Here is a 72,089-nt window from a genome sequence, read left to right as displayed (position 1 = left end):
GAACTTTCCACTGAAGACGGAAAGTTGTGTGTAGTGAAGTGGTACGACAACAAACCAGTATTGATGATGTCTGTTGTTCATGGCACAGAGCCTGAAGACACCTGCCAGCGCTGGGACAAGAAATTGAAAGAATATGTGACTGTCTCGCGACCAAGCATTGTCCGTGAGTACAACCTCAAGATGGGTGGAGTTGATTTGATCGATAGAATGATTAGCTACTATCGCATGAGCGCCCGTACTAAGAAGTGGACGATGCGGATGCTAATGCACTTCACGGATCTGGCTTTAGCCAACAGCTGGCTACTCTACCGCAAAGACCTCGCAATATGTGCTGCACCAAAGAAGAGCATCATGCAGTTCCTTGAGTTCCGTACGGAAATGGCTATGACCCTCTTGGCCCAGCATCACGGTCAAGGAAGCGATGCAGACCTCTCTGAACAGTCAGAGGAAGAAGACAACTCAAATCAAGGGAAGAAACGTTTTGTGACGGCGGTGCCCCATGTCTCGGTCCGCAGGAGGGCGAATGCCCATCTCCCAGAGATGATCAGCCTGAAGAACGCGGCGCGCTGCAGGGTAGCAGGCTGCACTGGAAGAACCCGAGTGCGTTGTGTGACCTGCAAAGTGTTCTTGTGCTTGCAAGGCGATCGCAACTGTTACACAGCCTTTCACACATAGGTGTGTACATGTTCCTAAAGAAAAGGGCATTCCTATTTATTTTTTTACATGACCAATGCAACATTTTCACATAAGCCATACTGTAACTGTTTTTGTTTTTGTGACTGTTTTGTTTTTTCACAATGATGTTCAAAACACATACAACAGTCGCCTATGTGGTATTATTAGATGCAACAGTGACAATGCAAAATGCTTTGAATGTTTTATATTTTGTTACAGGCATATGATGTCTTCCTGCAACTGTTTGTAGCGTTTTAAATGAGCCGTACTGTAGTTGTGACAGTCCAAAAGGAGCAAAAATGCAGTGTTTTCATGTTGTTTTTACTCTCAGATGTTCAAAACATGCAAAATGATGTGTGTATAAGTTATTAATACATGCAAAAGCAGCCAGGAAAAACTGCTGTGTTCAAGGTGGAAATAAAATAGTTTTTCACTCTATTACAAAAAGGTGACTTTTATGACTTTTTTGGAAATTCAGAACGAGTGTCCACATATGTGGACATCATTTTTCTCTAAAAGTACATCATGTCAAAAGATGATACTTAGTTGTTATACTTATCAGGTTCCAATAAGCCCAAATAGCAAAGAGAAATAAAAAATGCATATAAAAAAACAGCTTGGGTCTTAGGAGGTTAATGGTGGAGGGACACACATATTGATAGATGTCTTGTAATGCACTGTTGAGGAACCTGTGACCCAAGTGTTTCATTCATTGCATAACTACATAGAAAATCTTGAAAGGGATGTGCAAAATAGCCATAATATACAGTCTTTAATGAACTATTAGTAGAGAATAACGAGTAATGAATATACTTTATTACTCGTTTCCATTCATGTCAATTGCAGATACATGTTTAGTCTTCTCAAGCACCAACTATCAAATATCTCTCCTGATTGTTGGCACTTGACAATCACCTTACCTGAATTTTACTCAGGTGTAACTAAAGTCTGATTTAAGGGTTGTTTATATTTCACATCATTAATCAGAATCTGCAAAGTAACTCAAATAAATGCAGTGGAGTAAAAATACCAGGTTAACCTCTGAATTGTAGTAGAATTACAAAGTGGACACAAGCGATTTTCACCCATTTATTAATTATATGTTTTACATTTGATAACACCAATGTGTTTAATACTGGCAACTTCTAATTGTGGGAAAAACGAAAACGTTCAGTAGAGACGTCCCATAGAACATTTAGCGAAACACAATAGCCAGCATGTGTAGTTCTGGGGGGGCGTTCGATTCCAGTTGTGGATAGTCTGGCGTGGTTTCGTTCCATTTCACACAGCTGTTTGACGCTCTGCGTAACCTTACGGGGACTGTAGTCCTAAACGATAGCTGGGGATTATGGGTAGTGTAGTGTCTTCGGCCATCCTAAACTCAGAAATGTTGACAATCGCAATGATGCTCGAAATGTCCCTTATAGGCCTACGTCTGTTTCCGGTTATTTTTATTTTGAAATTCAGTTCCTGACGGACGCCAAAAAAGCCTGAGATTATGGAATTAAACCAATAAATAAAAGCAAGGATAATTGTGTGTTATTGGTGAGTAAATAACAGTGTGTTATTTTGAAAAGAATAACGAATTAGAAGGAAAAAAAGATTTAAAAAATACAGATTTCAGTATCCTGAGGCTCTGAGCCCCATTTCTTTTCCTCACAGACGGCAACAAAAGTCCGAAATTATACGATTTCAAATAAAAGCAATAACTGTGGCTTGATATTGAGTAAGAACATGTTTTTATGAACCACACAGCTTCCGGTCTTCCTCGACCCGACCGGAGAAAAAGACGTGCTGCAGGCAGTAGAAATACATTGCTTTTAAAATCGTGCTGTGCAACACGAAAAAAAGGGGCAAATCGTGTTGGTGAACACGAATCAATAGATTAAAAATCGTGTTGGTGAACACGAAATGCCGTGAGACTGGGTTGATAGACCAGACCATAACTCGTTGTTTTTACAGCAAGGCTCTGCGCCCAACCACAATAATAATAATAATAATAGATTTATTTTGTAAGCGCTTCTCAAAGTCAAGTGAGCAAAGAGCAAGTGGTGTGTCACGTGAAAGCAGAATTATAACCCACTCTGCAGTTCCCTTTAGCTCCTTTGAGCTTTTCAGCATCTTTCACTTCACTGTTTGCTTCACTAAATGCTGCAGAGAGAGACTACCTTGTGAACTTAAGTGGATTTAGCAGCAAAAGAGACAGATATTAAAGATATTCATTCATCATGTGGCTACTCCAAAATAATGCTTATGTTCCTCTGTGTGTGCTGGATGTTAATATGCAACACTTTGATAACATGTTACAACAACTTGTGGTTTCCCACCACAGCCTGTCCATCTTCAACCAGGTGTGTCCGTGACTTTAGGAGTGCTCTTGAGTTTGTTGTTAAAGTCTAGATTTTTTACCCGATTCATTTGTATTTTTACTTGGTGAGGGGTAGTTCAGCAATCCATGTGGTGATGAGGTATTTCAGTTGGTAAACTGATTTTTCCCCTCATCCCATGTTCTGACTGAAGACTGAATGACTGATGACTGAAGTTGAAGGCTGTCTCCTGTGTGTGTTTGAAGTAAGAAGACAGAGTAAGTGAGAGAGGTAACCTGGATTTTACAGTGCATGCAGCTTGTGCAGCAGCAGGATTAAAAACATACATTATATTGTTCAAGTAAAGAATATCTGGTTTAACCCTGGTCAAGCGGCTACATCTTATTTATAGTAACATTTACACAACAATCCGTCAAATTAAACGACATGATGTTATTTGTAATTTTGGATCCTGACTTTCTTCTTAGCTCCCAAACTCATTTTTAACATGGCTGCCAGAGGGCGCTCAGAACATACAGTAAGATGAGAGAATAAATAACTTGAGAGAAATCCATGTGAAGTAGTCGCTGTACAGAGTAGGATATAAAGAGGGCAAATACAACAAAACAATAGGGTTCAAAACAGAAATATATAAAATGCCATAATAAGGTATTGATGATGTGATTTCACCAGGTTCTTAGTCAGGACCAGTCTGTGCATATTGATATGTATAACTTTAAATCTGCAGTACAATTAACTTTATGTGTATGGTTAATTCAGGTTGTTCATGAATTGAAATATCAGACATGCATCCCACTATTGAACAGTATGTCCCATTATGTCCTTTAAAACGGACAGTTGAAATGATTGTAATCCACAGAGGGAAGAAAGAGGTGGGAAGTAATTGAGTACACTTACTCAAGTACTTAAGTACAATTTTGAAGTACTTGTTCTTTACTTGAGTATTATAATTGTATGCTACGTTGTACTTCTACTCCACAACAATTCAGAGGTAAATCGTGTACTTCTACTCCACTACATTTATTTAACACCTTTAGTTACTTCACAGATCTGGATGAATGATGTGAAATATAATCAAGTGTTAAATCAGACTTTAGTTCCACCTGGAGTAAATCCACCAGCTACCCTGCAGTATACAAAGTCATTCAAACTAGCTGCACCTTTACCAGCTTTGAGAACACTTTCATGATCAATCATTATAAAACATATCATATATATTATTCTGAAATGGACCAATCTGCACAACGACTACTTTTACTGTCTTTCACTATTTTTTGATGAGAATACTTTTATACTTTTACTTGAGGAACATTTTGAATGCAGGACTTGCACTTGTAACAGAGTATTTCTACACTGTGGTACTTTTACTTAAGTACAAGATCTGAGTACTTCTACTTTTACTCTAGCACAATATCTGAGTACTTCTCCCTCCTCTGTCAAACGCTGCTTGTATTTGGCAAAAGAGGAAGGGAATATTTCAATCTTGTTATATTTATAGGTTATTGCGGTTTTTTTTATCAACTAAGTTTTGTTAGAAAATGTTCTCAACTTGAATTGACTGAAATTGGGATTATTAACACATGAATACTACTGTGTTATATATGTTTACATATATATTTAAGAAGTACAATATAAGACAAGCACTAGTTTCAGGTGTGGGCCAGATTCCAATATACTTATAGAATTGGCTGAGGACCAATTAAAAATAGACCACAGGCCGCAGTTGGCCCCGGGGCCGTAGTTTGGACACCCCTGCTCTATATCATGTATAGACCACACGTTGTTGTTTTCTAATCTGATGATTTTGGTCACATAAAGCTGACTTACTGTTTCTTCATCGATCTGTCAAAGTCTTCAGGCTGTGTCCCTCCTGACTCATTTACACTTCTGGAGCTAAAATAAGATGTTTATTGAGGGTTTCCTTTTGTCCCAACAACAAAAGATAATCAAGAAAAACGGTATCAGGCTTCAATTCCTCCTACCCTCCTCCAAAATGTTGATATTGAAGAAAAATGGAAATAAAAATGATAAATACATAATCAACACGCAAATAGTAAGAGAGACACGTTAACAGGATAACACATTTGATTATATTATATTATTACCAAGACTTTCATTACTTCATAGATCCATTCAGAAGCTAGGCCAAGGCCAACCCATGCCCAGGACCACCCGAACCGACCCCCCCCACTCCCCAAAGACTGAGCATGGTAACGATATGGAAATGCTCTAAAGGGGGGAGTTCACATGCTGCAATCCAATCATCTCTACTATAAGTATGCTAGAGAGAACATTAAACAGACCTTATCAAACCTATATGGTTATGTTAGTTTAATATCGTGTGTGTGTGTGTGTGTGTGTGTGTGTGTGTGTGTGTGTGTGTGTGTGTGTGTGTGTGTGTGTGTGTGTGTGTGTGTGTGTGTGTGTGTGTGTGTGTGTGTGTGTGTGTGTGTGTGTGTGTGTGTGTGTGTGTGTGTGTGTGTGTGTGTGTTCCTTTTCCCCCCAGCATTCCTCCTCCTCCCAACCTGGAATCTGGGTTGTTTGAACAGAGTTTGTCCTCTTTTCAGAATACGACCTCTGACCTTTTGGTCCAGAGTGAGAGAGGTATGCTGGCATGAATTTTCAACATTTCAGATGATTTATCTGAACATATGAAGGCTATTTACCGGATCATTTGACTGAATATAGGTTGGACTGGTCTCTGCACAATATTGTTTTATTCAGTTGCTCACATTATTTATGAATACTTTATTTAACTTTACTTATTCAGACAACACATTTAAATTATCCTGCATTCCCATTACAGTTATTAGGGAGCCATTGTTACTCATTATTATATTCAAATGTGATTAGATAACACACTTAAGTAGACTATCTGAGTATTTCCACTGGCTCTATGCTATGATGCCGATGTGGCAAATAACAACACATGACTTCATTGTATTCATTATTATTCTACTTTGTACGATTTAATACTTTCTTATTAGCCTGAGAGCTGTAGTTAGTGACTCAAAGATAAAGATTTTGTACGTAAAACACTTCATAAGAATATAAAGACTCATCTCCTGCACAAAAACGAATTAACTGGTAAGATATTGTTCAATAAATGATCATGATATCTGGAATACCCGTGATATGTCTTGTCAAATTCGAGATAAAATACATATTTTAAGTCTGATACCTCAGATAACCAGTTTGGCTTCAAGGCTAAGCATGGTACTGAGCTATGCATCTATGCTTTGAAGGAAATGGTAGAAACATATAGAAGACAGAATTCCACTGTTCTGATTGGTTTCATTGATGCCTCTAAGGCTTTTGACCGAGTTAACCACCATAAACTGTTTTTAAAATGGAGACAAAGGGGTGTGCCTAACAGTATAATTAGGATCCTGGCTTATTGGTATGCCAACCAGAGCATGCGGATCAAATGGGGGAATGCAGTCTCTGCGCCATTTGGTGTTGGTAATGGAGTCCGCCAGGGGGGGCTCCTCTCACCATGCCTTTTTAATATCTATATGAATGATCTATCAGATGATTTAAGTGTCTGTAAAACAGGGTGTGTGATTGGTAATGTGATTGTAAACCATCTTATGTATGCCGATGATCTGGCTATTGTTTCTCCTAGCAGTGCTGGTTTTCAACAGTTGCTAAATGTTTGTTCTGATTACGGAGTCAAATTTGACGTTAAATACAATGCTAAGAAGAGCGCTGTAATGATCTGCAGAGCAAAAGGGGATAAGAACCTTTGTTTTCCAACATTCTACCTGTCAGGACAGGTGCTGTCTGTTTGCTGTAACACTAAGTATCTGCTGTCTGTTTGCTGTAACACTAAGTATCTGGGACACATCATCACAGATCAAATGGCTGATGATGATGACATGTATAGACAGCGGCGTGTCTTATATATGCAAGCCAACATGTTGGCTAGAACATTCTCTTGGTGTTCAGATAAGGTTAAGGTGAACCTCTTTAGAGCTTATTGCACTCCTCTCTATACTGCCCCCTTGTGGCTCGAGAAGGCGAGCCTCCGGAAGCTCCAGGTTGCTTATAATGACTGTCTATACTGCTTAGAAAACCAAGGTGGTGCAGTGCAAGTGAAATGTTCTGTAAAGCACGAGTCAACACGTTCCATGCTCTCTTGAGAAATCTGACTGATGTACAAATTCATCTGTCGATTGAATTTGTCTCATAACTCTGTCATTATGCTGCTTTCAAATCCGTGTCCTATACGATACCAGTCACCTCTGTGGAAACATTGGTTAACTGCCTTTTTTCATTTATATTTGAGTGTTGTATGTCTTTTAATAATGGAACAAGAGTCTTCTTAAATAAAGCTGATGATGATCCGTTGTTTTGTTTTTTTAAACCACTTGAATGATATGACATTTTGTATCTCATCCTTAAGCTATTTTCTTGTGCTTCTGGCAATGCACATATAAGAAATATCCTTCAGAGTGTGTGTATGAGTATGTAGAACAGTTGATTGAAAGCAAGGAACTAGTTATGTTTGAACTGTTCACAAAAAAAGAAATGAATAAGGTATCAGAATGTCTGTGATTAAATCAACTATAGCAACAAAGTGAAGGCCTTGTTTAAAGAGTCTAAATAACTTTTTTGTTAAACATTGAGAGATTAATTTGACATAATAACAATAATAATAATAATAATAATAATAAGAGTCAAATAGGAGGGAAACATCTCCAAATATCAATGGCTGCTAAATAAAACCATAATATAATAATAAAATCATTTCCAGTGCCTTTATTTTTTGATGATGTATACATGAACTTGTATAAACCACACTGTGGCCTATTGACAATGACAGGCCTTATCATCATGTATTTCTCTGTTTGGCATGTAGGCCTATACAAAGTATTTTTTTATTTCAAAAAATTAGATTTTACTTTTTTACAGTAAATTATGTGTGTAATTTATTCTAGTAAATTATTTTAGATAGTTTGAACCAGCCTGGCCTTTTATAATTCGTTAAAAACAATTTAATTGGACATTTTGACATTAAAATCCCCTGCTGCGGAAGCTATATAGAAATATTTTGTTGACCTTTCATTGTTTTATCCACTGCGTTAATGCTGGCAGGTCCAGTGTGTGGGCCTGACAGGGGGGGGGGGGGGGGGGGGGGGGGGCTGCTGCTGCTGATGTAAAGCGGTCTGGACAGAGCCAACATGTGTGGTCCGCAGCTTTCACTTAACCCTTTCTCCGCCATCACACACACACACACACACACACACACACACACACACACACACACACACACACACACACACACACACACACACACACACACACACACACACACACACGACTAGCACGTTAACATCAGGTAGTTAACGCACACGGTGGTGAGCCGCCGGACACACCGCGCGCCGCCGCTTTTTTTGTTTATCTCTAGCCGCCGAGGGACAGCGCGAGGACATCTTGGCATGTTGCAACAGTTACGTCTTTATTTTTATTTGTTCTTTATTATGGGTGAATGGTGCAATGTTGCAAAATGTGATGAACGGTGTTAACGTATAAATGAACCGCTGCAGTAAGAAGACTGTGGCAGCATACTGTGACTGTGATCAGCTGATCGCTGTTTCTATAGGTTGGATCATTCAGTGCAGCTTAAGCTACATGTTAGGTCATGTTTTAGAGTACAGTTTTCGAGCTGACCTTAACCAAAAACACTGAATCATGATCCTATGTCCTACATAATTAGAGCCTATACTACAAAAAGGCCTTTAATAGTTAGGACTATTATTACACTTTCATTGTCTACTAAATGCATAGAGCAACAGTGTAGTCTACTGACAGAAATCCTATTTCCTTGTAGTAGGCCTGTCTATTATTATTATTATTATTATTATTATTATTATTATTATTATTGTTATCATCATTATTATTATTATTGTTATTATTATTGCTATCATTATTATTACCACTATTATTATTATTATTATTATTATTATTATTATTATTATTATTATTATTATTAACAACCCAGAAAGACTTGTCTTCTTCTGGTGTACTCCAGATGGAGTCTGATCTAAAAGCTTTAATGTCCTGAATGTCTTACCTATCCGATATTCCATGAATGCAGCACGAGGCCACGAGGCTCCGCCCTCCGGAGTGTCTATAGGACATTATTCTGTACAAACTGTAAAGCCCTCTGAGATCAATGTAATATATGATATTGGGCTGAATAAATAAATGAACTAAACGTTGACATAACTTAAACAGCTGTTGTTTAATGTCCACATATTTATATATTATTACAATAAATAGTATTTGATTCTACTGCAAAGTAATTGAGTGGCTTTTGTTTTGATCCCATTCCTGTATTTATCTTGACAGTATGTGTGTGTGTGTTTTGCATGTTGTAGGAGTCAGCTGAAGATGTTGTCGTGACAATAAAGACTTTGAATCTTGAATCTCGCTGCTTCAACAATGAAGCTACCGAGGCAATAATTAATCAGTATCCAGTGTGGTTATAATGCTGCTCTACTGCAGTTGTCATTTTTAATTGGAAGAAGGTTGGATGATATCTCGGAGGATCATTTTGCACAAAAGAACAGTGGTGGCCGGCCCATAGGGGCGCTAGGGGCGCCGCCCCCCCTCTTCCCATATGTTTGATTGTCATTACAAATACAATTAAAAATTAAAATATGTATTTTTAATTTTTAATGAACAAGGTAAATATTATATAGTTGGTATCAGTAAAATGTATAATCTAAATTAAAATCTCGTTTAAAATAGTGTTACGATGTCTAAAGTTACTGATAAGTCACAGGTTTCCTGCCTGGCCACAGCGTGTATCATTACCCTCTCTCGTCTGGGCGCTAAGAAAGGAGCCCTCACTCAGCCCCATCAGCATCCAACACATTGCTGACTGTTGCTATCTGTAAACTACGCCCCCGAAACATAATTTCAGCCAATCAGCGTCGTCAGATCTGATGCTCAAAGGGCGGCAATTTCAGCGCCCGATAGCAGTCTGTGAGTTGGTTATGGCTAGAAAGGATCCGTCTTGTGTAAAACTCTCGCGAGAGTTTGCGAGTCACGTGGCTGAATGTTTACGTTTGGCAGGCAGCCTTTCAGTTACGATCGTTAACATCAGTGGGCCACAGCAAATGATGATGAGAAGCTAAACTATCTATTAATTATGGCAATTACAGGGAGTGTGATTGTAACTGTGTGTGTGACCAGTGGTGGTTCTAGACCAATTTGACTGGGGGGGCCAGGCTGGGGCCAGTTATTTTCTGAGGGGGGCACAATAAATGCAGGACGAAAAAGACAAAGACAGTATGAAGTAATTGCGCATAAGAAAACAATGCAATACAGTTATTGGTATTTGTTTCATTCCACATATGCTGACCTTTAACCTTTGTGTGCTGTTTGGGTCTGTGGGACCCGTTTTCAGTGTTTACTAAAATAAAATGTATGCAATTAAATGATTGTAACCTGCTTTATTTGGGGGTGGACCTCACATCCTCTAGGGGGGTCCGGGGCATGCAGATGTGTTTTGAAATGTTGAAGTTAAATGCATCAATCTGGTGCACTTTGAGCACAACATGAATTTATGGATACAGCTCTCAACACTCCGATGAAAGGGAGCTGTATACTTTTCAATAATCCAAACATCTTTAGAATATGATCACAACCAATAACAAATCATTTAAACTTGTTTATTCTTATCTTATGTTACCTATAGTATTCTTTCTTTTTATTTATGCATATTTTACTAATCACTCCCCTTTCAAACTGTTTTTTTTTTACTGTCCTATAGTACACATTGGAATGATTTCTTGATTTTTTTACAACACATTAAATAGATAAATGTGTGCTCTCTCTAGCTCTCTCTCTCTCTGTCTCGCTCGCTCACAGGGTTTAAAAAATAAATTAAAACATATTTGTAAAGTGGGGGCTATTGAGGGCTTGCGAGATACCGGTAGCTCGTGATCGACGTGTTGGAGACCCCTGCTCTAATGGGTCAGACTAGAATGACAAATATCGTTACTTCCGCCTATTCCGTCAGCCAAGAAATCGTTTAACCTGTTAAACCCCGAGCCTGTTTTTCAGGTTTCAGGCTCGAAAATGACATTCCCAGAACAAATGACTATAACTTCACTTCTAAAAAGTTTATATGAATAATTGTTCTTATAAAAGCAAGGTTACATCTGTGAGTTGGATGTAGAAGTGTCAGAATCAATATAGATATTTCTGTGTCAGAGTAAATTCAGATGGAACATAGCAAAAAAAATGTAAATTCCTGTCTCCGCCTAAAGAAAATCCATTACTTATAGTGAAGACCAACCTTGAATGATGGGTTGGTAGCCTAAAAGCTTTAGGAATCCAAAGTATAACATATAATAAGTACCCTGTATCAAGATTGAGGCAAAACAAGTGACATTTGACCTTTTTAGAGAGGTTTATGAAAATAAAGTCCAGGCAGAATAAGCTTTGGGCACATTTGGGCACATAGGTTCCATCAGTGCCATTTGACTTTTTTCAGGTACCAGACTATAAAAATCATTGTATTACATTGAATCATCACTATAGGTATTCATTCCACCCAAAACAAAACAAAATAATAATGTTTTTTTTTAAATATTTGTGTGTGTGTGAGTGTGTGTAGGTGTGTGTGGGTATGTGTAGGTGTGTATGTGTAAGTGTAGCTGTGTGGGTATGTGTAGGTGTGTAAGTGTAGCTGTGTGGGTATGTGTAGGTGTGTATGTGTAAGTGTAGCTGTGTGTGTGTGTATGTAACTGTACCAACGCACTATACAATAAAACTAATAATAATAATAATAATGTTAATATATGTTAATGTTAATACTAATAATAAAATGTTGTCAGTGTGTGTAGGTGTACTTGCACAATAAAAAAACACGGAAACATAGGTACAATTTGACTCCAACTGGGGCAGATTTATTTCAAACATTTTACCAACACACTATAGGCATGTAAAAACAAACATTTTACCAACGTACTATACAATAAAACCACACTGTAGGTTTGTAAAAACAACAAATATTTTACCAACACACTATACAATAAAATCACACTAGGTATATAAAAACAACAAGTATTTTTTTTTTAAAATTTTTAAATTTTTAAATCGCAAAACGTTATACCTACCTGAACTTTATACCTACCTGAATGTTCCAGTATTTAGGTCGTGCCACTCCCTGAAACAGTTCTTTTTGACAGTGAAGCACAGAGGGACCTGGCACTTCCTGCAGTACACAGGTGTCTTCACCCTTTTGAGTCCAGCACCTAGGCACCTCCTGCAGTTCTTCCTGACCTTGGTGGCATCTTCCCCATAATACTCGGGCATGCATGGGAGTGGTGGAGGAGGGGGTGGTGGAGGTGCAGGGCCTTCAGCAAACTCCAACATTTCTGCAGCAAGCTGCTCCCTGAAAGTCTTCTGGGTGTGTGGCTTTGTCCTGCTGGGGTCACTCCTCATCTAACAAATGTGGAAAAACAAAGAGATTAGATTAATTCACTGGCTTATACTTATAGGATAATATTGGACTATAAATGAATAATATTACACCAAATAAATAAGTAAACACATATATATTCATTCACTGGCCATTCATTTAGAAAATGTAACTCCAAAAAGACAAGTAACACTATTTAGCATTTTGCCTAATCATTCCTGTAGCTTCTTGGCTAAGCTAGCACTGTGACGCAGTTCCACCAAACACATAAGTAATATATAAAAACAGAGATTACATTCCTTTCCCGTGGTGGAAGTTCAACATCCGAGTCACTACTGTCCGGATCCAGGTCTGGCTGGAGGAGATCTTCATCATCCGACGAAGAGTCATCTGGTATGATCATAGCCCCGCTTTCGTCAGCTAGCATCTCTAGCACCTGCTCGGTGGTGAAGCTCTCCCTTCTGGCTGCCATTATTTGCTAAAATGGAAAGAGGATACACAAGAAAAAGATCTAAAGCAAATAAATCAACGTCCTTGAAATGTGCTCTGTTACCTGTTACCTGCTATCGTCGCTGCGTGCTGTGGTGCTGTCCTGCTGCGGTCTTGCTGCGTAATGGAGCCGGAGCGGCCGTAGTTTATACTCAGTCCTGGGACTACTTACTGTAACGCCGTTACTTTTGGCAGTAACTAGTACGCTACCGCATTACTTTTTAAATGTAGTAACGCAGTTACCGTTACTACATGGTGCGTTACTCCGTTACTGCGTTAGTTTTTTATATAGTCAACAGCCAGGGGAACAGAGATGAGAACTGTACTTAAGTACTTGAGTAAATGTACTTAGATACTTCCTGTGTCACATGCGGAGACGGGCAGTGGGCGTGTTTGTGTTGTTTACTAACAAGACTATCATGGCGGCGGCGGAGCTCAAGTCTAGTTTCTCCACCTGGAGATATTCTCACTATTTCACTTTTGTCGTGCACAAAGAAAAGAACGTTTTAGTTAAATGTAAGTTGTGTCTTGGCGGGTCAAAGATCCTATCTACTGCCCAAACCAGTAATTCAAATCTCTTAAAACATCTGCAAAAACAACATGCTGGGACGAAGCTAGTAGCTAAGACCACAGAGACTCAGCCGACGCCACTCCACCTCCACCTAAGCAACAGCGGCTGGATTGTAACCAAGGGACTGCTAGCCAGGGAAAAGTCGATAAAGCCATTGCACGGTATGTTGTAGAACACATGCAGGCTATTGCTACAGTGGAGTCACCCGCTTTCAGGGAGCTAGTTAGCATGATAGCATGTCCGGGCGGCACACTGCACACGGCATGGAAAACTTTTTCCAACTACCTGGAGAAAGAATATACAAAAATGGAAAGCCAGCTAATATCGATGCAATCCAGATTGCATATAAGGCATGTCAAGTTGATCAACAGATTGTATTATTCTCCAATGCAATAACAGTACTGAAATGAAGGCTATAAGGGCATTAATGGGAGACATTTTTTCAAGTAACGAAAACGTTACTTTTGACATGAAGTAACTAGTAATGGTAACTAGTTACTGGTTTTCAGTAACTAGCACAACACTGTTTATACTACGCAGGATCATATCTTTGGAACCCATTGGTCGATTTGGGTGATTGACACCTTTTCTGAACCGTTAGAGCCAATAGAATCGAGTGACAGTTAGTAAGTCCCGCTAAACACTTACGTCAAGTTGAGAGAGGTTTGCGTAAACAGCACGTGAGACAGCATTAGCTCGGGACTGCGAAACTTTATACCTACTCTGCTGCCATGAATGTAATGATAGATTATCAGGAACAATTCTAAAGTGACTAAGAGACATTGAATTAACCTTAAACAGCGTTTTTATTCCCTTGAACAAGAGCTTTGATCACAAAACAGCAACGGTAAGACATAATTATTGTTATGGTTTTGAAAACTGTTGTTTTTTTTCTTCTCTGTTCTGGCTGCTAGCTCAGTTTGTGTCCTACAGTGATGATACTTATAACAAAATAATCTGTGGAGTATCAGCTTTCAGATGATATGTAGTTTGTGCAGAAAATATCAAGTTTTAAAGATCGTGTTTGCTAGTTAGCACCGGAAGTAGCATCTGCCCGTTTTAGCTAAGGGCTAATGCTAACGCTTCTTGTGAGACTTGTGTTTTGTTTCGGTACAAATGGTTCGTATCGTCAGTTAGCTGAGGTTCTTCTCGTTAATCTGGTATAACACATTAATAGGTTTTTAAATATTAAGATGCCCTGAGACACAGTGTCGTGAAAAAAAAACCCAGGGTTATTTTTAGGGGGGCCACAGGGGGGTCCAAAGTCAGTGTTAGGGGGGCACTGCCCCCCCTAGAACCGCCCCTGTGTGTGACTAGCTGGATGCAAACAGATAAACGCTGTCTTTTGTTTCCCATGCTTGCTCTTCAAACAGCCGGGGACAGATACTATGTGCCCGTGATAAATAAACACACACACACATATTATTGTATAGTTGAGTTTTGACAGCATCCATCAAACTTGATTGTTTGCCTTAATGGTCTGTTTTCTAATATTTCTGTGTTTCTGAACCACGGCTGTGTCTGCATATAATGTTCGTATTTAGTCTCCTGATTTTAAATGGGAATTCAATCATTTGAGTGTTCCCAAAGAACCGGTGTTCTGCAGTTTGTGTGGGCCTACTGTACTGTTGCACAGTTTACTGTAGAAACTATGTCCAGGACAAGGTATTCAGAAGTTTTGGAAGATTCATAACCACACTGAAGATAATGGAGGTATTGATCAGTCTTCTCATATCTCTAACATCACCAGAAGTCATAATTGAAGGGGTCATTTCTCAAAATGTTCCCCGTATGGTTTATTCACCATTACAATAGCCCCACCTAAAATAATTTCTACCAGCCGCCACTGCAAAAGAATACACAGAAACAGAAGCAGTTAAAAATGCTAATCAGAAGAAAAGTGAAATAGTATCAATTTGATCGGGTCTTTACTTAGACTGATGGTAGTGATGGCATGGTTACTTTGAGATGATACATATCATTGCAAAGAACCTTTTAAGTTTTGATCCCTTTTGCATAATATAGCGTCAGTTTCTGAAACATGATATTTAGTCATAAATGCACGTTCACCCCATAACATGTATCAATGCATTAGCAGTCATGTACAGTATAAGTTACAGGCCGGCAACTGACGTGAACATTACAGAACATGGGGGTGTTGGGAGAAGGAAAAGGTTCATGACCTGTCGGATGGAACAGGCTGGCAAACAAAAATATTTGTTTGTTCATTGATGCACATCAGAAAACAAATGGATGATCTCAACATGTGTCAGGTGCCAGTTGTTCATTACAATCCGCCATCTTTCTTTTTACATTTATTTTTCTTCACTTTTCTTTGATAGACGAGTACAATCCTTTAACGTATACCTAAAACAGAGACAAAGGTGTATGTGGTTGAGTGTTGGGTCCTACAACAAGGAAGAATGGGGGCTGGATGTTGGGTACACCCCCCCCCCCCCCCCGCACTCTCTGGCTCTGGCGCCTTGCTGCCCACAGTAACTTGAGTCGCGAAGCGCCCACTGAAGTCGCCACTCCCTCATCCTGACATCTGGCTTCTCTAAAGCTGCTGACCCCTGGAGGTCACAGGTCAGATGGAGTGGGAGGAGCAGGGGGTGGGGGAGGAGATGGCTGGGAGTTTCCCTTTCAGCACCAGTGAGAGGCTTCTTAAACAAGACTGAAGGGGGCACTGATAATGAGAAATGTTTTTTTCTCTAGAGCACACGTTCTGGTTTTAGTTTGTTCCGACTATCCTGACATTCAACACTTTAACAGGGGCATTATGTATTTCATGAAACCGCTTTCAATCCTTACCACCATAAATAAATGGATGCTGCCAACCCTGCAACTGCCACTGCAAGACGATGGTCTACTGCAACAATACGTCAGGAACTGCTAAAACTACTGCAACCGCTAACTCCTGTTACCACTACTGCTAATCCAACTGCCTACTCCTTCTATACTTCACCTATTACTGTTACAGCCACTGCTAATAGCCTTCTGTTGATAATGTATTGGGAATCATCAGCTGCGACAGCAAAGCTGGTATCGTTTCACCGTGTGAATCTGTTATTCACCACGGCACAATGTGGGCGTTCAGACACCTTTTGAGAACTTTGCCTGGTTCTTATTTCTGTTGGGTCTTTAAAGACGCCAAGTGTGTTTGTGTCTGAGCTGGACCCCCCCACAGACACTCCACTGCCTGTAGTCCATGCAGCATTGGGTTTCCTTCTAACATATTTGGCAAAACAAGGATATACATGAACCAATGTAAAACATATATACATCAGTTATGTATAATGTTACAATGACTATGAATAACTAATAGTGGAACTAGAATCCTCTTTGCTTTACTTACTGTATATCTCCTCCAAGACAGCGAGTCAATGAGACATGGGGTGTTGTTTTCGTCCACATTAAGGGTCATTATTTAAATGACAAATACTTTTCTAAGTAAACTAACTGAATTTTGCTGACATGTTAATAAACAACAATACTTTAATTTTGATTGAAATGATTGATTTAGCTATGCTTTGTACATAGGCCTAAGTAACAATTGATAAGTGACATTTGAGGTAACAATTTAAACGCATACAAACATTTACGAAATACATTATTCAGATAATTTATTTATGTATTATTTGTTTACATTTCTCCAACAAAGGTGTAAGAATATATGCTAATTCCAATTATGTTTCATGATAGAAGCTACTCTGCACATGTTCTGTCTATCTATCCATCTATCTATCCATCTATCTATCCATCCATCTATCCATCTATCTATCCATCTATCCATCCATCTATCCATCCATCTATCCATCTATCTATCCACCTACCTATCTATCTACCAATACCTGTGTGTGTGTGTGTGTGTGTGTGTGTGTGTGTGTGTGTGTGTGTGTGTGTGTGTGTGTGTGTGTGTGTGTGTGTGTGTGTGTGTGTGTGTGTGTGTGTGTGTGTGTGTGTGTGTGTGTGTGTGTGTGTGTGTGTGTGTGTGTGTGTGTGTGTGTGTGTGTGTCTGTGTCTGTGTCTGTGTCTGTCTGTTAGTTAAATACTTGTTGTTATGATTTTTTGGACACACAAGACTCACTGAACATCATAATGATTTTTACAGAACTTATTTCTGTGGGGTCATATGCAGGGCCAGACTCCTGGAGTTAAGCAAACTTATTTAAACTATTCCTGAACAATCTGATCCCCTAACCCAGGGGTACTCAAACTTTTTTGTTAAAGGTCCACTTGTGAATTGTATACAAGGTCAATGGTCCGGATCAATGCCAGTAAAGTAAAAAAACTCTCTTTTCCTCCGTACCCAAATCTTTTAAAAACAGGGGTACAACGAGCGGATACAGATTTGCTGCCGATCTGACATCAAATCGGCAGCGGACCCACAGAAAGTTGCTATCAGAAACAATGCCTGACGTGTTTTGGACGTAATCTCGTCTTTGTTTACATTAGCAAGCCTCGCTAACACTCAGAGCTAACCTGTACTGAAGAGCACATTTTAAAAGCACAAGTTTAAAAAGCAGGAAATAATGTGATAAACCTGCAAGAGAAAAACCATTTGAGCTCCATACTGTTTCAGAAATAATCTTTGATGTGGTTTAGAACAGGATGGCGTTTTATCACGACAGAATTTAACTTTAACTATCTCCGGTAGAATTCTGATCAGGCATTAGCTCCGCCTCCTCTTTTTTTTTTCAAGCTAAGGACCCAAGATCCGCGTTTCTCTAACAGGGCTGCAAAAGAGGGGTATGAGCAGTATGAGGCATGGCTAAAATGGGGGATGTGTTTGGTATTTTAAGCAAAAAATTTCACCGACATGTTTTGTATAGGTATAGCCCTACAATATATATATAGTTTCCAATATAGCATAATAGGTCCACTTTAATTTACATCAGAATCAGAATTAATATTTTTTAATTATTATTATTATTTTATTTTTATAATGGGACACAGGGTTCGGTCCGGATTGATTTGTAGTTCGGTCCGGATCCGGACCTTGGTCCGGAGTTTGAGAAGCCCTGCCCTAACCCATAGTTGAGTATTGATCATATTCTGCATAATAAGTCCTTTATAAATGTTTTGACAAAAATGTAATAAATTGTGGCTGGTGAACACAGAGCCTATGTTGTGCAGTGTGTACACAGGGAGCAGTTATAATGCTTTTACCCATGTTGACTTGTGTTTTTCCAATCTGTTGCACAATGTTTAGTAAAGATTAAGCCAGTGCAGCCTGCACTGACAAACAGGTTTGGACCCTGGCCATTCATAAGCCAGTGTGTCTTTCTGTGCGTCTGTATAGTAAAAACACTATTCAGTATTAGCTTTGTGCAGAGCTAATTAACTTCATTTAATGAAAGGCAGAACAAGTGTCTAAGAATGAACTATTAAAGGATAAGTTTAAGAAGAAGAAAACAAATCCAACCGAGCAGTTGATTCGTTGAAACCCAAAAAGCAAGTGAACTCCCCTAAAAGCTGTCACTACTTCTCAAGAAAAGATGCATTGTTCATTTTGTTTGTTTTATGAGCTGTCATTAAAGTAATTACATCATACATGTACATTTCCCTCTGTGGGACGAATAAAGGTATTTTGATTCTGATCGCCATCCAAGTTTTTCACTCATTTAATGGATGAATACCTTACATTGAACACACTTTACATTTTAAGTAATTATCCTGTTGGCTGCCAATATCATATAATTCATGTTGTAATTGTCCTGCTATGAACACACATCAAAGTGACAGTCAGTAGTATGACATTGGGCACACATGTACGGTGTATTTAAAACACCAGCACATACCACCCAAGAGTTGTGGAAACTTGTTTTTTAGTGTGTCAAAAAATGTTCTCAGGTTAGTTTCTGTATATTCTTCAGAGATAATTTCATATTTTACTAACAGTTTGCTTTGACCAACATCCCTGGAGTGCAGAGCTCAGATGGACAGAATGTCACCCTGATCAGCCAGCCGGCACAGCTAAATATGGGCAGAGCTTCCTGCGCCCCGCACACTGCGCGGCACCGCTACTCTACGTGTGCGCGCAGCACTACACACATATGCAGAGGCAACTGTGAACACGCATTCCTTACATAGCATCTAACCTACGTCATGTCAGACAGCTTTCTTCTCAAAACTCGGGGGCAAAGTAAAACAAGTGGGGGGTGCGTAGCTTCAGTAGTATTATAAATAATAAATAGTCAGTGAGAGGTAATATTCTTAAAAAATGTAAACCTTTTTACAAATTGTGCAGTTGGGTTTGGCTTCATGACAACACCATGTAGGTCTACCGCACTATGAAGAGAAAGAGGAAGAGGGGGCAGGAAGTGGGGTCCTTCTCCCCCACACAAACCCAGCAGCTTTGTTATACGAAAGAGGAAAAGGCTGTGTTCTAGTTGGCTCCATTGGACATGAGTGTCAAAATAAGATAGTATGGGCTTGCTAAAACTGGAAGATATAAATCCCTGCAACTAGTTAACACAGATTTATATATATTCTTTGAGAAACTATATTTGGACATATTGTGTCTAACTGACAGACAACAAGCAGCTTCACAGCCTTGGTCCCGTTCCGGAGGGGTGAGGAGGACAGGAGGACACAAGGGGTGAGGAGGACAGGAGGGGTGAGGAGGACAGGAGGACACAAGGGGTGAGGAGGACAGGAGGGGTGAGGAGGACAGGAGGACACAAGGGGTGAGGAGGATAGGAGGGGTGAGGAGGACACAAGGACAGAAGGGGTGAGGAGGACAGGAGGGGTGAGGAGGACAGGAGGACACAAGGGGTGAGGAGGACAGGAGGGGTGAGGAGGACACAAGGGGTGAGGAGGATAGGAGGGGTGAGGAGGACAGGAGGGGTGAGGAGGACAGGAGGACACAAGGGGTGAGGAGGATAGGAGGGGTGAGGAGGACAGGAGGACAGGAGGGGTGAGGAGGACAGGAGGGGTGAGGAGGACAGGAGGACACGAGGGGTGAGGAGGACACGAGGACAGAAGGGGTGAGGAGGACAGGAGGACAGGAGGGGTGAGGAGGACAGGAGGACACAAGGGGTGAGGAGGACACAAGGGGTGAGGAGGACAGGAGGGGTGAGGAGGACAGACCGGCTGCTGACGGCGGTGTTCCGTCGGATAATGCACTCAGTTCAGCTCCTCCTCCTCCTCCTCCTCCTCCTCCTCCTCCTCCTCCTCCTCCTCCTCCTCCTCCTCCTCCTCCTCCTCCTCCTCCTCCTCCTCCTCCTCCTCCTCCAGGCGTCGGCCGGAGCACCTCCAGAGAGCCCGTCGCCTTCAAGCTCCCCCCACACTACACCCTGACTATGTGACCTGTGCACCCCTTCCTATGATGCACCTGCATAGTTTCTGAGAAACATGTGAACTGTGGTTCCTGCATGCAGGCTTATTGTTGGTTACTCTGTTCCCTGATGTCGTCCATGAAGAAGGCTAACTTTGATACAAAATAATCCTCATGCCTGCCTATGCTACACACAGACATATACTTAGTCTACGGAAAAAAGCACGTATGCTGATTTTTATCAGGGTGGTCGCCGGATCGGACATGATAAAAAACAGTTAATCATCAGTTGCCATTTTCACTGCAAAGACTATGAACTTGTTGAGAACCTCCACCTAAAAACATGTAAATAAAGAAAACATCATATATCAACCCGAGGGCGGATAATGAGAAACTTGTGAATGGAAGAAAAAATGCGTTCATTGTCAAAATTAAACCATACAATGACGTCCCCTTTGTATGTGACCAATCCTGAAGGTGATGAGATACATTTTACACCAACCAGGGCTGAGATAAGCGCAGAAACTGACCAATGGCAGGCTGTCATGCAAATGAGGAATTTGTCTCTGGAAGAGCTGAATGTCAACTAGTCAAAGATGGAGTCCGGAGCTGGGAGGCCGTGAGGTTGCCAATGGACGAAATACCGCTTTTTAAGCGAGAAGCCGTTACGCCTCGCGAATAGTTACAGCGGTGGAAACGGACGCATGTGTGGGAGATAGACGGTAAAAGCCAGGACGTGTTTTCCCTCGCTAAAGTGGGCAACTGGGCCGTTGTATTTGTTCTGTGTGTGGAGCCGCACGGACCGGCCCTGCCTCCGCCAGGTAGCGCTCAGCAGAACATCTGACGGCGGGAGGACCGCGCTCTGCTGTGCGCTGAGGCGTCGGGACGCTCGTGGGCATACATGGGTATCGAAGGGTCTGACTGCCCGCGAAGAGGGTCCAGGAGCCCTCGTAGCTTAAAACGGTAGCCTACTGCAGCTAGAGTGTGTGTGTGTGTGTGTGTGTGTGTGTGTGTGTGTGTGTGTGTGTGTGTGTGTGGTGTGTGTGTGTGTGTGTGTGTGTGTGTGTGTGTGTGTGTGTGTGTGTGTGTGTGTGTGTGTGTGTGTGTGTGTGTGTGTGTGTGTGTGTGTGTGTGTGTGTGTGTGTGTGTGTGTGTGTGTGTGTGTGTGTGTGTGTGTGTGTGTGTGTGTGTGTGTGTGATACAGGGAGTGATTGACAGGTGAGTGATTCTTCCTGGCTGCAAAAAGAGATATCAAAAGTAAACAGGCTACTACACCTAAACTAATGTTCAGAGGGGGGTCCGGGGAACCCATGACGGGTCTGTCAGGCTTCCAGTTGGTCCCGGCCAAACGACAAATTGGTCATTAGTTACACTGTATTATAATAACGTAGCTAATGAGCTTATTAGTTCATGGTTACAATCACAGGTTTACCTCAGGAAAACTCCCAAGAGCACTTTGTAATCTATCTTGCCAAACGGAGTTGTGGATTTTCGGGCCGTGTTTTTATTTGTATTTTTGCGTAGCCTATTAAAAAGACATAGCCAGAGTTAAATCACTTCAAACTTCGGTGAAACCGTGTTATATTTAGTGAGTAAAATATGTGATTGTAGCCTATGTGAAGTAAGCCTTCCATATGAAACGGCTCACTGGAGTCGGGCCTGTCTGTGGTGACTGGAGGAATGTGTGCTGGAGCTGCAGCCTGTTCAAAAAGTCTTGTGCTTGAAAATACGGAACATAACTTTCTTTGTTTAACAAATGTGTAGCCTGATGAGTGGAAAGAAGACTGCTTACTTCTCACAAATGTATCTATTTATTGAAGGCTAAACACGTGTGTTTAAAATAAGTATAGGCTAAGCTGGATATGGTCTCAGTGAGCTGGTGGTCTTGTGGCTTTTGTTCGGTTAAATGTGATGGAGTTTAAACGTCCTTGTTTTTAGCATTTTGATCCGCGTGCATGTGTTGTATCGGTTTTGGCAGAAATAATGTGCAAAATGATCTGAACACTGGAACAACAAAGACCCTCATAAGCCCCCACTCTTGGGTTTCTAAACGAGGAGGGTTTCAAATTGCCCCTTTGGCTAAGGGACAGGAATAGTAGGTATTAAATGAGGGTTTCTGGTATTGTATCGTGGAATGTGCTCTTTGCCCTATATATGTTTCCTCCACCCTCGCTTCCTCCAGAGGCGTGTGTTCCCTGCCTCTCTGCAGGCCGCGCGCACACACAGCTTCGGGTTGATTTCAGTAAATGTCTCCTCCCGGTTTTACAGCCTCGTGCTGACCGGAACAAAGTGCAGGAAAGGCGACAGACCTACAGAAGGGAGTGACTTTAACGCCACAAAATCAACACACATGATAGTTTTATTTTCTCCAAGGGTTGCGTTTCTTCACAGTTCGTTTCCAATTTGCATTTATTATATGCTTTTCTATGTATGCATTTACGCCATAAAGGCTACATTGTGTTGTAAACCTAATAAGCCTATTGGGTTGTTTCACGGCTGCTGGTTTGCATATAACATGTTAATAGTGGTTTGGTGGGGGCGCACACAGGCCCTGTCTGCAGCGCGGTGGAACGCTGCCTCCTGCATGCTGGGGGGGGGGGGGGGGGGGATAGGAAATGATCGGATTTGAAGAGCAGCCGTGTTGTCCAAAGCCTTTTTTCTGTTGTACTACTGTGAAATCAGATGAGCAGTGCAATATTAAAAGGGCATTGTCTGACACCCCCTCTTCCTTACACCACGCCCCGCCTTCCTTTTCTTACACTTACAGATCTTGTTCATATCTGTCAGAAATATGGAATTGATGCTGTGATAGCCCTAAAATGACCGTATAGCAACTCTCACAATGCGGAGACCGAGTCTCTGAGATGGCTGTATTTATTGTTTAATGTCCACACAGTGTGTCGTGGTGTATCTTGAGCGTGGCATGGCTGCCATATAAGCGCTGTGCATTTTAAGTGTGTGTGTGTGTGTGTGTGTCAGCTTGCAGAGGTCAGCTGCTTTGACGATGTTGCACTACTGTACCATCCTAAAGCAGTGCAATAGTATTGTCATAGCATCCGGCCTTTGCCTGCTCTGCGGGGGGGGGGGGGGGGGGGCTCCTCTGTAGGTCCCTCCCCACCCCCACACCTTCATCCAGATTCACCCTCACACATATTTCCAGCTCCAATCTTAAGACGAAGGCCACAATGTTAGAATGCGGTGGAGCCATGTTCTCCACAGCTGCTCTTTTCTGGTTGAATTCATGGTAATACTTGTGAAAAAAGTGATTTGATCCAATTCCAATTGTCAGTTCAAATGAAATGATGCCTTTTTAGAAATGAATTACTAAGGGAAAGCATACAACCGTTGACACAATATATTTTATTAAGTCTTTCTAATCAATATGTGGCATGCTACAGTGAATCTGTTTTGCAAATGTAATTCCTTTCATCTCGTTCTGATTGGTTCTATATCAGTTGTTTCTATCATATAATGAGTAGTCAAATTGGACGTAGACCTTGACATCCATGGTGCTTTTATTGAAAGGCTGTTATTTAAAGTTATTTATTTTTAAATATCCCCAACAAATCGATAAAGCAGTTTGTATTGTTGTTGAAGTTTCTCATACATCGTATCAGTGAAAGCTTTAATCAAAGCATTGAAGTGATTTCAAAGAGTCAAATCAAAGAAATACTTTATTCTGGGAAACCCCCTTTAGGGCCGCTGGAGGTCCCCAGTCCGCAGTTTGGGAACCATTGCCGGATCCCAGAAGCCCCTATGACAGGAAGAGTCTGTGGCTTTTCGAACAAGCTGCATTATTAGGCTGTATTTCACCCTGGGAGATACAGGCCTCCTGGACCACGCCTCCTACAAAAAGAACATTTTGTTCACAGAACTTCAGAGGCTGTCTTGGTTTGCATCGCAGACCACGTGTCAGATGGAGTAACAGGCTTTCAGGTCAACCATTGGGACGTCTTCATGCTCCACGCTGGCCCACATTGTAACATCATCTCCATGCTGGATAACGTTTACCTTCAATTCTCCGGCTGGACACGAGGCGTTTTACATTCTTTGATTTGATTATGATCCCACATCCATTATAATCAGGGATCAAAGAGCTACACATGAACACCATTTAGTTATTTCTTTATTTAACATACATTGTGATGACATAAGTTTGATATAAGTTACATGTAAATAAGACTAAAGTTGCATTTAAATAGTTGTCATTTTGAGAATTGGAAAGGGATTAAAAATAAACAAAACTGTTCTAAAAATAATGATATTTGTTGTGTTTTGATTTAAGACGGTAAAAAAATGTATTTTTTCGCTATAGTTTTACTGCTAATTATTTATAACGACATACATTTCAGGCCTTTTAAAATATAAATTAGCCAAAAAAACAAAACAACACATGCGATATGATTGAGTTCATGTTGGTTGCAGCTGTTTTATTGCAAACAATTTTCTTATTTGAACATGTGGCTTTTTTTTGGGATAAAGGTCGCAATTGTATCTTCCCTGTGAAGGGACGTTGAGCATAGGTTAACGCTACGGTGTGTGTGTGTGTGTGTGTGTGTGTGTGTGCGTGCGCCTATAGTGCTCTTTTTTCTCTCGTCCAGTCGGCTTTGGAGCATACTTTGAGTGTGCAGGCTTGAAGAAGTCACGGTGTGGGTGGGAAACATTGGGTACGTTTCCTATTTGGGGCAGGTCGTAGGGGGGATGGGGCTCCTTGTGAGGAATGTGGAGGGCAGGGCCGCTCTAGGGGTTACTGTGTGTGTGTGTGTGTGACTGTGGAATGTGCTGTTGGTTGTGTGTCCTAAGGGGGAGAGGAATAGTTGTGTAATAATGTATGTATTGATTGATTATATAAGAATTGTGCCATTTGTAGAGAAAAGGTAATTGATTGCGTTTGTATTGTTCTGCTGACCTTTCTTATTATGATCATTCAATTGAAGAGTACCTTTTCATTGTGAGGACCAACCCTCTTTACAGAAGAACGTTAAGAGGTTACAGGGAAGAAGACATACAGTTCAAGTTGAATGAGGGAAATAAGTATTAATGAAGTCATAGAATATTACATTTCTAAATGTAACTAAAGGGTTTGAGTCCAGATAAAACCAGTTCTTTATATATAAATATAGAAGGTCATAATTGTCTCTTCTTTGGATTGAACATTTGCATTTGAAGTTAGGATGAGAGTTTGATTAGCAACCTGCAGGAGCTTATCCTTCTCGTTGTGCTTGCAGGCAAATACCAGAGACTGGGTCTATTTGAAGGTTAGCCCATAGGGATGGTGTGTGAGGTGAAGGAGGCACTAATGCTGTAAGAGCCCCCATCATGCTCAGCTGTATGCACATCAGCAGCAGAAGCACATTCAAACGCTATCGCTAACATACTGCCAGGTGCCGTGTGAAACACATGACTGTAAATCATACTTGTGATTCATAAATAATGTAAATAAATATTAGTTGCGGCCACGTGAGTCAGTGCGCTATCTGGATAGAAGTGACATGACACTTCCACATATAGACTGTTCTCCACTGAAAAGTGCTGTCAGCTTGAAAGTTAGATTTGATTACAGCGGCACTCACAGGGATGGGATGTGCTCATGTGATAGGTAAACGTTCATGTTGCTCGTACAAAAACCAAGAGAGCATGGTTTTCTACGTCTAATACAAAGATTTGACTTTGCATGAAATTGAATCTTTTATTCATTGGAGTGTAATATTGTACACCAAAGTGAACTGCATGTGGTTACAGGGCGAGTGGAACACATGGCCTCTTTTAAGGAGCAAACGGTTTGAATGAGGGTCAGACTGCAGTGTGTCTGAAGCTCTTCATATGACCCACATGTTTGCTCTGCCCTGCGAATAGAAACAAGACAGATACTTCAAGATCCTGCATGATATCAACATTGAAGTAGAACAGTGTCTTTGTGTTTAGTAAATAAGAATCACTTGATTGTATTCTTGAAATAGAATTGTATATTTTGAAATGTAAAGGACAGGCGCTACTCACAAGAGGGGGGCTCAGTGGACTAGTGCGCTGATCTTCGGATCAGTATAGGGCACTGGTTCAAACCCCGCTGTGTCAGCAGGTTACATGTGATGTAAAAGTGGGAGATGGAAATCACTCCACCTCCTAACAGACCTGGAGAACCTCCTCCAGTCGGATCTCACAGGAAATGGAACACTTTGATTCATCCACTAAAAATACCTGTGGACTCACCAAAGCAGTTTGAAAGTGGAGTTCGTAAAAAACAAAATAATTCATCCAAAGAACTGAAGTTAGACTGAAGGCAGGAAGGCATTTCAAACGAGATGAACATAAAGTCACTGGGAAGTCCTGCGGGGCTTTTTCAAGAGAACACTAGAGAACGTGAGAAAAGTGAACTTATGACAGACAATATGTTCCATTGAGATCAGAGCCCCCCGCAGAGCCCCCCGCATTATTCAGACCTCTAGAGTTCCATTTAAGAATGGTCTCGGAAGCTAAAGGGGGGGTCAGATCTATTTACCAAGCCTCTAACTCCTACACCTCACATTAACAAGGATGCTCAGAGCAGGATCAACCAATCACAAACAAGATTGACTATATCTTTCATATTGGTCATTCAAAAAAACATGTTTCCATATGATGTGTTATTTGAAGTGAAATGCTCTCATATTTGTGTGAAATCTTAAATACAGTATCCCCGATAACATTTTCAAATGAAAGGAAAAAGGAGCACATTCTGCTGCAAGTCGATGAGGAACATCAAACAAATCTTTGTAAAACTGAACAGTTCATTGTTGGTAATGTGATTTTAAAAGTAAACAAAGTGGTCACATCATGTTGTTTACTTACAAATACAAGTAGATGGCTAAAAGTAGTATTTTCTGCATTATCAGCATCATTAATGACAATGACTCCTGACATGCTAGCAAACATGAACAGGCATAATGTGTCCCGCTGCTTAGCAACCACCGTCTGTGGCTCTGTGGAGTTGATTTGACCTAATATCCAATATGATGAATTTCATTTGGTGATGAGATCAGTTGAATGAAATCATTGGGCCCGGTATCTGAGTCGTGGCTTCTGTCCTCTGGGCGGCTGTTACAGTGGCCCAGCTTTAATCATAATAATACTAATACATTGGATTTGTATACCGCTTTTCAAAGATGGAACCAAGGTTAAGAGAGAAGGGTTCTTTTAGGAATAATTCAGTGCGTAGTCAAATTTAAAAAGTGAAGATGTCTTAAATTGATCTAATCTACTAACATTTTAGTTTCTCTCTGAATAAAAACTGCATGATGTTTCTTGCTGTATAATAAATAAAAAATGAAATTGAGCATTCTTCTATGGTACAACACAAATCTCTACATTAGTTGTAGTTTAAGTTATTTAAAATAAGAGTATTTGCAACAGAGTGAAGGGGGACATATTGTTTTAACAAACGATTTGAAGATTCTTTGCTGTAATTGCTGTAATGAAATGTGGAAAAGAACGTCGTCCGTCTCCAGGCCTCAGGCTGAGACCCTGGACTACATCACCTAGCAGACGAAACCCTATGTTGCCTCTGCTTTCAATAGAGTCAACAGAGTAGTGCAATATTGCTTAGGGTCTTGACTCTGAGGGATGATCTCTGTCCTCAGCTGATTCACGCTGACATTATACTACCAGCTTTGCTGTGAATCTCCAATGTGTTCTAATAAACGTGTTTTGGGGAAAAAACGAATATGATATATATGTTTTATAGATACATAGAATAGATCAACTTAGTCTACTGAAAATATTTCAGTAAGTTATATTGTTATGTTCGGACGGTTAATGGTACCTTAATGACTGCTGATTCATTCACGGGCTTACTGGGACATGTCATGACTGCATGGAGAAAATAGTAAGAGAAAAGGTATTCTATTACTGAGTCAAATGGTCACACAATTAATACAAATGTGCTGATGCTAGTTTCTTTTCATAAATCCTAAAAAAATATTGGGTTCTCCGGAAAAAAAATCTATAGATCTGGATTTCCATGGGTCGATGTGTTTTTTTGCCCATATCCCAATATTCCTTTTTCAAAAGAAATGTTAAGTGGATAATCTAAGGGAATGTTAAGGGAAACCTTCTCTTCCTATGATGTAATGCAGACATTAATCATTCATCATTCCTTTGATGAGATATTGCTTTTGAGTGTATTGTTATTTCATTTGTAATGTTTGTAGCACCATCATTTGCTGCCCCTCCAATGTTTTGGTTTAGGGGTCCGATATTTCAGGGAAAGAATGTCAAAATCAAACTGTATCTGCTTTGCACTACAGATATGTGAATAAAGCTTTTCCATTGAAGTGAACTCAAGTCAACGTGTGATACACTCATTCATTTGAAGCATACAAAGCAGCAGAAAGGAACCTGTAATCATGTCATACTATGTTCATGTCACCACTTTGTCCCATTTATTAGTTTCCAGCTGCCTGTTCAAACTGAAATGAGGTCACAAGTAGAGCAACGCCATGTATACGTGCAGTATTCTCACGTTGTAAAGTTGATGAAGGGTTTCTGCTGACAGGCGACACGACGCTCTCTGCTTGACACTCTTTCCCTGTTGCACTACTGTGGGAGCTGCAGCAAGCAGTGCAATAATGAAAGGGCATCGGTCAGCTGGGCCCCCCCCCCCTCACTCTCACCCTGCCCCACCTCTGAGCATGCACTTACCCTTCACTTCCTCTATCATCAGGTTGATTTGTTGAATAAAGTGGGCATTAACTAAAGAAATGGTGTTTGTGTTTGATGTTGAGCTTGACATTATGACACTTACAATGTTGAAGGTATATAGCTCTCACAAAATGAACATTTGTAAACCAACTACTACCTGAGAGTTACCCTGAATTCTTTTTCTCACATGCCTCCATAATGAAGAACAAGAAGAGAGAAGTCTTTATTATAACATGTTGGTCCCTGCATACATTTTTTAGATTTGTTGTTAAGATAGCTTTCAATTGAAGTCCTCATGTTGCCATATTTTATTATTGAGAGTCCTTCTTTAGCTGCTTGTCTTTACACCTACAAAACATTTCAAAATGGTACCCCTTGTTAAATGAAATGAAGTTGCTTTGTAGAGGAAAAACATTTACTATATTATTTAAAGTGGAAACAAGTCATTTGGTTATCAGTAAAAGGATTTAAACATAATCTTAGGTAGCATCAAACTGCACTGAACTGTTGCTGTCATGAGTCATTTTTCAAACTATTTAAGTTGAAAACTTTGCAGCTAATAAGTACATATAAAAAACCGATAGAGCAGGATCCTTTTAGCAGCTTCCTCATCTCAACAGAGCCTTCAGGGGGGTCCGAGTCAAATACACAGTGGGCCAAAAATTAAAAAATGGGTACTAGTGGAGGGCCGGACTGGTTTAGTGTTTATTGCAGAACTTATTGAAATGAACTTGTTGCACATATTAAACCTGGAACTAACAAAGCTTAAATTATTGCCTATAAAAACAACATTAAACATTAAATAATCAGTTGCATTCATTTCTTATGGCTCTATCTGCAGCTTTTCCAGAGTCATTTATTATGAGTACATTTCCCCACAGGCCAACAACAGCTTCAACAAAACTATTCCCCTTAGAGAGAAAACCAAACATGCCCTGTTGTCGTGAGAGAAAGTGCAGAAGGAAGCATCCATTGAACTCAGTGTGCTGCTCTGTGAAGCTAGCTCAGATACTTGGCATCTCATCTCGGGTGCAAGGTCATCAATGTTTGGGCTCAGGCTCTGAGCGGAGGAGACCCTCAGGATGGAGTGAAGGTGTGCGTGCAATATACCGGCGGGCCAGATCTAATAGTAATTAGGAATTATCCTGCGGGCCAAAATTAAATCCACCAAGGGCCTGATTTGGCCCCCGGGCCATGAGTTTGACACATGTGGTTTAGAGACAGTTCCTCCTCACATTTACATTCCCTCTGCCTGCTGGGAACAGGACGAGAGGACAATCTCCTGTTTGTTAAGGTTACATACATTCAGATCAAAAGAACACAAAATGACTTTTGCCTGTGCTTGTGGTTGGGAAAAGGACAACATCTCTCAGTTGTGTTTCAATGGATGGACAGATGCCGCCCTCTGCTGGACGCTTTGGTCATGGTTTATTCCTGTGACTCAGGTCAATATGACCAGCTCCACAGAGCACACTGAGTTACAGTGAGTTCAGCCTTTACCTTGGCTCAATTCTTGAATGAGAATACACTTTTTTTAAACACAAAGTAATTTGAAAAAATTACTTTTAAAAAAAATTTAAAAAAAATTAAATTTTTTTTAAATTAATAAAAAAATTATTAATTATTATTAATAATTAATAAAATTATTAATATTAATTATAAATAATATTAATATAATAATATTATTATATTAATTATATAATTATATTATTATATATTATATATATATTATATATATATTATATAATTATATAATATTATATAATTATAATTATATAATTATAATTATATAATTATAATTATAATTATATAATATATTATATTATTATATTAATAATATTAATATAATATTAATTATAAATAATATTAATTATTAATAAAATTAATAATTATTAATTATTAATTATTTATAAATTAATAAATTAATAAAAAAAATTACTTTAAAAAAATTACTTTTTGTAAAAGTACAATTTGAGTTATTCAAAACAGCCTTAAAATGTTCATTCACACAAACAAATTGCACGTGTGTTTTCTCATGTACACAATCACAAATCAATGTGCACTATAACCACTCACAACTGTTGAGGTTGTTTTCAGTACATTTATTCAAATCTACACAATGTTCTTTATAAAGCCAAAAACTTGAAGGCTAAGTATGACACGCACATAGCTTCAAACTAGATTCAGCAGCTTTATTTAATTTTAATTTTAATAAGGAGCATTTACAAGTATACAAGACAAATAACAAAATATACATGGAGACAAAAAAAGAAAAGAAAAGCAGTGTGTGTGTCTGGGGGATTGGACAAAAAAGAGAGTAATAAATGACTAAATTATAATTACAATTAAATGAGTAACAATATAATAGTCCTATATCCTAGGAAGGGGGGGGCATGTAAATAGTAGCATGACCTTAAAGAAGTAGAAAGGGGTGGTGGGTGAAATCGGACTGAGGATTATTAATTAAATGTATCAATGAATGGGTTCCAGATTGCATCAATATCATTGGTTTGTTTTTTTATGTTAATTTTTCCATTGAAATGTATTCTATAAGCAGGTTTTTCCAAATTGTGATATTGCTTTTGTCGCGATTTCCAATTCATGAGGATAGTTTTTTTTTGCAATGATTAGGGCTATGGACAGAATTCTTTTTGATGTAACGTTGGTGTTCACATTGGAAATGTCTCCTAGTAAACAAAGGGATGAAGGAAGGGGGCTGTGGCAGTCCAGTAAAAGAGAGAGGTTGTCAGTGATGTTATGTCAGAATTGCTTATCTGGTGTGCATTCCCACGTGGCATGCACATAGGTGTCTGTGGTGTTAAGTGAGCAATGAGGACAGATGTCAGAATGTACAAAACCCATTTTAAACATCCTTTCCCCCGTGTAGTGCACTCTGTGAATAATCTTATATTGTAATGAGGTGCATGTTGGTGTTGGTTGATATGGAGAAGATGTTTCTGCAGATTTGAGTCCAGAAGTCGGCTTGGGGGTGATCTGTAGATCTTTTCCCATTTATTTGAAGGGATGGACATTGTTAAGTCTGCAGAATAAATTAATTTATATATGTTTTTTTCTTGATTTGGAATATTTCTGAGGGGGGATAAGAGTTCAACGTTTTGCTGTTAACTTTGGTTTGAATGGATGATTTGAGTTGTAAATATTCTAAATATTGATGTTCCCTGACAACACAGTCTCACGGAGCGTCCACACTACAGCTTCAAAAGAAGCTTTGAGCTGAGCGTGTCTGAAGCTTGGGGGTTTTATTCAAGCAACGCGACCAACAACCAATCACATGAATCTCCCGCCCCCGACATACAAAGCAAAAACCCCCGGGGATTTTATGGGAGCAATATATATATATATATAAACTCCCCAAACAGGCGAAAACCTACCAGTTTCACCCACTGTCTCTGCCACCTCCCTCCATGACTGGTTCCTCCGGTTTGTATCCCGGTAGGTGAAGAGGGTCTGGTCATACAAAACCGGGTGATTTGCTACGCTGATAATTAGTTTCTCTTCCATCTTTTTTTGAAATATAGAAATGAACGGCGGGATATCTCTCCCAGCTTAGACGCGGTTTGATTGGCTACGGCTTGAGCTGTCAGATTTTCCGAAACGGGATTTGATTGGCTGGCGCTGGCTACTCCGGCGTCAGAAGTTGAACATTGTACATTGTTCAACTTCTGACGCCGGAGAGACAGCGGAGACGGACCGCTATGCTACCCACAATTCAGTTCGGCGAAAAAGCGAGGCAACGTGACGTCACCCCATTCAACGTGAATGGGCAGATTGAAGCTGTCGACGCTGTAGTGTGGACGGGCCGTCACTCCCTGAACGTCCAGGAGCGACACTTGGGGCCCTTCTCACTTCGGTTAAATGGATTCCTTAGGCGCATTCACATCGCGGTACTTTTCCCACAAAGGTTCATGCGAACTTAGTTCATGAGAACTCTTTTATCGCGTTCACACCAAAAAGAGCCGGTACTAAAATTAGTTAATGAGAACCTTTTTACCCCCTCGAAAGTCCCTGCTAGAGAGCAGGGACTTTCGAGCGGCTCTTTTGTGAGAAAAGAGCTATATTTCTGATTGGCTGGGAGGATTGCAAACCACGCCCCGTAAAATTCCCAAAAAGTTTTGTGAAGCCGCCATTTTATTATCCTTGCATTAGCATTATTAGCATTAGCATTAGCCCAGCGCAGAAACGCAGAGAGACTAATTTATGGCAACACAAAATAAAACATGGGAGCGGTGGAGATGAGGAGGTCTCGGCGTTCTGGCGATTTACTCGGAAGGCTTCAGTAGAAGCTGCTGGGAGTCCCAGCCGCTTCTACTGAAGCCAGTCCCCAACTCCGGGGACTTTGGGCGGCAGTATACGCCGTGAAGTGGTTTGCGGCCTGCCAGTAAACCCAAAGCAGAAGAAGAAGAAGTGACGTCAGCGGCTTCATTTGCCTAATCCACCCCCAGGGACTTATTCCGGTGTGAACGCGATCTGTATTTAGTTCATGAGAACTAAAGAGTTCTCATGAACTAAGTTCTCATGAACCTTTGTGGGAAAAGTACTGCGGTGTGAATGCGCATCTTGCGTCGTTTCCCTGCGACTAGTCCCTCCCACCAGGGAAGCATAGAGAGACGCAAGGAAACCACGAGAAGCAGGGAAATGAGTTTTAAGAGCAATAGGACGTCCTTTCCTCCGGAGCGTCACGTGAAGCGACATCCGTTTGTGATGACGCTGCACAGCTGATCGTCTGACAGCAGCTCTGTCCCCGTTATTTCCACACACACCCCCGCCTCTGTTAGTACACATTTACTGACACAAACATTTGTATCATCTGTTGTAGACCCAAATAAATAAAATAAAATAAGAACTCATTCTCAAAAAAGATAAACGCCATTCTTAAAATGTATAAACGAACAATAGTTAGATTAATATTGATTATAAAACGGACAAGTCAAATCAAGCAATCTGATTGGTTCTTAGCCGTGATATACTGAGCGTATACCACGGGTAGAATTGTAAGTTACTTTTCACAACAAGTCAGTATCCCTCCGCGTCTGAGTAAAACAGTATACCGTTGGGCTGAAAAGCAGTTTGCTTTTCAAACTGGAACAAGAAAGCAGCGGAGAAGTAACGGGGCAGAAACCCTCATTTTTACGCAGCGGTCCAGACATAGACATCAAACGGCAAAACATAGGCCTATTCAGTGTGCAGTTCCTTTGGCTACTTTTAAAGCAAGCAACAATGTTTTCAAATCTGTAATCAAAGAGGTCCGCAAAAACACTATCGACCAATCAGATTGCTTGATTTGACTTGTCAGTTTTATATATTTCCATTTCTTCCGTTACGAAACAAACTTACAAAGCATAAGATGGAAACATTTCAGATTAACTTCGACCTCCGGGGGGGTCTTCTTACTATGGAGGAGTGGATTGAGCAGTGCCATTCTCCAGAAGAAGAAAAAAAGCACCTAAACGACGACATGCAGAGCTACGTGAAGAGCAGGTAGACCAACTGGAAAAGTACCACCATTCAAAAGCTTTCTGATGCGGGTCTTGAAACAAAGCAGAGAAATTATGACCGTTAGTGGCCACAGGTGCGAAAGCTCTCTCCAGAGCTACTGGAAGCCGAATCTCGGGGACCGGAGAAAGTGGAGCAATATTCTGACCACGCCAAGCAACAGCCTAGAACAACCTCAACCTATGCAAGTAACCACGTAAGCTATTCTACTGATGCTGGACAGTTTTTAAAATAATGGATCAACGCTCTCTGTCTAATATGTTCACGAGCTGTTAGTGTTGTTGCATAGCAACCACCTTGCACTATGTTTCGTGCAGAAGGCAACGGAGGGACTATTTTATTTTGAACATCATTATTTACTAATAAAAACTATTTAAATTAGAGTGTGTATTTTTCTTTCATATTGCCACACTTGGTAACCGTTTTATAAAAGCAATAGCTCACTTCAGGCCGTGATATATGCTCATTATATCACAGCTAAGGGGGTTGTCGACCCTCCGCTTCGCGTCGGGCCGAACCACGCCCCTTAGCTGTGATATAATGAGCATATACCACGGCCTGTCGTGAGCTATTGCTTAATTAGAGTGCACAAAATAAATAAAATAATTGAGAGAAGAAAGAGATATATTATCTATCAAAACCCAGCTAGATTAACATTCATTGGATTGCACACTTTGTTTGTTTGTGTGGATATGTAGCACATTAACATTTTAAATAGCACTTAATGACTGACTGAATGGAAAATGACAATAAATGAAAATGTAAAACGAAAAAAGCGATCATGAAAATGTTTCCAAAAAATGAATAAAATTATTTGTGACCACTTTGTTGTTCAGATATATCACATATTTGTAACTAAATGATACATGAATTGAAACAAAACACAGTATAAACTGAGGAGGGAAAACTGCCTCCGCTGGGAAACTGCTCTCATGTCAAGAAGCATCAGATCAGTGCATGCACTAGACCGGGTGACGACACTACCTATTGAAGCAGCAACCACTGTAAGTTATATTCTTGTTTAATTAGACTTCTCTGTTTCATTTATTCTACTCTGTATAATTGTTCTGTAGTTATTGGAGCTAAAACGGCGCTTTTGAGAGATTTTAAATCTCAGATCTGCTCAAGTGAACCTGTTACACGGGTCTCAGTGGGGCACTGAACCCTGCATTACAATATAGGCAGGGACACTCTGCTGATTGCGTGAAGTAGAACAGCGTGAATTAGTCATCTTTCAGCTAAAAAGCACTCAAATACCGCATTTAAAATCTGAAGAACTCAGTGTGCATCTTTACCGGGTGACGACACTACCTATTGACACAGCACAATATAGGCAGGGACACTCTGCTGTCGCCCATCAGCTGTAGAGAGTTAACTAATTAGAGGGGCGTGGCCCCACAGCTGTGAGAACTCAACAATCAGACGTCCATTTTAGGTAGCTCTTTCCTGGAGCGTCAGCGTCAGACATTGGAGTCCTGCGGGAGTAAGACTGACAAAGACATTGGAGTCCTGCGGGAGTCACGAGGGAGGCAAAGAGGAGGCAAATCCTACTCTGATTGAGCTAATTACCGCTGGTGTTTTATTTTCTTTCGTTTTCTAGCCCCTCATGCTATAATCATGTGTATTTTCTCCATTCCTGTTTATGTGTCTTCTCGCAATTATCACTGGCGCCGTGTATCTTCTAATCGCTATAACCGGCCTGCTCTCGTCTATCCCACATGCTCCACTGAGATCCAACATCTAGTTTCAGGCGGCCTGTGGAATTGCCAGTCAGCTGTTCCTAAGGCTGACTTCATCTCTGGCTACGCCTCCCTGCAGACCCTGGATTTCCTTGCTCTCACTGAGACCTGGATTACTCCATTCAACACATCCACCCCAGCAGCTCTCTCCACAACATATTCCTTCTCCCATACACCCAGACCCACTGGCAGAGGAGGTGGCACTGGTCTCCTGCTCTCTCCCAAATGGAGCTTTTCCCTCTTCAAGCTACCTAACTTCACTCCTTCCACCTTTGAATTCCATGCCGTCACAGTAACCCATCCTATACAATTAACCATTGTTGTTCTCTACCGTCCACCAGGCGCCTTGGGGGACTTCTTGGAGGAATTAGATAATCTCCTCTCACACATCCCTGAAACTGGTCCTCCCGCTGTACTTCTCGGAGACTTCAACCTCCAGACAGGGAAGATAGACGAACTAACATCTCTGTTAACCACCTTTGCTTTCTCACTGTCTCCGTCCCCACCAACTCATAAAGCTGGCAATGTCCTTGATCTCATATTCTCAAGGAACTGCTCTACTTCTAACCTCTCTGTAAACCCGCTCCTGTCTGCCGTAACCTTTGTTCCCTCTCCCCCTCTACCTTTGCCTCATCGGTGCTCTCAGCCCTCCCTTCCTCTGACTCGTTCCAACTCCTGCCTCCAAACTCTGCTGCAGAAACTCTCCTCTCTACTCTCTCATCCTCTCTGGACTCTCTCTGTCCTCTCACATCTCGGCAGGCTCGTCAGTCCCCTGCTCCCTGGCTAAATGACGCACTGCGTACTAATAGAACCGTCCTTAGGGCAGCAGAGCGTAAACGGTGGAAATCCAAACACCGTGACGACCTCCTAACCTATCAGGCTCTCCTCTCCTCTTTCTCTGCTTCGATCTCTCAGGCAAAAAGCACTTTCTTTCAAGATAAGATCCAATCTTCCTATTCCAATCCCAAAAAACTATTTTCCATCTTCTCCTCCCTCCTGGACCCCCCCAAAGCCCCTCCCCCCTCCTCACTTCTGTCAAGCGACTTTGTTAACCACTTTGAAAAAAAGGTTGATGATATTCGCTCTTCTTTTTCTGACTCACCTCTACTCACCGCTGGGTCACCAGACCCTCCTTCCACCCACACACTGACCTCCTTTTCCCCTCTCTCTCCAAGTGAGGTTCTTACCCTCATTACCTCTGCCCGCCCTACCACCTGTCCTCTGGACCCTATCCCCTCAAACCTCCTTCAGACTATCGCTCCTGATATTCTACCGTTTCTCACCCATTTCATCAACACTTCTCTAACTTCTGGTCACTTTCCAAACAGTCTCAAGGAGGCAAGAGTAAACCCTCTCCTAAAGAAACCCACTCTCAACCCGTCTGATGTTATAAACTACAGGCCTGTCTCTCTCCTCCCGTTCCTGTCTAAAACACTTGAACGCGCTGTCTTTAAACAACTCTCCTGTTATCTCCATCAGAACAACCTTCTGGATCCGCACCAGTCTGGTTTCAAGGCAGGTCACTCCACAGAAACTGCTCTCATTGCTGTCACTGAGGAACTGCACACTGCCAAAGCAGCATCACTCTCATCTGTCATCATCCTGTTGGACCTGTCTGCTGCATTCGACACGGTGAATCATCAGATCCTCCTTCGCACTCTCCAAGAACTTGGAGTTTCAGGCTCTGCACTTTCCCTCCTCACCTCATACCTCAAAGACCGTACCTACAGGGTAACTTGGAGAGGGTGCGAGTCCGACCCTTGTCAATTAACTACAGGGGTCCCTCAGGGCTCTGTTCTTGGTCCCCTCCTCTTCTCCTTGTACACAAACTCGCTCGGATCGGTCATTAGCCGGCATGGTTTTTCATACCACTGCTACGCTGACGACACCCAATTAATTCTGTCCTTTCCCCCCTCAGAGACCCAGGTCGTCGCACGCATCTCTGCTTGTCTAGCTGACATCTCTCAGTGGATGTCTGCTCATCACCTCAAGCTCAACCTTGACAAGACTGAACTGCTTTCCTTCCAGGAAAAGATTGTCCCACTCTTGACCTGACTATCAACATCGGCACCTCTGTTGTTTCCCCGACTCAGACTGCAAGGAATCTGGGTGTGACCCTAGATAACAACCTGTCCTTCACTGCAAACATCGCTGCTACAAACCGTTGCTGCAGATACACACTTTACAACATCAGGAGGATACGTCCCCAGCTGACCCAGAAAGCCACGCAGGTTCTGGTCCAGGCTCTCGTCACCTCACGCCTAGACTACTGCAACTCCCTCCTGGCTGGTCTACCTGCATGTGCCATCCGACCTCTGCAGCTCACCCAGAATGCAGCGGCAACCTTCCTAAATTTTCCCACACCACTCCGCTCACTTCACTGGCTTCCGGTAACTGCTAGAATCCACTTCAAGACACTCGTACTTGCATACCATGCTGCGAATGGATCTGGCCCTTCCTACATCCAGGACATGGTTAAACTGTACTGTAAGTCGCTTTGGATAAAAGCGTCAGCTAAATGCAATGTAATGTAATGCACTGCATCGTCCAATCAGTGAGTGATACACAGTAAGGGGGCGGGGCGAGTGTCTGAGGATTTCATCGAAGGATGGTCTGGTGGTTCCTCGGTTATAGCTCCTCCATTATCGCTCCTCGCTCCTCGATCCTCGATCCTCGGTCCTCCTTCAAAAATAAGGCCATTGGGACGCTACTCAAGATGGCACAGACAAATCAACTTCCGGTGAGACAGAGACCGAGGAGCGAGGAAATGAAAAATAAGAGAAGTGAGAAGGGCCCTTGGTCAGGGTCCTTTGGCGTGCAGTAGTGACGCGCCGAGTCTCCTTCAGCTTCATAAACGGACGCAAAGGGCTTTCAACTGATTGCAATGTATCCGGTTTATCACAAGGTGAGTTCTTTTTTTATTTCCTGCTTTTTAAACATGTGCTCTTCAGTACAGGTTAGCTCTGAGTGTTAGCGAGGCTTGCCAATGTAAACAAAGACATCCAAAACACGTCAGGCATTGTTTCTGATAGCAACTTTCTGTGGGTCCGCAGACGTCAGTTCGGATGGAAATCTGTATCCGCTCGTTGTACACCCGTTTTTAAAAGATTTACGTACGGAGGAAAAGAGAGGGTTTTATTTTCGGACGCTGCGTGAGTTCCCCGACGCACCGGGGACACATATTTATGTATAAAAGACATCACAAAGTGCATTTTGCATGATAGGTCTCCTTTAACCTGTTAAGCCCTGTCCTGAGCCTGTTTTTCAGGTCTCAGGCTCGAAAATGACATTCCCAGAACAAATGACCATATCTTCAATTCTAAAAGGGTTAAATTAATAATATTTTTTCTCAAAGTAATGATAAACCTGTGAGTTGGATGTAGAAAAGTCAGAATCAATATAGATGGTTTTTTATTTTAAAGAAAATCCAGATTGAACATGGTAAAAAACTAGATATTATAGTGTCCGTCCAAAAATTATGTTTTACTTATAGTGAAAACTACCCTTGCTTTAGGAATCCAAAGTACAACATATAATTAGTACCCTGTATCAAGATTGATGCAAAACAAGTGATATTTGACCTTTTTAGAGAGATTTAGCAAAAAAAACTCCACCTCTGAGGTGATTTGCGTGGAAATGGCTGTTTTTACCGTTTCTCTGGCGATATGCACTTACAGTACTTCCGACTGAACGCATTGCTCTGAGTTACTTTTGTAGTGGGTCATAAGATATTTAAACAAGCTGGTTTAGCGCAAATATTACATTGCATTGCATTTAGCTGACGCTTTTATCCAAAGCGACTTACAATAAGTGCGTTCGACCAACAAGATACAAACTTGAAGAAAACAGAATCATATAAGTACATCAGGTTTCATAGAGCCAAAACATTTCAAGTGCTACTCAACTGGCTTTAGATAAGCCAGTCCTTTATTAGTATATAAGTGCTTTGTTAGTAATTCTATCGCTCAAAGTGGAGTCTAAAGAGATGAGTTTTCAGTCTCCCCCGGAAGGTGTGTAAGCTATCTGCTGTCCTGATGTCAATGGGGAGCTCATTCCACCATTTTGGAGCCAGGATAGCAAACCCACGTGTTTCTGCTGATGGGAACTTGGGTCCCCTTCGCAGCGAGGGTGCAGCGAGCCGTTTGGTTGATGCAGAGCGGAGTGCACGTGCTGGGGTGTACAGTTTAACCATGTCCTGGATGTAGGAAGGGCCAGATCCATTCGCTGCATGGTACGAGGATCCAGAAGGTTGTTCTGATGGAGATAACAGGAGAGTTGTTTAAAGACAGCGCGTTCAAGTGTTTTAGACAGGAACGGGAGGAGAGAGACAGAGAGTGGGTTTCTTTAGGAGAGGGTTTACTCTTGCCTCCTTGAGACTGTTTGGAAAGTGACCAGAAGTTAGAGAAGTGTTGATGAAATGGGTGAGAAACGGTAGAATATCAGGAGCGATAGTCTGAAGGAGGTTTGAAGGGATAGGGTCCAGAGGACAGGTGGTAGGGCGGGCAGAGGTAATGAGGGTAAGAACCTCACTTGGAGAGAGAGGGCAAAATGAGGTTATGTGTGGGTGAAAGGAGGGTCTGGTGACCCAGCGGTGAGTAAAGGTGAGTCAGAAAAAGAAGAGCGAATATCATCAACCTTTTTTTCAAAGTGGTTAATGTTAACTGTGATGGTTATTCTCGCGTCCAGGAAAGAGAAGCTTAAAAAGGAGACTAAATGGAGTCTGAGATGTTTTCAAATGGGTACTTTAATTAATAAAAAAGGCGCGGTAAAGTCACAAACAGGATATTGTCTGACAGAAAAGCAGCTGCCTCTGGCTCCCCGCTAGCAGAGAAAAGAGGCCGAACCGCTCAGGTGCTGCTGTTATATAGCTTCTGCAGGCTCCTCCCTGCGGGCCGGCCCTCCACATCTTAATGTCCGTTGTTACGCATATCACAGGATACAGACATTGTACATTCAATATATCTAAACACGCCTTTTCTCCTCCTTAACTCTTTCATGACTTTTCATTTAACACATTTTAAACGCTATAATCAATACTCCAAAAAATACAGGAAATCCTTCACAGCAATTTGATTTCCGGTCGTTCCGAATGTTGTGACATGCTACCCACATCTGTAAACAATAACGAACTCAAATAAACTGTACCTTCATTTAATATCCAACAATAATAATATCTCGATGTCTATAGTTGTAGTGTTGAAATCAGTAGGTTTCGGTGTGCAACATCATATCATATCGCTGCTAAATTCACCTCTATAGGAAATGGTATATTAGCCTCATGCTAACCGGAGGTGAAGGGTTTTCAGAATAAAAGTCTAACTGGTTGTGCACAAGAACTTCTGGTTTTTCAGTATAAAACAGCATTTAAACTAAAGGTACATTTAAGGTACATTATGCCATCAAAACATTGATTTTAATTTCTAACATTAACGAAGTCGCTTGGAAGAAGGGAGGAGGGGGAAGGGGCTTTGGGGGGTCCAAGAGGGTGGAGAAGATGGAAAATAGTTTTTTGGGGTTGGAATAGGAAGATTGGATGTTATCTTGAGAGAAAGTGCTATTACAATAGTCAGATGTTCTGTAGGTGGGCACAATATTCTATTCATTTACATGTTCACACAGCCTGTGATTTATAGCAGTCTCTCTTTCCTGTTGTGGCATTTTGAACTGTGCTAACCCTAAACAAAATGTGCCTGGAACATGACCTCATAGCCTTAATCTCTGTGAATCGAGCTCTGATTGGTCAGCAGGTGATGCTTTTACTCTAATTGATCTCTTCATTTGAACTCAACCTGCTCCGAAGCAGGTTACATTACATCACATGTCACCTATTAGACGCTTTCATTGCCAGTCCCCACAGGAGTAACTTGGGGGGAAGTGTCTTGCCCAGGTTAGGAGTTCAGCATAACTTACCATGGCAATCTACACAGGTAAGAATTGAAGCAGTTAACCCTGAAATTACCCAGCCAACCCAAAATCCTGCTTTGTATGCCACAGGAAGCTGTTTCGGGATGTACTTGTCTATGAAAGGTCCCCTCCGAGTGAAAAGTAACTTACATCAGGATAAAAAACGCATAACAGCTCCTCTTTGCTCAGGAAAAACTCACATCTGGGCATTCATTCTACTCGGATACAACAGATATTGTTTAGCATCTACATTGCAAAACAGTGATGAAGCAGCTGCTGGGCCCAAGCCTTCACTGTGCTCAAGTTCAATCGCACCAGAACACATTTGACATGTTGATATCCATTGACTGACAATTGTTTTGGTATGACCTGAGCAAATAAAAATCAATGAACACTTGTTAGCCTTTATTTCAGAATTGGATATAAGATTACTAAAACAAATGTCTCTTGCTGGAATACAGATGAATTGTTTAGGAAAATGCACCCTGTACATCGCAGACAAACCTAAGCCCAAAATATATGACGTTTCTTTCAATTAAAGGGTTTTAAAAACAAAGGTAATTGAACTTGTTACATTGAATACTACTATGCCTGTGAAAAGAGCATACTGCCTCCTGTTGTCTGCAGAAGCTTTGACATTTTGACCCATTTGCAGAGAGCATGCATTACAAACTGGGCGCAATGCTTGAAACAAGTTACCATTTACCAAACTCTAATGAACGTTATCATGCTGTGTTATGGGGATGTTAGGATTTGTGTTTATGAGATTGTTTAAGGGACTACAAAGTCCAACAGCACCATTGACTTTGTTTAAAAAAAGTATCTTACGCAAATAATTTCATTTTTGAAGTAGACCTTTATATTTCATACATACAGTGTGCAAATGTTTGATTCTTAACATAGGATCCCCCGCATGAATACATGAAGGTGAAGAGAAGATGGCAGTGTGGCCACTCTGATGTGGTCACACTGCCAAGCCACTCACCTGTCACAAACACGCAAAAGGGAATTATAGAACTCTAACAGAGGCAGATTGTCTGCCGCATGACTTGGGGGTGAAAGTGGGCTGTTTTCCCACCAACTACTGATAAATAAAAGACATTCAACTCATTATTTCTGAAAACATCCCCACTATTTAAAAATGTTTACAAGATCACAAATTAAACATGAACATGAGCTTAACATCAAAAGGTGTTCCAGAACCAAGAGAAACACCAGCCAATGATTGATAAACCATTTTTTAAATCACACGGGCAACATTTGCACTAAAACGAAGGTTTTATTTGGCACAGGGCCCTTTCAACATTTCAATTGATATAGTTTTTCAGATGTGTACAGTAAACAGTGATTGTGGGTCTTTCAGTTAGTGGTTACTGTGCCTAGCTGGTAATTCAGCCTTTTTGTGTTTTCTCCCTTAAGAAATGTACTTGGGAAGAAACTGATATAGTCCATATGGCTCCACTAGTACATACATTACATCGATCTTCTTTAAACTGTTGTGAAATCTTAATTCTATGGCCTATGACCACCCCGAGTGCTTTACATGAACAGAGATGATTCATCAGTCAAATTCAACATTATTCAAACATGATGTGGTTTGGTCCAGGAAAGCTATTAACCTTCCACTTTCCTGAAGCTCCTATGTTCGTCGTCATGCCGGTGGCTCACAGCTCGTCGTGGCGCAGCGGCATCTGGCTGGGCTGCAGGAAGACGCCCTCCATGGAGCGCCACCAGTTGTTCTGGTTAGCAGAACTCATGCCGTGCACCTCCCTCTGGCCGCGGATGGGGTGGCCGTACTGCTCCCCGGTCACACTCAGGAAGACGTCGGTGCCCACGTGTTTGAAGCGCACATCCTCCTCGCGCTCCCAGTGGATGCCATCACACTGGACCGCCCACACGTCCAGATTGTCTCCCTCGCCGTTCTCTCCAAAAGCGCTGACCTCCTGCAAGCCACACAGTGGGAAGGAAAGACAAGAACAGTACAACTAGTCAACAAGGTACTCAATAATACGTGTATCCATAATCTTAGAGATCTACTTCTTTGACACAGGGCTCTATAAATGTTGAAACGTGAAAGACATGTAAAAAGTGAGTCTGACCTGGTTATTAGACAGGGGTGAGCTGAAGTGGTGTGTGTGGAGGTTTCGCCCAGTCTTCATGTGTGTGATGCGGATGCCCTGACCACACTTGATGGCCTCCCCCCGCTGACAGGGGCGGTTGGGCTTTCCACGAATCTGCCAATAACTGTTGGCATCATCCGCAATCTCAACTCCAGTTACAGATTGCTGTCCACTGCCTACACACACACACACACACACGCACACACACAAGTGAAGGGCATTGCATTCAGTGGTCAAACTTTGTTCACACATGGCTGTGCTATGAATTGAGCCACAGTTTGAGTGGTACTTTTTCTTGGTCAGCATCAGAAGAAGAAGATCCGTTTTTCTTGATCTCCATACATCTTTTCACACAGTAAGTCATCAAAAACTCTTGATGAAAAAAAAAACCTGTCCAAATTCAAACTGTCTGTTAGCACACTAAAATGGGTAAGGTCCTATTTATCTGGTCGTTCTCAAAGTGTTCGTATAAATGATTTTGTGACCACTGTTGTTCAGCATACATATTAATAGTCACCACAAGTCTGAGGATGTGGACATGCAGATGTACGATGACACGGTCATCAGACTCATGTGAAAATGCTGAACAGGTTTCTACTAAGCTCTCAGTAACACTGCACAAAGTTGCTCAATGGCTAAGCGACTTTCTCACTTTAAATACAAAAAAAGTGACAATTTATTTGACTAATAAACAAAAACAAATCCATGCATCTAACGCAAAGTGTAAAAGGGACAAATAATCAACAACAATTAAATAGGTCAAATATGTAGGCGTAATCTTGGATACCAACTTGGCAAAAGGCAGATTCAATCCACTGATGCGCACAATCCACTCTTCATTTATGAACATCAAGCATTAGAATATTCGTTCAAACCTCTCACTCTTTTTCCAATGATGCATAAATATAGATATTGAGCAACCAGTCCAATTTAAATGAATTGTAATTTTATAGTTGTAGTGATAAATTGGCTGGTATATATTTTATATATTTGTCTTTTGGTCTGTTATATAACCATGAGCATGATAGACAAGAAATGTTTGTTGATGGTCATGTGGGGTCCTGTTTGCGCAATCTTAGTCTTTAGGTCTTTTAAGTAGGATTCGAGATGTATGTACACGTTTTAGCATTCCCTGACACACCGGCTACTGCCACTAGTTATTTGTTTACTCTACCTGTAGCTGTGTTGTTGTGTCTTCTTCTATTTCTCTTTGCATTAATCTGTATGCAGTCATTTGTTTATGTATTTTTTTAAAAGTACTCTCCATTTCTATGCACAAATTTACATAATTATTTATGTCACTATCTCAGAATCCGGATCTTTTGTGTCCCTCACCTGGCAGGTTGCCAGTTGTAATGGTTACGTCTGGATCAGAGTTGTGGCTGTTGTCACATTTGCGAGACCTAGAAAACTTTTAACACCCTCCTGCATCCACCTTTTTTATATACATTCACATTTTCGTATTTGGATTTAGAATTTGTACACACAACATTTATTCTTTGTCTGTTACTTGTTTTAACTATTTTTTAGGGAAGAAAGAAACCATTCAGATTCCCAATATGTGATTAGCGCACATAATGCATGTTTGGAGCTCTGAGGAGAGGCAGACTATGTGAGGGTTGGTGTACACATGGTAGACAATGTTTTTAATAATTACTCACACTGCCAGAAGGGTACACAGGTCCGAGCTGTAAGTAAGAAAGCTAATGTTTACTATCTCACTAGCCACAGATGGCTGTGGTAATGTGAGCATCCAACTGCCAAAGTGAAGCTGAGAATGTACAATAATATTAAAGCGACAAGCAGCGATGGACAGGCCCTCGCTTCCCAAAGCGTATCAGGGTTACTTCTAGGCAGGTGTGACAATGAGCCACTTTGCCACACCGAAACACAATATCATATTAGTAAACTATGTTTATTACTCTTGATGTGTGTCCCAAGCTTTGTGCTTGTGCATGCACCCCTAAGCCATTAAAAGTAAATTAATGTTTCATGGTGAACAATGTGTCGCTGACGTGGGTGAACTGGTTAACCTGCTGAGAGCTCCCAGTCAAAGTGAGGCAACAGTCACTTCCTGTTGCCACAAGGCTGTGCTATAACTGCAAAGCTCATCATCTGTGCTCAGGCCATAATTACCTACTGACAACAATACTAGTGCTAACAATAAGAATAAAAACAAATGCAGTTGAACCAGATGTGAAAAAATGGGGAGGGGCATAAGGTAGAAGCAGAATGCCTAAGAGCAAATGAATGTCACTTTGGATGCCAACATCCATGTGCATTGAAGAGTTCATATGAAATGGACTACAACAAATGAAGGTAGTCAAGTTAAACAGGAAAGTGACTATTCTGTGCCAGAGAAGATTAGCAGTTGTGTACATTATCAGTTAGCATCTTGTTACTACAAGATTTTCATATACACTCAGGGCCGTCCCTCCCTACAGGCCGATCATGCAGGCTGCATGGGGCCTCACATTGCGCAGGGGGCCTCGGCTTATGAGCTCGGCTTGTTCGCAGTTCTCAGCGCAGTTCTCCGCCTCTTCCCTTAACTCCTAACAGTCATCATCATGTCAACCACAACACAGAGAAATACTGATAGCAATGTGTGTGTAGTTGTTGACACATTGCTGACAGAGGGAACTACATTTTAATACAGATTTAAGAAATATCAGTTTTTGAGCATGTAATAAGCATGTTTTGTCTTGACTATATTACAACTATATTATAATAAAAATAATATAGTATTTATATTATTGAATTGATTATGATTATTATTATTAGTAGAAGTAGTTTATTTGCATTAATTATATTTAAATCTTTTTGAGGCTAGTATTTGGCAAGAAATGCAGACATATTCACCTGTAAACGCATACATGCACATTTACCATTTACCTCACTGTATACAAAAGTAACTGTTAATAATAATAATAAACAGGAATTATATTTGCAAAGTACTTTGTTTCCCCCAAAAAAAAGATGCACTCCTGTCGGTGGGGGGGCTCATCTCACAATGTCGCTTGGGGCCCCAAGTTGGCCAGGGACGGCCCTGCATATACTTAATGTATTATAACATTTGCAAAACGTGTAATTTGTTTTAATAACTGAATAAAACCTTTCAACTGACAGCAGTAGGAGCTCCAAAGGAGGCACTTTGATTAAATGTCCAGCTGTAGTATGAGAGGTGGTTCCACGGGGCAGAGACAGGTGTATGCCGGGCACACACAGAGGGAGGCTGCACAATGCTCCACACACACCCAGTCTGACCCAGTCCAACACAGTCACAACCGAAGAGTTGCTATACTGTGGCATTTGCTATGTTGCCGTTTTGGGGGGTGTTTGTACATGACCAAGGCAGCTGTCAGATTGGTGAAGCATCTCGATACGAACTGCATGTGCTGCAGCTGGAGAGAGAAACACACGCGTCCTATGCTCATCGCAATGAAATAAGTCTTAATTACATGTGATATCCGCGTGAAGTTACCTGAGCCATATTTGACATCGTGGGAATGCAGACGGACGTTGTGTCTGGTGTTGAGCAGTTTGAGCAGAGAGCCGCAGGTCACGGTGTTCAGCTCCGACTCTCTTCCTTCACACTTTGACCACAGCAGCAGAAACATCAGTGATCGGACGAAAACGTGTAAAACGTGAAGTATCTCCATCTCTGTGTGGAGATGTGTCTCGTATCGGCGAGAGACTCACAAAAGATGAACGGCCCATTCACAATCGGGCACTTTCAAACGATACTGCTGATTTCAACCAATCACAGCTTGACAAGTCCTAAATACGGAAGTTTGTGCAGACATATGATTGGTCAAACAAGAATGTGTGTGTGGTTACCCCGGAAGTCGGAATCTAATATGACAAAAATATATTTGATCATCCTGTATTAATTTAGCAGTAATTAAGTCAAAAGGAATAAAATAGACACGCTTTCTCCGCAGCAAAGCCGTTCAGAAGGAACGTTTTATAACAATATTCGTAGTTTTTGTCAAAAGAGGAACTTTGGTAAGGATATAAAAGCGTCTATCAATATAATACAAAAAAGAATAAAACAACATAGATCTAAAATCAAACAAAGAAAAGTTAAACTAACATCCAACATATAAAGTGAACTCTCAAAGATAACTAAAATAAGTATATCAGCAGACCAAATGTTAAAAATGTATATTTTAACTATCTTACAGTGATAAGATTAGAACCATAGTTTATCGATCAGATAGCTAAACCCAGAGCCATATAATAGATTCTCTCTATATGGCGCTGGCTAAACCTAATTTAAAAAATAAATAGAACATTCAAAATAGACCAATTTAAGTTAAGTTTAGTTTCAGAAATTATTGTGTGTTGGAATTATGAATGTTGGTTAATGTGTAGGCCTATGTAGGCTACCATAGGTATGTACATATACATTCGAAAGTGGGTAGACGGATTTTAGAGGGGACAGTGAACGCACCTGAGGCTGGTCAGACTGGCCAGGTGAGTTTCCACGCGGTGATCTGGGATCAGTTTTCCCCCACGCTAATTAACCCGGGTTAGCCCGGAGCTCATTGATTTCTGATCTGAGATCAGTGTGAGAGTGTTGGCGAACAAAGGAGGGGGCAGTAGTACCTGTTTCACTGAGAGAAATACACAAGGAGTTATCGCAAGGTAAGTCAGCGTCTAAATAACAAATTCATTGTTTTTAATGTTAAAAAAGACGATAGACATATATGTCACATTTATTGTGTTGATTTTGACTATATTTTTATTTTGTTAACACATTGTTACCGGTTTTATTATGTGTCTACATTCAGAGACATCTGTTTCTAGGAGTGGCCAAATGTTTTAACGCACGCTGACATTTCATCCGGATCTTACAACGTCAGTAAATGTTTGGACACTTTTTTAAAGTAAACCAACATATAGGCCTAACCTACTGATTAACATTAATTTGCGACCACAGGGTTAAAACTGCTCAAATGTTCAGTTATTTTTTGTTATTTTGAGGACTAAACGGGTAAAGATACAGTATTTACATAGTACAATAATCCGTGTATCTACCGTCCATTTGTTTTTCTTTATTAAACAAGTAAACGGAAGAGCGTCTGAGAGGCCTTTTTGCTTTTCACTTTACTAAATGGTCTAATGGTCCTTGGAGCGAGGGGCGGGGCGAAACTCACGGAAGTGATTTCAAAACAAAAGCACTCGTGTGCTTGGAACTGTGATAATATTATAAACAAGGTGAATTTAGCGATCACAACGAAAATAGCCAAGACACATATTGAGCCCAGATAATGAATGTTATTACGGGCTGTAAATATAATAAGCCTTTGTCTAAAATGGACAACATGTTAGGAGATTTAAACTACAGCGATTCTGCACTGCGGTCAACTCAGCCGCCTCTCGCGTTTGTTATTATTTTTTCTGCCATTAGTTCTTCGTGAGATTGACACTGTTGGACTCAGTACTAGTGAAACTACCCCCACAAGTACTATGAAGTACTTACTGTGTACTTTTCCAGTAGGCTACTCCTCTGTCAATGTCCCCTCCTGAGAACAAGAATGCATGTTTCTCTGCTATTTTGAATAAGCGTTAAAAAAAACCTTTCTTCATGAGACTGATATTGTTGGACTGAGTATTTTAAGAGGGTATGGTAGACTTGATATCAGCAATACTTCCAGTCAGTACTCCGGCAGCAGCATTTTCACACCTTGGAAAGTTTTTAGAGTCTTGCTTGGATAGCTGGTCACAACTATCCTTCAGCACACTGACACACCCTTGTGCACTCTTGTTGGCCTCTTATGACAATGCTGTCTTTTAAATAGGATTATTTCTCTGCTCCTACTTTATTCCTCTCAGATTCTTCCATCAGTCCCAGTCATTGCATGTCAGTCAATAGAGCTTCGAAAAATGTGTCCAATTCAACTAAATGTTTTTTTGTGAGTGAAGGCCAGAGCTAAATGATAGATGGTTTGATTGTGTAATTACAAGGTGAGAGAAAATAAATCCACACTCCTACTGAACTTATTTGATTTCCTTTTCCATGTTATACTTACTTGTATTACAACATTTGCATGTTGAACTACATGCTGGATATCTTCCCCAGCCTCAAGGAAATACAATAAAGTTAAAATTAAAAATTGATACATTACATTACATTGCATTTAGCTGACACTTTTATCCAAAGCGACTTACAATAAGTACATTCGACCAACAAGATACAAACTTGAAGAAAACAGAATCATAAAAGTACATCAGGTTTCATAGAGCAAAAACATTTCAAGTGCTACTCAACTGGCTTTAGATAAGCCAGTCCTTTATTAGTATATAAGTGCTTTGTTAATAGTTCTAACGCTCGAAGTGGAGTCGAAAGAGATGAGTTTTCAGTCTGCGCCGGAAGGTGTGTAAGCTATCTGCTGTCCTGATGTCAATGGGGAGCTCATTCCACCATTTTGGAGCCAGGACAGCAAACCCACGTGTTTTCGCCGATGGGAACTTGGGTCCCCTCCGCAGCGAGGGCGCAGCGAGCTGTTTGGTTGATGCAGAGCGGAGTGCACGTGCTGGGGTGTACGGTTTAACCATGACCTGGATGTAGGAAGGGCCAGATCCATTCGCAGCATGGTAAGCAAGTACCAGTGTCTTGAAGTGGATTCTAGCAGTTACCGGAAGCCAGTGAAGCGAGCGGAGGAGCGGAGTGGTGTGGGAACATTTAGGAAGGTTGAAGACCAGACGAGCCGCTGCATTCTGGATGAGCTGCAGAGGTCGGATGGCACATGCAGGTAGACCAGCCAGGAGGGAGTTGCAGTAGTCTAGGCGTGAGATGACGAGAGCCTGGACCAGAACCTGAGTCGCTTTCTGTGTCAGCTGGGGACGTATCTTCCTGATGTTGTAAAGCGTGTATCTGCAGCAACGGGTTGTAGCAGCGATGTTTGCAGTGAAGGACAGGTTGTTATCTAGGGTCACACCCAGATTCCTTGCAGTCTGAGTAGGGGAAACAACAGAGGTGCCGATGTTGATAGTCAGGTCAAGGTTGCGGTCGGATAATCCAAAAATCACCTCCTAACGTCTAACCCTATCTCCTATTCCTTGACCTCTGAGTGAAAGGTCACGGGGTTAAGGGATAGTGGATAGGAGAATTCAAAAGGACTTAGGAGAAGAGACCGCGGTACTTTAGAGAATCCGAATGCACTTTCACTATCCGACGTGTTTATGATGCGCCAGCGGACGTCATGAATGTGCGTCTGCTGCTGTGGGGAAACTATGGAAACTACAGTTTTCTATACAGCAGACTACAACATGAATGTTTAATAAGAACGAGGGACTTCTGTAAACTCATCTAGAGACTCTGCACCGTGCTCTGATGCTGTTGCTTTATGCTTTATGAACGTGGACAACAGAGAAACATATTCTTCATGACCAAAGTTGGAATTGAAATAAAAAAGGAAAGTGAAACTTATGCTCGTCACCCTCTCCCTCCGGTCCACATCAATACAAATGATCCCAATACGTATGATTGTATGAAAAGATCTTAAAATCAATACAGATGTATTTATTATAAACGTTAGTCCTTAACATCTATCACTGTGTATATCACCATTCAAACATCTTTTAAAAGTTGAACAAACCCCACACAGCTCAGTAAAGACTGTGAGATGTTGACTTTATTTGATCATTTCAGTAAAAACTAACGTTTATATTTCTCTTTTTGATTATAATACTGATGAACGTTCAAAACAAAGCACTTTGGCAACTTACCACATACGTTTTAAAATGCTTAATAAGCACCGTAACTTTCATGATATAATTTCTCGGTCATAATCGTTTGTTTCCGTGAACGGCCGACTGTTGAGTGACGGCAAATGCTGCGGCTGCAATGCATTGTGGGGCAGCATTTTCTCCTCTCCTTTCGGCTAGGGAGGTCCAGTGGTTCCTAAGCTAAAGGAGGTTATAAAGGAAGTTTGAAACCTCCTTTCCTTTCATTTGGAGAATTGGAACGGCACTTATCATGGCTGCCAGTGACGTACTTCCGGGTCATTTCACTCCGTTAGGAAGGTTCCTAAGCTAAATGGACTATTGGAACGCAACCGGACTTGAGCCAAGAGTGGGACAGTCTTTTCCCGGAAGGAAAAGCAGTTCAATCTTGTCAAGGTTGAGCTTGAGGTGGTGAGCAGACATCCACTGAGAGATGTTCGCTAGACAACATACATTAATAATGTTGTGTGCAAACATTTCAAATTTAAACACAAAAGGAAAAAAAGTTTACTTTGAAATGATTTCTCACAAAAACCTTTCTAAATTATTAAAAAAGGTTTAGTCTATATACGTTTTTCTGCCTAAAATAGTTGAAATTGTACGTAAACTATATCAAAGTACACCACATCCATGGCAATTAACCCATTTTTGTTAAGTTAATAACAATATTGATATTATATAGATATATAGCATATCATTGATGCAGTCTTTCTGAACACTTTTAAAATAAAATACTGCAAATGAACAATATTGGTAATGTTTTGCACAGATGCCTTAACTTAAATTTGAAAACACGTGGCAACTTTATTAATACAGCAGATGAAAAGATTTGTGGAAGGGTAAATTATTCATGGGATTCAATGGCTCTAGTAAATGGTGTTTTATGGTTGCTTGTATTATCCTCAGATAGTGGTTTGTTCAAATAACTAGTGACATTTTAATAAATATTGCAAAAAAGGCATATATAACCTATAACCCTATTTATTCAAGCACCACAAGATTCATAGTTTATAAAGTACAATTCTGGGCCATTGATTGTCATTTCTCCAAACACATACAGTAAAAATGCCTGTTTTGAAGCCTTAAAATGGTGCAGGAAAAGGACTTTTCAGTTAAGAGAAGAGAACAAAGGAAAGCAAATTGTTATAATGGGGGATGTAACATTAATGACAGACATAATATGAGGTCCTTGGCACTCAGACTCTCGAGGGGTCATGTTGTGATCATGGGGCATCACCCTTGTATACAGCATCAGGACAATATCATATGGAGTCAGAAACTGGAAGTGTGCTGGAGGCGTTGACTGGGACTGATGGAATTTGCAAGAAATAATCATATATTGAAAGACAGCAGCTTCATAAGAGGCCAAGCAGAGTGTTTCACTTTGCTGAAGGACAGTTGTGACCAGCTATCCAGGCCAGACTCTATAGACTTTCCAAGGGGTAAAAATGCTGCTGCCGGAGTACTGACTGGAAGTATTGCTGATATCAAGTCTACCATACCCTCTTAAAATACTCTGTCCAACAATATCAGTCTCATGAAGAAAGGTTTTTTAACGCTTATTCAAAATAGCAGAGAAACATGCATTCTTGTTCTCAGGAGGGGACATTGACAGAGGAGTAGCCTACTGGAAAAGTACACAGTAAGTACTTCATATTACTTGTGGGAGTTGTTTCACTAGTACTGAGTCCAACAGTGTCAATCTCACGAAGAACTAAGGGCAGAAAAAATAATAAGAAACTCGAGAGAGTGACCGCAGTGCAGAATCGCTGCATAGTTTAAAACATGTTGTCCATTTTAGACAAAGGCTTATTATATTTACAGCCCTTAATAACATCCATTTTATGGGCTCAATATGTGTCTTGGATGTTTTCGTTGTGATCGCTAAATTCACCTTGTTTATATATACAGTCTATGTTTATAATATTATCACAGTTCCAAGCACACGAGTGCTTTTGTTTTGAAATCACTTCCGTGAGTTTCGCCCCGCCCCTCGCTCCAAGGACCATTAGACCCTAAGGTAAAAAGCAAAAAGGCCTCTCAGATGCTCTTCCGTTTACTTGTTTAATAAAGAAAAACAAATGGACGGTAGATACACGGATTATAAAGGAATGATTGTGTTGTACTTTGTTGTAGTGATGGCTAAACCTCAGGAATATTATAATAACCAATAATAACCAATAGAATTATTATTACGTTTTAAAAAAATATTTTTAAAGGTCCCATGTCATGGTAATTTCTACTGATCATAATTCCATTGTTGAGGTCTACTAAAATAGATTTATACTGTGCAATTTTCCAAACTCACATTGGTTTCTCATACAGCATCTCTGTATACACTGAACAAAAATATAAACGCAACACTTTTGTTTTTGCTCCCATTTTTCATGAGATGAACTCAAAGATTTAAAAGATTTTCTATATACACAAAATAACCATTTCTCTCAAATATTGTTCACAAATCTGAAAAAATCTGTGATAGTGAGCACTTCTCCTTTGCCGAGATAATCCATCCCACCTCACAGGTGTGGCATATCAAGATGCTGATTAGACAGCATGATTATTGCACAGGTGTGCCTTAGGCTGGCCACAATAAAAGGCCACTCTGAAACGTGCAGTTTTGCTTTATTGGGGGGGTCCGAAAACCAGTCAGTATCTGGTGTGAGGGGTAGGGGTAGGGTAATGTTGTGAATCAAGTGGCCCATGGTGGTGGTGGGGTTATGGTATGGGCACGCGTATGTTATGGACGACGAACACAGGCCACTCGATTCACAACATTACCCTAACCCTAACCCTACCCCTAAGCTAATTATAAGCACACACACTTCCCAGCATTTGTCCATATTTAAAACTCCTATCTGACCTTAGGTCAAACAACACACACACACCCATCCAAAGATCCTCAGGCCCGTGCAACCATTCTCAACCGAGAATCCTAAACCCTACCCCAACACAAAACCTAACCCTAACCCACCTGCGAGGCTCCACTAGCACCCACACCCCCAAACGCGGCGCACCTACAGTGTAAGCCGCCACAGTTTTGCAGCTGCGAGGCTCCACTAGCACCACCCCCCCCCCCCCCAGCGCGTCACAATCTCGTGTGTGTGTGTGTGTGTGTGTGTGTGTGTGTGTGTGTGTGTGTGTGTGTGTGTGTGTGTGTGTGTGGTGTGTGTCGTGTGTGTGTGTGTGTGTGTGTTTGTGTGTGTGTGTTGTGTGGTGTGTGTGTGTGTGGTGTGTGTGTGTGGTGTGTGTGTGTGTGTGTGTGTGTGTGTGTGTGTGTGTGTGTGTGTGTGTGTGTGTGTGTGTGTGTGTGTGTGTGTGTGTGTGTGTGTGTGTGTGTGTGTGTGTGTGGTGTGTGTGTGTGTGTGTGTGTGTGTGTGTGTGTGTGTGTGTGTGTGTGTGTGTGTGTGTGTGTGTGTGTGTGTGTGTGTGTGTGTGTGTGTGTGTGTGTGTGTGTGTGTGTGTGTGTGTGTGTGTGTGTGTGTGTGGTGTGTGTGTGTGTGTGTGTGTGGTGTGTGTGTGTGTGTGTGTGTGTGTGTGTGTGTGTGTGTGGTGTGTGTGTGTGTGTGTGTGTGTGTGTGTGTGTGTGTGTGTGTGTGTGTGTGTGTGTGTGTGTGTGTGTGTGTGTGTGTGTGTGGAGAGCTCCACGGATTTGGGTATGGTCACGTCACTCTACCCAGGAAGAAAAAGAGAAATCTCCAACGAGGTGTTCTGGAGCAGCACAGACAGGTCTTCTCTGTGTTAGAGTTTTACTCGCTACAGGGTGTACTTTGAGGGTTTTTGACTCTGCAGACCGTTTACATGCAGAGAAACCTTCATAACACACAAGGGGACGGGTGATAACCAGAAAAGCATGACATGACCCCTTTAAGTATCTGTTAACAGCAGTGAGTTTTAATTAGGGATGCACAATAAATATTGGAAATATACCATTTTGTCAAATGAAGTTAAATTGCTTCCAAAATGTACAGCCCCTAAACACAGAGACTGGTAGAACTGGTTCTGTACTTTGTATTTTTTTGCATTTAAGAATAGTATAAGTTAGCTATGATAGATAACGTTAAGCGACAGCTATGGAATAACAAATCCAATTGTGAAAATATCTGTTAACGGAATTGGCCCTGAGATATTGGTAATTACTGCTTTTTGTTATTGGCTGAAAAAATTATATTGAATCCCTAGTTTTAATCCTCTCCACTTCCCTCTGTAGCGAGCTGTTCCAGGTCCAGATGTCTGCAGGAGGAGTCGGTTCTGTGTCCAGGTTCGACCGGCTGCGGGACATCCCACACTATGACCAGGTCCCTGTGGGCTCATTATGGCATGACCTGGATCTTCCACCCCCCCCGGCACCCTTGCATGGAACAGTACCAGCAGTGAGCTTAGACCCACTTCCCCCTCCCCCGCTACCTGAACAGCCAGCTGTTGGGCTAGAATCTTTCCCCCCCCCTTACCATGATGAGCCAATGGAGGATGACTGTGATGCCATGGATATGAAGCCGGTTCGCCGCTTCGTTCCTGACTCGGTCAAGAATTTCTTCCGTGGCAACAGCGGGAATGGTGACGGCATGGGTTGGGTCCTACCCCCTCCTTCACAACATCTACCTGCTTCTTATTCCCCTGCCCCCTCTTCTAGTAAGAGCGCCAACTGCCGCACCACAGCAGGAGTCCCCTGTTCACCTCCCAACTCCCCCCCTCCATCTCCTTATCTTCAAGGGTCATATCGGGACCCCTACGGCGGCTCTGGGGGAAGCTACACCTCTCAGAAGGAGAGAGACGGGCTGCTGCTTGGTGCTGAAGCTCTTGACTCTGCGTCTGCGGTGCCTACCAATCTTTCGGCTCTGACCTACCTGGAGCGGGTGGAGGAGTACCACCAGCGCTACGCCTACATGAAGTCCTGGGCTGGCCTGCTGAGGATCCTGGGCTGTGTGGAGCTGCTGCTGGGAGCTGCTGTGTTTGCCTGCGTCTGTGCTTATGTTCATAAGGACAACGAGTGGTTCAATATGTATGGATACTCCCAGCCACAGATGTTTGGGGGGCTGGGTGGAGGTGCCAGTGCTTATGGACATGGTGATGGTTACTACACAGGCCCCAAAACACCTTTTGTCCTAGTGGTGGCTGGTCTAGCGTGGATAGTGACTGTTATTTTGCTCGTTCTTGGGATGACAATATACTACAGAGCCATACTTCTTGACTCTTCTTGGTGGCCAGTCACAGAGTGTTCCATCAACCTTGTGTTGGGGGTGCTCTACTTAGCAGCAGGGATAGTGTATGTGAGGGACACCACTCGAGGGGGGCTGTGCAACATGCCAGTCTTCAATAATGGAGTTAATGGGGCATTTTGTCGCACTGAAGCCGGCCAAACAGCAGCCATGGTCTTCCTCTTCCTCACCATGGCACTCTACTTCATTGGTGCTGGAGTGTGTCTAAAGCTGTGGAGACATGAGGCAGCCAGGATGAAGAAGGAAGGTCTCGCACACGAGGTCTGACACACACACACACACACACACACACACACACACACACACACACACACACACACACACACACACACACACACACACACACACACACACACACACACACACACACAAGTACACACACACACACACACAAGTACTAGCTGAAAACAGTTCAGTTAAGACCTCAAATGACAAATAAGGTTTCATCTATAGCCTGTGTAGATAATGACAGACAGGGGTTACCCATTAAACCTGAGCAATATACTGCTGTGGACTGGGACACATAAGCAACACTTTAAAGAAAGGCTCACACTATATTGAGAACATTTTAGTTTTAGTATGTTGTGTTGCTTTGGCAAAAGTCACATAGTAACAAAAAAAACAAGGCAGCGCTGGACCAGCAACTCCCTCCTTCTCTGTACAGTTTTTTCAATGGAGTCTGGTGTCTTTGGCAAGAGCGTAGATGGATATAAGCTTCAGTTCCCTAATGGATACGAGTGTCTCACAGCAAGGTAAAGCTGTAAAAACATTCTAATTATGGCGTACACTTAAACTGGTATTGTTTTTGTTGGGCCTAATTTGAGAGGTGGCTAAAACATGTTATGACTTATATAACACAACGGAGGCGTGTGGCGCAGTGGATAGAGCGTTGGTGTGGGATCAGGGGGGCACAGGTTCAAACCCCACTGCAGTCAGCATGTCGTTGTGTCCCTGAGACACTTCACCCCAAATTGCTCCTGTGGGGATTGCCCACAGTATTGAGTATGTAACAAGTAACATGTAATGTAATAACATTGAGCTGAAATGTTATTTGATTTAGAAAGATAAAGTGTTAGAGCAGCCTCATTAGGAGAAATTCCAGAGGAAACTTGGACTAGATTGAACATCTAAATAATCATTACCCATCTCTTCTTCCCATAATCCTAGATGAAAACCATTGGATCATCAGTCCCTCTCTCCATAGTAAGTATCAATGCTTTTTCAATTGCAGACATTGAATTTTACACAGTGTAAATGAAGTGAGCTCACAAACCTTTATGTACTGTAGCTGGGTCCAGCCTCCAGAGCCTCGGAGCAGACCCCGTTGCCCACCCTCCAGCCTGACATCATGGACAACTCTTCAGCTGCTCCTCTGATGGCACTGGAGCCAGAGTTCCTCAGAGGTCACATTCCAGCTGGACACATCCCCAAACCTGTCATCATAGCCGACTATGTTGCGTGAGTGTTAAAATAAGTTGCTACAATTTAGCCTTTTGTGTATATTTCATGTAGATGTTTGAAACACCAACACATTCTCACAGGAAGTACTGAAAAGCAATAATTATTCAAAATCTCAAAAATTAACTTGATATATATTTAACATTTTGTTACCGTTTTACTGTTTTATACTGCTTGCAACCTCTTTGAGGTCTCTGCCATCAGTGTATGAATGTGTGTTAAAGCACTTTGAGGGGCTGGGAGAGTAGAAAAGCTCTAAATGCAGGTCTGATCAAATATACTTAATTGTATTAGTATTTTTGTTATTTACTGAAACACCTCACAGAATCCACAGGTTTTCATAAGTCTCCATTAACGAAATGTGGTGGAATCTTTGAACTGTGTTCGTATATTACGCTGTCTAACACTGCAACATTTACAGCTTTAACCACCAACATTCTTCAAAAGGTTTGGCAGTGGCAGACCAAGGCCAACCATGCAAAAAAGATCTGAATTTTTTAGAAATGATCTGGTTCAAAAAGTATAGTATGCATTTGATCTTGAAGAAAAGGTACAAATAGGTTTCAGATCTGTACTAAAACAATAGCAAGTTGCTTTTACAGTATGTTTACTGAAACATGTTTTACTTCTATTCATTTTATTCATACCACCTTCATACTGGACATTGCGAGATTTCTTCCTTATGTGCTATAGATTACTGTAAGTAATGGGGGGAAAGCATCACAGAGTTAATTTAATGAAGTTAATGTCTTCAGCAATCTTAGTTAGATAAAACAAGTAGATATTGTCCAAATTACAGACGTTTTAGTATCGAATCCTCTCTTTTTGTAACTGCTAGTCCATTTGCAGCTTAGCAGGGAAACACTATACGGGAAATTACAAGCAAGGAAGTTTGTACTAAAAGATTGTGACTCTAAAAATATATATGACTTTTATATCAGTTTTTTATCCAAATGGTTGAGCATTCATGACAAAAGTTGTAAACCCCCAATCCCAATCCCAACCCTAAGCAGGTTACATATGTACACATACTGTAAATACAAACAGACATGTTTACACATTTGTCGTCTTATCAACAGATGATTCTCAACAACAACAAAAATAGATATGGTATGTATTTATTCATACATGCACGTAGAACATGTATACATCAAAAATAAATAAGGAAAATACATGATTCATATATTATAATGAATAACAGATAAATAAATAAGCAGATGAGATACATCCTTACACAAATGACCCAGACTTACCTGTATAGCTTATGCTACTCTGAATTGGGAGTGTGGGCTCCATCTATCATGTAGGGCAGGGGTGCCCAACCAGTCGATCGCGATCGACCGGTCGATCGCGGGGAGATTCCCAGTCGATCGCGAGATGTCTCTAAAAATAGAACAACAACATTCTGTTTTATCATTAATGTCCTGTAAAATAATCTTCCTTTGCCAGAATAATGCACTTGAACGCATCAAAGCTTTGTGATTGGCCGGCGTGACCCCATGTGTTGGGGCGTGGCTGGTGAGCAGTGGGCAGTGCACTAGTTCGCTAACATCGTCCATGTCAACAGGAGTGACAGTCCGCACACACACAAGACCGCAATTATGGCATAAGCAAAACATATATAATTTTCACTCCGAGTGGGAGGATGATTATATTTGTATCTATTCCAATTCAAAGTCCATCTGTCTCATCTGCAATGCGAGCGTGGCTTTATCGAAGAAGGGTAATTTAGGAGCGGCATTTCAAAACAGTGCACAAACGCTACGAGACGGAATTCCCTCCTAATTCTGCCCTACGCTCCAAAAGGGGAGGGGCCTGAAAGGACAGCTAAATGCACAGCAGTCCATTTTCACCAGGCCCAACAACAAGAGCAAGGCTCCTACCAGAGCATCTTATCGTCAGTCACGTTCTTGCGAAACACATGAAGTCTTTCAAAGACGGCAAAGTTGTGAAAGAAGCATTCCTGGAGGCTGCCGATGCGTAATAAAAATAACAGTAGCATTTCAACAGGTTTTTGATATGATAAAAACTCAAGTTAGATACCGTTATTAATCAGCTCTAAATTTGAGCTTGTTTGAATTTATTCATTATAATTATTGTACAAAATGGTATAAGAATGCAAACTTAAATTGATTATAATCTATTATCAATTCAGGTTAAGAAACTAGTGTTGCTTGCATCCTATTTTTTAAAGGCATTTATTTTTATAATCTACTAAAATGCAACAAAAAAATGGTTTGATTCTATTAATTTTGTCTTTTTTATTGCACGTTGGCAGCAGATTCCTGTGTTGCTTCAGATCTGAGTCGTCTTATTAGTAAGCCTCATTTATACTTTTGTAGCAACACTATTTTTATATAATGGCAAAGAAAGGGTTCAGAGTCTTTTCTTTTTTCCCTGTGTCATATGTGGCAGCACTGTTCAATGTTTCTTGAAAACATTACCCACTGTAGTGACGTGTGAATAAACTCCAACTCTGTATCAACAACACTGTTGTGTAACTTCAGTTAAATACTTGTATGTGTGTAGATTAGAAAGAGGTCAAATAAAGGATCTGCAGTATTTTATGAAGTATTAATCGTACAAAGGTCAGTTTTATACAAGTAGAAGTGTGTATGTACCTGGTAGTAGGCTGTCAGTAATGGCTACGCCTCTCTATTTGGACTGGTAGATCTCGGCAGACTGGCAACTTTAAAAGTAGCTCTCGGTTCAAAAAAGGTTGGGCACCCCTGATGTAGGGCCTTAATGATAGATGGATGCTGACGAAAGAAAGTGCACCTTGTTTTTTAACTACAGTATCTACCAGTAATCATAGCTCTGCAACTGAGTCTGGTCTGGTCTTGGGTGTTAGCAATATCTGAGAACAAATGTTTATGTTTGGGTTAAGAAGTGAAACAAAAACATGAAAAACACAAAAAGTAACAAAGAAAAACTCGTACCATCCTGGATCCCTGGGCTGGTCTTCCTTAAACCTAGAAGCCGAACAAACACTGTTCTAGGCATATGACACTTCCAGACTAACCTAAACTCTCACTCACTCTGAACTGGGCAAGGGCAGAACAAAATGGAACAGGGCCCTTCTCCAACTATTGCCATTACTGCAAGCTGAAGCGACCTTTAACACTTACAGTTGGAGTATGTAAACCATACTCCAACCAACTGCAGTGTAATAGACATGCAATCATTTATCCAGCTTGTACCACAGGCTGCAACATCATCATGTAGCTCCAACAGTACCTGCCATGGACCCCATGTTGACGTTCACTCTCTGTCGGTCTCCCGCGGTCGCAACTTGCCTCAGTATAGTGCCTCGCCTTGGTCTGGTCTTCAAAGCTAAGGTTATTATCTTAAAGTGGACCTATCATGCTATATTTGAAAAATATATTGTAGGGCCATACCTATATAAAACATGTCTGTGAAGTTTTTTTTTCAAAACACCAAACAGATCCTGCATTTTAGCCATGCCTCATTTCGCTCTATTTGCTCTATTCCAGCCCTGTTTTTGCAAGGGCTGATTCTGTGACATAGCTTTAATGCAAATGAGCTGCAGCTGACCACGCCCCCCTGCAGGAGAGGGGGAGCGTGCTTTGAGATGGAGCGTACTTTGAGATCAGCTGCTGGGCTGTCAGAAGAGGGGGAGGAAAAGAGATCTCCGTCCTCCGTGTTTTATTCTTATATATGATTATATAGAGTCATTATTCATTTTTTTTAAAGCTCAATAAATAACAAAGACGACCTCTGACCGGCACTTCTCTAATGTTGTCCGGAAGATTTCAACTTTAACGGACACTTCCTTGGAAGAGGCGGAGAGGTGGGTGTTTGTCATCTGCTGGTGGCAAACCGGAGAGAATTACAACAGGAGCAAACGCTTGCTTCGGGGAGGGAGAAAAAGAGCCAGAGCGTCCACAGCGGAGAATAAACAGAAGGGCAACCATGCGCGGGATGTCTTCTTCACTGCTTTTGTGGCAGGAGTACAGCGCCACTTACAGGCCTGGCATATGTACTAGAGCGTCTCCAGCGCTTTCGAGCGGTCTCGTGTGAACGGACACGTCTTGTGTAAACAACACTATTCTGGGCTGACGTCAGCTCGGATGGAATCTGTATCCGCTCGTTGCAGCCCCGTTTTTTAAAGATTTGGGTACGGAGGAAAATAGAGAGGGTTGTGTTTTCTGACACTTGGTGAGTTCCCTGGAACACCGGGGACACATATTCATGTATAAAAGACGTACAAAAGGGTATTTTGCATGATAGGTCCACTTTAAGTGTGGCTGGATATAGTAGAGCATATTTCACACCGGGGCACCAGCGAAGTATGCCCTGGACTTCATTGAAGGGGAGGAAGTGTAGTCCGGGTAGATGTGATAATGCTTGCTGTGTAGAAGATGGGCCCTGCTACAATGGCTTTTGGAACAACGGCAGCTATTTCCTGAACGTAGTGGAATTTTTTGATTATTGGCGTTGGTGCATGCCCATCCTCAGACTGCTGAAGACTTGTGTTAATTTAGTTTGAATTAAGCAAAAACATATGTTGTCTCCAACAGGAAGTACCCCGCTATCCGCTCAGAGGAGGAGAGGGACCAGTACAAGGCTGTGTTCAACGACCAGTACGCCGAGTACAAGGAGCTGCATGCTGAGGTGCAGGCCATGGCCAGGAGGTTTGGAGAGATGGACGAGATGATGCACAATCTCCCCTCCAGGCCTTCCAGCCAAATGGTAACGCCCACACACACGCACGCACGCACACACACACACACACACACGCGCATACACACGCATACAAACATGTATATATATGTCCAGTAACATTACAATTTTGTTTCAGGAGAAGGAGCGGATCAGTAACATTGTAATGGAGTATCAGAAAAAGAAAGCTGTAAGTACACATCATAAAATGTGATGATCCATCCAACGATCCATCCCCTGTCACTGGGGGAGGTCACTGGGGGAGGTCACTGGGGGAGGTCACTGGGGGAGGTCACTGGGGGATGTCACTGGGGGCTGTTTATGGTTAAGGTCTTTTTGTAAAGTTTCAAATTGTAAAGTTTAATTGTCAGTAATATTCCAGTAACAATTAAATTGATGTTCAGGATTTCACATACTCTCTTAACTTACATTTGGACTTTTAGATCTTTGATGTCTATTGAGGATAAACATAAACCTGTTAACAATGAAGTCAGGACAGAGTTGGTTAAAAATCTGGCTCAGACTCATTAGAAACTTTTTCCCTCAGTATTAAAGTATTCGAGCCAGGTGATTGTTGTCTTGCCAATGCAAACAGGAACTGCTAAAAAGCACATTCACTTTTCCATGTGGTAGTATTGGCTAAAAAAGTCATAGATTGTCAAAGATGTCGCACAGTTAATATTTGTACCTCATCTGATACTAACACTTGGTGCTTTGAAAATATTAGAAATAGGCATTCATCCTCTTTTTCTTCTATGTCAAATACAGGCAATTCTTTATTATTTGATTGATTTATATACATGGGCTGACAATGATATACTGAGTGAGGTGCTAAACATATAGAGTATGATGCCTATGAATGGTAGTAGAAAACATCCAGTCAAGAAAAAGCAGTATAGATTAGGGCTGCTCAATTAATCGTATTTTAATCGCAATTACGATTTGGCTTAACAACATTATTTATTTTATTTTGTATTTGTTTTTCAGTTGAATTCTTCTTCAAGTTCAGGGTAATCAACTGTTAAAAACATACTGTTCACATTTTTTTTTTCAATAAATGGATGTTTTCAAAGTAAATGGATAATCGTTTTTAATAATTGTGATATCAATTATTGACCCAAATAATCGAGATTTTGATTGTTGCCATAATCGAGCAGCCCTATAGATGATGTCCAAGATATACAAAACACATTTTTTCAAAAAGGAGAACCTGCAAGACTATTTTATATCCCTGATATAAAGGGAATTCCATCACAGGCAAAGACAGTTAGACACTTTATTTCTTTGTTTCTCTTTTTCTTTTTAGGATCCAACATATTTGGAAAAAAGAGAGAGGTGTGAGTACTTGAAGAAAAAGCTCTCTCATATCAAACAAAAGATTCAGGAGTATAACAAGGTCATGGACTGGAGCGATAGCAACTAAACACTGAAGTCATGAAGACAACGTGCTCTGTTGCACAAAACTGAGGGGACTGAGGTGGGAACGGTGTCTGGACATGGTGAAAAATCCCTCATTGTGCCCACACCTTCTTATCCACGAGCCATTATCACATTAGAACAGGTGGACCTACAGTCAATGTCTTTTAGAAAGAGTTGTGTACTGCAATGAAAAGCCTCACAAAAAGTGAGACATTCAGTATTCAGAGAGCTGTGATGGACCAGGTGTAACCTACAGTATATACCTGATATTATATTTACCTACACAGCAACCCAGATGCAGATCACGTTTTTTAATGAAGATTCATGGAAATATGCTTTGTTGTGCCATTTTGGGGAATCAGCTATAGCCTCTTTAAAGAAAACCACCAAAGCCTCTTTCTTAATGTTGTTAATGTTGATATACACAGTTCATTGTTTGGGCCATAACTCAAGAATTAAATTAAGTAGTATAAAATGGGACGAATGTAATCTGTTAAATTACTGGTTGGCGGAGGAATACAATCGCAAGCTGGTGATCATAGCCAAATGTGCAAAGAATTATCCGAGTGTGGGTAAGAGGAAAATCAAGCACGTTTTGGGGTCTTACAATGGCATAGACACTCTGTAGATAAATCTCATGGGGAAGTTGATTGTTAATGCTGACTCAATGATTGTATAAGTCGTAGTAGCAGCAGTTTTTTGTTCAACTGATTAGTTTTGATCACATAGGATAGGATTCTTTATGAACTACATGTGTGACACTGCAGAGGGTTAAGCTGCTTGCCATTATGGTCTGTGTATTATGTTACTGCTTTTATATTGCATTCATTCTGTCCATTATTCTTCTCTCAAACGGTTAGGCCCAATGTAAACTTTGACTAAAAGTTTGAATGTATGAATGGTCTCTCGTACAGTAACTGTTACCAAAATCACCATTTTGAACATAACAGATGTATTTTTTTATCGTTTTAATCATAACTTGGTAAACTTTTTGTACATTTATATGTTCGATTGATCTGCATATGTGATTGTTTTGTACCATATATTAAGTCCTACTGCTTTATGCCAATGAAGTACCTTTAAACAGTGTGTATATCTTCTCTTTTTTTTCAGTGCAAACTTCTGCAAAATCTGTCATTCAATGTTTAAGTAGTGGCAGAAGCCATGAATAGGGAGCGCCAAAAAGGGGTACAATAAGAGCATTGTTATATTTTCATAAATTGTGTTTTCATGTATTGCTATAAATCCCTGGGTCTTGCTTTATTTATTTTTAAAAAAGGTCAAATTTTCTATTTACACTTTTAAGGCAGAATATCAATAGAGTACAACCACAGAGCAAATTAACAGATTGTCAGTAGGCATTGGATACTATAATACAGGCATCCTCAAAGTCCGGACTCTGGTCCGGATCCAGACCGAACCACAACTGTCTCTGGACTCGGAGCAAATTATACTGTTCATATGTATTATCTGTGTTATCTGCGAGACATCGCCAAAACGCAACGAGTCAAAATTCTCCGCTATGTCCACTGCAAACACAGCGCTCTGCATGTCCGCCTGTTCCACTGTCTGTGTGTGTCTGTCAACGCATTGGTCCAATCACATTCAGCATCCCGTCAGCGTTTTTCCCCCCACCAACAGTCTGCGAATCAGAGGCACGGGCGGGCGGGCCTTCGCGGAATGCGGGTGGGAAAATGCGTGTCTCGTCTCTTTCAAACTGTCTCAGTCAGAGCGAGAGCTTTAAAAAAAGAAAGTCAGAGCGAGAGTTAACAGCTCATTGCATCTATACTGTAGCCAGTAGCCTAGTTTCACCTACCAGTTGCCACCCCAGTTGGCAGCTTTGTTTTGAAAGAAAAGTTGTGGCTCATCGGACATTTATGAGAGAAAGTCTCTAATGTCCGAGTGCAAGTGAATGCAGCACAAGACGCACGTCTTGTAACCCCTCCCCCGGTCCTGGCGCGAGCGTGGAAATATGATTGGCGGCGATTTCATTTGAACGGGACGGCGCAAAACGAGAAGCATTCGGACCCAAGCACTGAAGGAATGAGGTATTTGCGGCTGTACTCAGCATTGAATCAAAACGCACTAAAGCCAACCTGATCTCACCAGAATGCGTGACTCCACCACGACTCCTTAACACCGCATTGCGTGGTGGAGTCACGCATTCTGCTACATTTGCGTGTCGGCACCACGCAAAAAACCCCAATGTAAAGTGAATGAGGCTCTTTTGTCGTGGTGCACACACGCATTTCTACAACGTCCCACAGTGAGCTTTTATTCTATAAAACGTTTTTAAAATCTACTTTATAGCTTGTAGTAACTCACGGGAGGCTTCTTTTATTTTATTTGTATTCATAATCATTTTTATTTTTCGTCAGAATGTAAAAATTACATTAGTTACGAATTTTTGTTCTCAAAAAACAGTGCATTGTGTGTAATACAACTGTGATTTTTATTAAATTAGTTAGTTTTTAAGGAAGGCCAGAGCTTCAGCTGTGTCAAATAGATTGTTCCCTTTAGTTAACGTTATTTAAAAGATAATGATCATGTCCCCTTTATTGTATTACGAGCGTCCATTCCCATTGGATAACGGAGAATTTTACACCCGGAAGTAAGTATTCTCCTGACTGTCGATTAATTTTACAGTGATATCTGCACTACTCATCAACTCAAAAAAACCAAATTATCCTTGTTAATTACACAACATTGATTGGTTTAAATTGTGTACAATGCTTTTGTATTTTTCCCCTTCGATTCGGAGAAACGAATATTTTTTTCGGAGTTTTTGGATGGCAGAAGACACTACACTACCCAGAATCCTCAGCTATCGTTTGGGACTACACCATGTGCTTAGCTTGACAAACCCCGTGATCAGTCCTCAAGCTCTGTGATTGGTTGACCTCCAACTGCATTCCATATAAAAAAATGTTTCGTAAAAGATCAAATCATACTTTATTCAGCATTGCTTGCTTTACTCTTTGAAAGTCATCACATGAATGCATTGTAATAAATGGTTTGGCTACATTAAATATTACACATCTGTCGTAGTTCTTTATTTATCTACAGAGATCGGGCCTCAAAATAGACCGGAAACTATTATTTTACCGTTCTGTTTTAATTTCACAATAAAGTTAGTAGTAATAATTTGTTTTGATATTATTGTTTTTTATTAACTACTAGACCGCTGGGTCATGTTAAGACCATATTTTCTGTGTTGCTATGGGTTTTTTCCATCGCTTTTATGTTAGAAATATCAAAACAATAACAAAATATATCCGTTGTCAACTAAACCAAAAACAGCAGTATATTTTATTGTGTTAACACTGTAAACTTGACAGCTTTTTAACCCAAACCACCTACTGGTTAAAGCACGTTATTACACGTTTACAGTAATTGCAATGCAGGTAGATTATGTTGCTTTTTAATGACTGTTTAAAATGCCTTTTTCTTAATGTCTTTCATTTTTGTAAAGTACTTTTGAATGTGTTTGATGAAAACATTTAAATATTAAGAATACATACAAAATAGTGGGAAAGTAGAAGGTCAATGATATAAATATAGAATAGAAAATATCAAGAAGATACTGTAAATAATATCTACAACAAAACAGTTTAGTGCCTGATAGGAGGATGTGCAAAACAGACAAACTAATAAGGCTTTATTTAAACATTAAAGAATACTTTAGGCTAAGGTCTTCTTTTAAATAAGAAAAAAGCTTTGGGGGTATCTATCTACAGATACATGTTAAGCCTGACAAAGTAATTAACGTCTAATATATTGTATGGTTTGTTTTGGAACTTGACAATCAACTTTCCTGCAATGTTAACTATGTTGAAGCACTTATTTTAACCGATATTATACATATTTATTATACTCTTATAAGATGTTAGATAGAATAATACATGTGCAGAATATGACAGTTTAATGGTGGAGATACACACATATTGATAGATGTCTTGTAATGCACTGTTGAGGAACCTGTGACCCAAGTTTTGCATTCATTGCATAACTACACCGTAGTTGTGTATATGATATGTCAATAAACCTTAGAAAATCTTGAAATTTTGAAAGGGATGTGCAAAATATCAATTATATACAGTCTTTAATGAACGATTAGAGAATAACGAGTAATGAATATGCTTTATACGGATCTGCAGATAAATGTTTAGTCTTCTCAAGCACCAACTATCAAATATCTCTCCTGATTGTTGGCACTTGACAATCACCTTCCCTGAATTTTACTCAGGTGTAACTAAAGTCTGATTTAAGGGTTGTTTATATTTCACATCATTAATCCAAATCTGTAAAGTAACTAAAATAAATGTAGTGGAGTAAAAACACCACGTTAACCTTAACGAAAGCCCTCAGCATTATAAAAGACCCCCATCACCCCAGCCACAAACTGTTCTGTCTGCTGCCGTCTGGCAGGCGGAACCGCAGCATCCGGACTAAAACCACCAGACTCAGGGACAGCTTCATCCCACAGGCCATAAGACTATGAAACACCTGAACTTAGAAACAACATCCATAACATTCATCTGGCTGCTACTTAGAAATTATTTATCTAATATATCATATTCACAATGTAGTGACTGCTTTTTTGTCTTTTGTTTTCTTAGTTATGTTCTCTTTTATATGTGTGTGTTATGTGTAACGTTGCTAACTTCTTGGCCAGGTCAGCATTGAAAATGAGATTGTATCTCAATGCTTTTATCTGGTTAAATAAAGGTTAAATAAAAAATAAAAAAGATTCCAATCTGTATATAGACTCTTATTGCACTATTTCACTATTTTTTCTGTGTATCTGTTTTATTGTGTTGCACTGTTGGAGGAGCCTGCGACCTAAGGGGGGGGGGGGGATAGGACACGTTCGATTCTTGTTTTGAATAGTGTGCCGTCGATGGGCTTCATTCCATTTCAAGGTGCTTTTTGACGCTCCGTGTAAACTTCGCGCACTGCCACTCCAACATCCAATCACAGAGCTTGAGGACTGATCACGGGGTTTGTCAAGCTAAGCACATGGTGTAGTCCCAAACGATAGCTGAGGATTCTGGGTAGTGTAGTGTCTTCTGCCATCCAAAAACTCCGAAAAAATATTCGTTTCTCCGAATCGAAGGGGAAAAATACAAAAGCATTGTACACAATTTAAACCAATCAATGTTGTGTAATTAACAAGGATAATCTGGTGTTTTTGAGTTGATGAGTAGTGCAGATATCACTGTAAAATCAATCGACAGTAAGGAGAATACTTACTTCCGGGTGTAAAATTCTCCGTTATCCAATGGGAATGGACGCTCGTAATACAATAAAGGGGACATGATCATTATCTTTTAAATAACGTTAACTAAAGGGAACAATCTATTTGACACAGCTGAAGCTCTGGCCTTCCTTAAAAACTAACTAATTTAATAAAAATCACAGTTGTATTACACACAATGCACTGTTTTTTGAGAACAAAAATTCGTAACTAATGTAATTTTTACATTCTGACGAAAAATAAAAATGATTATGAATACAAATAAAATAAAAGAAGCCTCCCGTGAGTTACTACAAGCTATAAAGTAGATTTTAAAAACGTTTTATAGAATAAAAGCTCACTGTGGGACGTTGTAGAAATGCGTGTGTGCACCACGACAAAAGAGCCTCATTCACTTTACATTGGGGTTTTTTGCGTGGTGCCGACACGCAAATGTAGCAGAATGCGTGACTCCACCACGCAATGCGGTGTTAAGGAGTCGTGGTGGAGTCACGCATTCTGGTGAGATCAGGTTGACTAAAGCTGTTGATCTTAATACGTTTGTGAGGCGTTTTGCTGAACAAAATTGTAATCGCCGCATTCAGCTGTAATAGACATGTCAACTTGATGCTCTGCTCACGGATGAGCATACAAAACTGTTACGATGATGACCTTACGTGTGTAAATATATATTTTTCTTTGAGGGGGTCTGCCCCCAAAAAACAGTTTTAAGTCCTGAGAAAGTCAAATAAGACGGTGTGTAAAACTACACTGCCCAGCCAAAAAAAGTAACCACTTTGATTTAACTAGGCCAGTAGGTAAGGACTTTCCACTGGATAATAACTGAAGTATAAAAGAATGCAGGACCGAAGTGATGGAGACCATGTTGAAGGCAAACAAAAAGAGGAAATAACAGGTCAAATCAAGCAAATCCCCTCTCAGATTCCACAGTAACCAGAAGAACAGAAATACTGGCTGGTGATTTGATTCATCAGCTTTGTGATGGAATAAAAAATGCACAGTGCATTTCCTTAGCTGTGGATGAGTCCACTGACACCACTGACAATGCTCAGTTGCTGGTGTTTGTGAGTTTTTATGATGAGGCAAAGGGGGAGTTTGTTGAAGATGTGTTGGGCCTGACGAACCTCAGTGGACACACAAGGGAGAAGACATCTATAAAGCAATAATGGGAACGCTGAATGAAAGAGGGCGCAGAGGCCTTTATTCATAACTGTGCAGCTCTTACACTGCGACTCTGAGGGGTCAAGCACAGAAACAATAACAATGAAAACTGCTGCATACAGATTATTTTTGTTTTTGCAACCTCGTGTTAAGAATCTTGTTGCAATTGTTTAAAAGTTTGAATGACCGTAATAAACGGACCTTTGTCTTATTGAAAAATGTCTTTGGACCTTTAAGATTTGTATTTGAGTACCCGTGCTATAATACCTATAAGCAGTTTTAATTGCAGTGCAGGTAAATGAATCACTTAGTAAGAAATGTCCCAGCTCTAAAGAGCTCAACAAATGAAAGGACACTGAACACACTTTTAAATATAGAATGACCTGGATGCACTGGACGGCATGTCATTTCTAGCTTTATGGATACAT

The 72,089-nt window shown here is 40.9% G+C and overlaps 2 protein-coding genes and 1 long non-coding RNA gene across 3 annotated transcripts; 2 read left to right on the top strand and 1 right to left on the bottom strand.

The window, feature by feature from the left end:
• The first annotated feature begins 21,369 nt into the window (after positions 1-21,369).
• Positions 21,370-25,039, top strand: LOC117541184. The gene is made up of 2 exons (XR_004568276.1): positions 21,370-21,743; positions 24,478-25,039. It is a non-coding gene; the product is annotated as an uncharacterized LOC117541184 (long non-coding RNA).
• A 17,964-nt stretch (positions 25,040-43,003) lies between these two features.
• Positions 43,004-48,493, bottom strand: sdf2l1 (stromal cell-derived factor 2-like 1). Its single transcript, XM_034208360.1, has 3 exons — positions 48,215-48,493; positions 44,713-44,909; positions 43,004-44,556 (listed from the first exon to the last, which is right to left on the bottom strand). The coding sequence occupies exons 1-3, from the start codon at positions 48,390-48,392 to the stop codon at positions 44,278-44,280; spliced, it is 654 nt and encodes a 217-aa protein (XP_034064251.1). The 5' UTR covers positions 48,393-48,493; the 3' UTR covers positions 43,004-44,277.
• On the top strand, positions 48,486-66,484 carry marveld2b (MARVEL domain containing 2b). The gene is made up of 7 exons (XM_034208359.1): positions 48,486-49,380; positions 56,675-57,944; positions 58,851-58,886; positions 58,972-59,141; positions 63,683-63,854; positions 63,964-64,014; positions 65,131-66,484. Exons 2-7 carry the CDS (start codon positions 56,694-56,696, stop codon positions 65,245-65,247), a joined length of 1,797 nt encoding a protein of 598 aa, XP_034064250.1. The 5' UTR covers positions 48,486-49,380; positions 56,675-56,693; the 3' UTR covers positions 65,248-66,484.
• Positions 66,485-72,089: the final 5,605 nt, after the last annotated feature.

Source organism: Gymnodraco acuticeps, unplaced genomic scaffold, assembly GCF_902827175.1.
Source record: "Gymnodraco acuticeps unplaced genomic scaffold, fGymAcu1.1, whole genome shotgun sequence".
NCBI classification, from domain to species: Eukaryota; Metazoa; Chordata; class Actinopteri; order Perciformes; family Bathydraconidae; genus Gymnodraco; species Gymnodraco acuticeps.
Note: the sequence above shows the minus strand (reverse complement) of the source record. Positions and strands in the feature narration are given on the sequence as shown.

Coding starts and splice junctions, on each gene's coding strand:
- sdf2l1 (XM_034208360.1), bottom strand. CDS start 48,392: ATGGAGATACTTCACGTTTTACACGTTTTCGTCCGATCACTGATGTTT. Junction 44,910..48,214: donor CGATGTCAAATATGGCTCAG/GTAACTTCACGC, acceptor GTGTGTGTGTAG/GCAGTGGACAGCAATCTGTA. Junction 44,557..44,712: donor CACCCCTGTCTAATAACCAG/GTCAGACTCACT, acceptor TGTGGCTTGCAG/GAGGTCAGCGCTTTTGGAGA.
- marveld2b (XM_034208359.1), top strand. CDS start 56,694: ATGTCTGCAGGAGGAGTCGGTTCTGTGTCCAGGTTCGACCGGCTGCGG. Junction 59,142..63,682: donor ATCATAGCCGACTATGTTGC/GTGAGTGTTAAA, acceptor TGTCTCCAACAG/GAAGTACCCCGCTATCCGCT. Junction 63,855..63,963: donor CCAGGCCTTCCAGCCAAATG/GTAACGCCCACA, acceptor ATTTTGTTTCAG/GAGAAGGAGCGGATCAGTAA.